The sequence below is a fragment of the Cynocephalus volans genome, chromosome 4 (assembly GCF_027409185.1).
Source record: "Cynocephalus volans isolate mCynVol1 chromosome 4, mCynVol1.pri, whole genome shotgun sequence".
In the NCBI taxonomy this organism is placed as follows: domain Eukaryota; kingdom Metazoa; phylum Chordata; class Mammalia; order Dermoptera; family Cynocephalidae; genus Cynocephalus; species Cynocephalus volans.
The window spans coordinates 44947117-45019205 of NC_084463.1; the positions used below are offsets into that span (position 1 = coordinate 44947117).

Sequence of the window (72089 nt, forward strand, 5' to 3'; positions counted from 1 at the left end):
TCCCAGAAATAAAATCTCACACAAGAGTGTACTTCAAAATATTTGTGAAAAAATAGAATAAAAGATAGCTTTTTGAAGTACCCTCATATGTGGTCAAATAATCCTCATCCAAAATGGCAAAACTACACAATCAGGAAAGGGTAGTCTCTTCAACAAATAATGCTGGGAACACAGGACACACATGTGCAAAAAAATAAAGTCGGACCCTTACCTTACACCATTTAGGAAATTATATCTATTGAATTAAAAACTGACATGCTGTGCACCTTGGTTGTCTGTGATTGTAGTCAATTGCCTCAATGAAAATCTCCTAGTCACTTGTAGGCTATTGTGGGAAGGAGCAGACAACATTTGGCTGGGGTGGGGAGTCTCACTGGATGTCTGTAACCTGCTGCTCCCCTGCCCAGCCAAATGTTGTCTGCTCCTTCCCACAATAGCCTACAAGTGACTGGGAGATTTTCACTGAGGCATTTGACTACAATAACAAACAAACAGTGTGCACAGCATTTAGGTTACAGATATCCCATGAGACTAGGGGAGAAGGAAACAGAGCGAGAACTCAAGAACAGCCTGTCACATGCTTTCCAGCTGAAGACCCACAGGTGACTCCCAGAGCCCTCTTACCTGTAACAGGAGAAAATGTGGAACAGACACTTTCCACACATGATGGAGGCAGACACAGTGGTTACCATCCAGACTTCTGAAATAGATAGGATGGTATCAGACCCCTCATAAAATAAACCAGAAACAGTATTTTCAAAATGCACAAACACACTGCTGAAATCTATGGCCAAAAGCTATTCTTCTGCCTTCAGCATAATCCTTGTGTAAATAAATGTTTACTTATTTTTCTCTTTTATTTTTAGCTACACACACCTTTGATATGCTGTATTTTCTGCACATTCTTCTCCTTTGGTGCTAATATTTCCACTTCACAGTGAATAAAGAGAAGTTTTATTCTCTCAAATTTCTAAAGTGTGCACTTTACAGGTATCCTCATTCATGCCCTCTAACATTATTAGTATTCGAATTTCTAATTGATATTTCACAGGAGTGAAAACCAACCCTCCTCAATAGGACAGCAGTCAGCTGCAAGGATAACTGAGATCAAGGGTTCTCAACTATTCATTCATCCACTCACCCTGTTTTTAATGTTCAGAATCTGATTTGCCATCAGAAAGATTGCGTTTGTGAGAGAAAGATGCAGACACAGAAAGGAAGATGAGCCGTTGGTTTTAAAGTGTCTGTAGAAGCTGATTCCCAATATGTGCATTAAAAGCATTAAAAAAAGGTAACACATCTTCATGATTAAACACACTCAACAAACTAAAAATAGAAGGAACCTTTTCAAACTGATAAAGAATATCTGTTAAAATCTTACACCTACTTCGGAATAAATTTTTGAAAGTTCAAGATGTTTACAGCAAAAACAGAACTGCTTTTTTGAGTGAAATTATAAAAGATCTAAATAAATAAAAATACATGTCTGGTTTATGTATCTAACATTCCTTGTTAACATGATGATACTTGCCAAACTGAAATGTAGATTCAATACAATCCATATTAAAACTTAAGCTACATTTTTTTCCCCAGAAATGCTCATCTTAAGATTTATGTGAAAGTGCAAGCGACCCAGTATAATCAACACAATACTGAAAAATTCGCTATAAACCATCAGTAATGAAGACAATGTGATAGTGACAGAGCACAGAAAAAAATATATGTATCAGTAGAACAGAATTGAAAGTTAACAAATAAATCCTCATATTTATAGTAAATTGATTATCAACAAATATGACAAGACAATGTAAAGGTAAAATTTAGGGTTTTCAACAAATAATGCTAAGAAAATTGGATATTTACAATGAAAATAATGAGGTTAAACTCTTGATTCAGTGCATACACAAAAATTAACTCAAAACAGATCATAAACCTAAATGTAAAAAATAAACTATAAAACTCTTATGAGAGAATATAGAAGCAGAGTTTTGTGACCTTGCTTTGGGAAGTGGTTTCTTAAACATGACACCAGAGGACCTGTGACCAACAGCTTAGTCAATGTGACTACCACTATGTACCAATGTGAATCTCATGGTAGAAGCATTTTGGTGGATTTCAAGCACTCTTTTTCTTCATCTCATTAACCACTGGTGTTAGAGAATAAGTCAAACATTCACATTGACTTCAAGATCCACGTGGCTGGATGTTGAGATGACTGCTTGGGCAGCATTTTTATGAGACCCTCTCATGGAGAGTAATGTCCCTCAGCTGTGGCCACACAGAAGGTCTGGGACTGTGGATTTCACACTAGGACCTCAGAAAATTCTAGCCTGGTGGTCTTCATCAGTTCTGGTATATTACATTTCTATATGTTGCAGGAAGAACAATGCAATGTAGATGTACAGCTTTATGAGGTTTCTTTCTAAATCAATTAAGAGAAGAAAGTAGAAACAATGTGCATTTATATTGCCTTTTATAGTTTCTCATTTACCTTTACGGTGGCTCCATGCTTTTTTGTGTGTGAATTTGTATTACTGTCTGGGGTCACTTGCTTCCAGGCTTAAGAACACTTTTTCTATTTCTTGTATTCCCATCTACCAGCAGCAAATTCTCTCGGGTTTGTTAATCTGGGTATAGTATATATTGCACCTTCATTGTTGACACATAGCTTTTTCTCTTCTTTCCTCTTTATGATAAATTGTTCTGTCAGAACATGTTTATTAAAATGCCATTCTTAGATTATCCTAAACAGTAGCCACTGTTCTCAGTCTTACCGACTATCACCAGATCCCCATGATAATAATCTCTGAGCAATTTTGGTCTCATTCTACCACTCAAGCTCACATCAACCTTGATGACTCAAGCCAGGCATTTCTGTGTTTGAAAAGAAGATTCAGTGGTAGCAGGGGCTTTGAGAAACCCATGCACAGAATTCCTTGCCAACTCTGTGGCAGAAACCAGGGAAGAAAATGGAAAGTTCAGGCCCATCACATACACTCACAAACACAGAAAAACAAATAACGAAATATTTGACTGATGCATATATGGATGAATGAATAGGACCTGGGGGTTTGGGGGCAAATAATTATCAGACACTGCAAGTGTAAATTGACACAGGATTATGGAGTGCACCTACCCTATGACCTGCTATTTTATTTCACTATATACACAATAGCATTTTCCCAATTGTACAATAAAATCCATAGTTTATTGGATGAAAACAAACATCTTTTGATGAACTGGAAGAAAGTTACCATAATAATTTCTGGCTTGTTAAACCTTTTCAAAGAATGATTACATATTGTAATGATGAATAAGCTAACTAACCTGAGTCTACCGTCGCACGTAGTACACGACTACTAATAGTTAACTTTGTACCACACAAATAAGTATAATAAGTTACTTCAAAAAAATTAAAAACATTAAAAAATAAAATAAAGTCAAATAGGGAAACAGTTTTTTTTTCATACTTTAAAATGCACCTGTAGAAAATAGACTTGGGTTCTATAACAGCGATATATATATCTATATAACAGATATACTAATATCAGAAATAAAATTTTTTCAAAAGGAACTTATTAATATCATCTACTCATTTGCTCACATTGAATTTTCCCTTTATGACCACAATGTCTCTCATCAAATAAGGATTTAATCAAGAATCAGAATTCCTCATCACCAACATCTGGATAGAGACCACAGCTGTTCCATCACGGCCCGGTGTCCCAGTAGCAGATTTCCTGCTGGAGAAATAAAAATTTCCTCCATTTTGCCCAAGGGGGGAACACGGAGGCTTGTGGGAAATAAAGTCTCATCCTCCGTTGACATCACCTGCAGAGAGCTATGGGACCCGCCTTGTGTTTCTTCTGCGCATGTGCCGCTCAGTTCGCTCTGCAACCTGGGAAAGGTAGTTTCGTTTTGAAATGACGTCACCCGCAGGGGATCCGGGCAGGGCTGTTCTGGGTTTCTGGTGCGCATGTGCGGCCTTGCCCGTTCCCCTCATCTTCCGGAGGCTGCTGCCACCTCCAGAGTGCTGACGAGGTTCTGTGGTTGGATTCTGTGTCCTTGAAGGTGGGTGCGAGGGTGAAGGAGGGGACCCTGTGGAGCAGACGGGTGTCTCAGCGTTTGGTGGAACAGGTCCGCTGGTCGGTCTGAGGTGGGCGGAGCCTGATGGGCTGGTCTGAACCGTGGACCTGGGCTGGGGAAGGGGGGCCTCCCCCTGTTCTGTCGACTGCTTCGTCAGAGGAAGGTGGGCCTGCAGAAGGCGGGGCTTGTCCTTCCTGGAGAACAAAAGCCGGTTGCAGAAGCTCCGCCATTGGGGGTCAAGACCAAGATGGCGGCGGGTCTGGAGTGGGGGCGCCTGAAGACAGCGTGAGCCTGGGAGGTGTGCGGTGAGTTCCCGTTGCGGCCCTGCCATGAGGGCACCTGGTACTAACCTAGTGACATTCAGTTTACTGATGTGTAAGATGAGTGCATTCGCAATAGTAGCGAAATTCCCTCAAGTTCCCAGAGAAAGAATTGTGAAGCGTGTGCACACTCAGTGTTACTCTCTGCAAGTTGTATCTGTGGGGCGTCTTGGTGTCTCTTTTAGCAAGTGTAGTTTCTGTTCCCTCCAGCACTGTGTAGCCTGCCTAGCACTTCTGGTCCAAGTCTACAGATGTTTGTACATGACCCAGTCTCCAGGGACAGTGACTTCTAGGAGAAAGATTGGGCCACTGGCTGATGGTCCAGTTTTCTTAGGAGTAAAGGAGGTGTTAAAAAGTTTGAAGGATGGTGCGCAGTGAAAAGGAATCTCCCCTGCAAGAATTCCCCTCTGGCCTGAGACCTCCCAATAGTGCTTCGGAGCACAGGCAAAAATGTCCCAGAAGGTCAAGATCCTAGTGTTGCACATCCCAACCCATTACTGATCCCAGTGAATGGAGTGCACACGAGTTGGTTGATTGAGTGAGGTGTTCTCGTTCAATAGCTATTTGGGACTGGGTGCTATTGAAAGATTTGCACCATCTTTCAAAAGCGACATGAGTTTGAGTATAGGCGAGGGCCTAGGAAATGTTACTTATAGTAGGGGGCTTGAATATATGGTCTGGAATGAAGGAATAACCTGTCATATCTGAGAGGATCTGCCTACAGTGCCCTCTAAACACGCTCTCGTTTCTTCTATCTTCCCTGATTGCTTCTAGTGTCTGAGCTCTCTCAAACATAGCCTATCACCATATTTGGCATCTAGAGAGAATCCTGAGGCTCTCACTGTCCTGATAGTTGTCCTCAATCGTTCGGGAAGTGTTTGCCAAGTTATTCCTACCTTATTAGAAAGATTGTTTAAAAATGGATTTTAGGAGATGTGATTTGCCCGTGGTCACATAATCTGTTGATGTTACACAGCCTGACTTTTTGGCTAATGTTATCCTTTTGCCACACTTAAGTCAAAATAAGTGACTGCATGCCTTCCCTCATAAGTGGGCACTAAAAAATAAATGTATAAATTAAAAGAAAGAAAGAAAAACAATCAATAAGACATTGAACTTTTCCAAAGGAGAGCTGAGGTTACCAGAGGTGGGAAAGGGGAAGGGGGAGGGAGGAATTGATAAAGGGCTGTGAAAAATGATGACGTTGTATATTGTTGAACATGCCAGTTATCCTTATTTGAGCATCACATGTTGCACACAGATATCGATATTCAACTCTGAACCCCACAGATATGTACAATCAACTATGTTACAGTAAAACTAAGAGTAAAAAAATATAAAAAAGCGTTTGTTTACTTTTGAGATTATCTTTGTGAGAATGAAATTAACTTAGATCAAACATTGCTTTAATTTATTTTGCCTTAAATATCACTATCCTTTTTTATTTCCAAAACTTTCTATGAATTATGTGATTTCAAAGGGTCAACAACACAAGTGTTTTCCACTTAATGTCAATTATCTGTTCTTTAAAATTGTGAAATCTGCAAGGATATAATGGGAGCCTATTTAACATTATTTAAAATGGGCAGATTAGACTGCATCACGCTTCTCCACACCTATGTCTTTTTTTTTTTTTTTTTTAGTGACCGGTAAGGGGATTGTAACCCTTGGCTTGGTGTCACTTGCACTGCACTCATCCAGTGAGTGCACTGGCCATCCCTATATAGGATCCAAACCCATGGCCTTGGGCTCCCAGCGCCGCACTCTCCCGAGTGAGCCACAGGGTCAGCCCCAGACCTATGTCTTAAAATGTAATTAAGTTACAGTGTAATACTTGCTTATAAGTAACAGACACTTTTTATGTTTTATGTTTTTAGGTAAATAGACTTAGGTAAATAGACTTGTTTATGACTTGAGAAATAAATTTTAAAAACTTACAAAACAGTTTACTGATGCAACCAATTGCTTTATATAATTCATGTGGCGTCCGTGAGCTCTAGCAACCTCACTGAAGTCCATCCAGTTGTCATTCTGTGTGATTTTCAAAACGTGTGTGTGTGATTTTGAATTTCTATTGACTATTTTTGACATGTAATTTAAAATGTCTTCTTCCAAATAATTTTGTTACTGTTGAGTTCTGGCGTCTTCTTTGTAACAGTTAGTATTTGCTAGGTAAGAAACTAACCAAAATTCAATGGCTTACAAAAACAGAAATAAACACAAAACATATTTCATTTGCTACATGTGTATTTGCTATGGAAATGCTTTTTCGAGTGTGCTCAGGTGGGCAGTTTCTATATTAGTGTTGCCTGGAATGCAAATGAGGTTTCAGTCAGCTTGTGCCTCAACTGAGGCTGGTTGGTTTAAGATGTCATCACTCTCTTGTCCTGTGGCTTTTGCTGGCTCTTGGGTAGGTCCTGTGTCTCCAACAGCATAGGCCCAGGCTTCTTTACAACATAACTGTGTCTAAGAAGGCAAGCACCAATGGCAATCACTTTCCAAAGCAATGTTTGCATCACATTTTCTAATGTCTTAGTTGCCAAAGAAAATCAATTGCAAAGCCCAGTTTATTGCAAGAACATACTATATGAGAAGATGGATACAGGGATACCTGACACTGGAAATTATTACTGGAAGAGTGTACCACAAGAAATATGTACTATGTACTTTTTTTTATACTTATGGGCAAAAAATGTTGGGGTGAAAGATGTACACTTTTCTGATGTTTAGGTATATAAAAGCAAGATATGTTATAGTGGAAACACTCATGTGGACTCCCTGTATTAATAGGCAAATGGTTAATACAGCCTAGGTATATTTTATCACATTGATTTTAGTGAAGACATGATATTTTGTTCTTTGGTTTAAATGATTAAATTATATCTTAAGGTAAAATTAGATGTTGCTAAAGCAGTAGGTAATCTATGAGGGGACTTCAAAAAGTGTATTGAAGTATTCACATTATCTTTTAATTTAATTTTTATGCAAACTTTTAAAGTACCCTCATCTGTTTTCATTAACCCCAAATTAAATTGTCTGCTTTTTGTCAATTAATGTATTTATAGATGCATCTTCAGTTAGTTATGTGCTTCCTCTTTTTGAGGCATAAAGGACTATCTTCCAATAGGGAGAAAAGTCTGTTGTGTTGCTGGTGGTGGTGGTTCTTGTTTCCAGCTAATTGGCAGTATTTTGGTCAGGAGAATCCAAGATCAAGTCACACCAGTTCTCTTCTTAATTCACTCCATTTTCTTTCTCTTTCAGCTGTGCTGCCAGAGTGCTATTTGCATTTCCAAGAGCAACAAAAAATGAATAAGTCTTTGGTGAGTTTTTTGTTTATGCCCTTTACTTTGTCTTACATTGTATTTATGACCTTTATGGGGTCTATGTATTAAAATAGAAAAGTATAAATAAGTAAAACTTAGCTTGTGGGAAATGTAGGAATAAAAGAAAAAGGCATGTAGACACAGCAGCTTGGCAGAACTTAGGATACTCCATGCTGAGTGAAAATTTGTCTCCGGTCCTTTTGATGTCATGGCAAAAAGGAACTTTTGTTTCTTCATTGGAATGAAATTTGAGAGGACAGTATGCTACATTTTTTATGGAACATCCAGATTTGCTGCCACCAAAGTCTGAGAGAATATTTTCATTGAGTATGTTGTGGAAAGTTCTTTTTTTACCACCAACTTGAAAACAAATACTTTCAGTTTTCTGCAGTAAACACAATAAACTAGTGCTAAAGAACAACTCCCTTAAAAGGTTTTTCTGCAATTTCTAAAACAGTGTGAACCCAAACAGCTTTTGGAAGGCCTTATTTGGTTCACAGCTAAAACCTGGATCATTGTGAGGATTGAGTCAACCACAGATTCTTGCGTCACTCTCTGCAGGTTTCTCTCGGTTCCTGTGTTCCTGCAGGTGTGCAGCACACTGTGCAAAGTTATATTTTCTGGAAAATGTTCCCACCGTTCATTTGCTCATGAACCCACTCAGTGTAGTTATAGTTCAGTTCTTCAAAAGTTTGCCAATCACCTAAATTACAATCAGTTTCAATGACTATTCTCTAGCCTTTGCCTTACTTGAATCTTCTGCCATATTTGAAACTGCTGTTCATGACCTGTTCCCAGAAATTCTTCTGTGTTACTTGCTATGATGACCTCACTGATGGTTTCTTCTTTTTTCTCTGGATTCTTCTACTTTCTATTTGTAACAGAGTCCATCCAAGCACTCCATCCTGGGCCCTATTCTCACTCTGCAGTTGTTCTGGAGCGATTCAATCCTCTGTAGTTTTCAGACCTATTCCTCTCCAGTTTGTACCTCTTTGCCAGCCTTTCAACCATAGATTAAACTCCCTGTTGAATACTTCCTTGTAGCTATTAGAAATGTACCTTAAGGTAAAAAAAATTCAAGACCACAGTTACCCACAAAATTCTGTCATGTGCAGAATATAATTTTCCACTCTCAAGAGCCTCAGAAATTTTTTGCTGTTACAGAACGGGCTGAAAGCCCAACATAAACAGGTCCTGTGGCCTGTCATCTGCTCCTCCAGACACACCCACCTCACAGTGAAGACACTGGCAGGAACATGTGGGCACTTCCTTTCAGAGAGGGCTGGTGGGAAGGGGAGCCACATGCAGACACTGGTCTGATCAGTTAGTTCTTCCCACTGGCCACGTGCTGTAGTTCTTTGAACAGGGCCGGGTCCTCATCCCTGGAAAGTTTCCTTGTGACTCTTTACACTTCCCCTTTGGCTGTCACAATTTTCTGTCAGCATCCTTAATCCTCACATGCTTGGGTTTGTACTTGACCAACTTTTTTTTTTTTCTATTTCTTGCTTATAGTAATTTGGGGATCCAATGGCCTCCTTTTCATCTTTTATCTATCTCTGGCCTTTTGATACAAGAAATGATATAATCATTAGTTTAGAAAGCACAGGCTTCTGTGCATTAAAATCCATTAGACCAAAGCTACCCCCACAGAGCAGACACAGGCTCTTTGATTTTTAGCCTCCATTCAAAGTGTGTCATGTAATTTTCAAATATTTGAGACTTTGTGAATATACTTTTGTTGCTGGTTTCTAATTTAATTTCATTGTGGTTAGAGAACATATTTTATAGTATTTCAGTCTTGAGACTTGTTTTATAGGTCAGTGTGTACTGTGTCTTGATGAGTGTTTCTGTATTAGTCTGGTTTTTTTCTTTTTCTTTTGTTTTGTTTTGTTTCTTACAACAGAATATGTGAAACTGGATAATGCATTAAGAGAAGAGGTTATTTTTTACAATTTTGGAGGCTAAGCTCAAGTCCAGGATCTTCTTCATGGTGTGGACTCTGTAGGGAGTCCTGTGGCAATGCAGATTAACACATGGTGAGAATGGCAAGAGCACTTTCATGTGCCCAGTGTACAAAGCCACCAGTCTATGCCCACAATACCTCATTAACACATTAATCCATTACTTTGTGAGTGGATTAATCTATTCCCCAGGGCATTGTCATCACAATCCAGTCACCTCTTAAAGGTCCCACCTTTCACGTATTATAATTGGATTTTCTGACTTCTTAACACTGTTATAATAGGGATCAAGTTTCCAACACATTAACATTGGTGGACACATTTATTCATAGCAGCTTCAGATTGTACTCTACAAATATCAATTAGGTTGGACGGGAAAAAACATACTCAGTTTCCCCTCCTATACTCCCAACACACTGCTGGCAGCTGACATCAGATACATGAGGATTTCTCTTCATACACTAAGCCTAGAAGCAATTTTGCAGGAGACATCAAGCAGGGTGCATTTCTAATTCAAATTTATTTTGGCACTATCTACTTGGAGGTAGGATCATATCTCGTAAGTTAAGAGCTCCATCCCCAAGACTGTCCCCACTTCAGATGCCAGTTGCAAGTCAATGTTCCTGAATCTTCTGACTGGCTCCCACAAAGCCCTTCTTTCTCTTTAGTCTATATAAATTTACTAAAGGGACTCTAAGATCTCAGTGAAACATTTACTTACACTTTCTCATTCATTCCAAAGCACATTTTGAAAAATACAATTATGTGAAGAGATACAAAGGGTGAGGCCTGGAAGGGTCCTGGCACAGGAGGTTCCTTTCCCTTGGATATGAGCTACACCACCCTCCTGGCACACGGATGAGTTCAACTGTCCTGATGCTCCCTCAACCCTGTGTTCTTGGGTTTTTATGGAGGTCGCATTAGGCACAATTGATTACAGCATAGGCCACTGTTGATCAACTTAACCTTCATTTCCTCTCCCCTCCCTGGAAGTTAGAGGTGTGGGCTGTAAGTCCCAACCCTCTAATTACAAAGTTGGCTCCTCTGACAATCAGCTCCCATCCTGAATTTACCCAGGTGCAGCCAGCCACCAGCCAACTGATTAGCAAGCACAGTGACACTCATCACTTTGAAGAGTCTAAGGATTTTAGGAGTTGTATGCTAGGAGGCAGAGACAGAGAACAAATATACATATCCATAATATAATATAGTTAAAATTTTGTCAATTATATCTGTATTCTTCCTGATAATTTTATCTGGTTATTTCATTAGTTATTGAGAGAAAAGAATTCTGCAACTATGAATGTGGATTTGTCAATTTCTCACTTTAGCTCAGTATTTTTTTTCAGATACACTCATGTGCCACATAACATTTTAGTCAACAGACCCCATTTATATCTGTGCAGTAATCTACATTATATAGTCCAGGTATGTAGTAGGCTGTACCACGTAGGTTCTGTAAGTGCACTCTATGAGGTTCATAGAGTGACAAAGTTGCCTAATGACACATTTTTCAGAACTTACCCAGTCTTTAAGCACCATGTGAGTGTACTTTGTGGCTCTGTGTTTAGGCACAGACATAGTTATAATTGTTACATCTTCCTCGCATATAATACTTCTGTTATTATGAAAGGGCTTTCTTTTTCTCCCTGTTGATATGTTTTTGTCTTGAAGTTTCTTTTTGCTAATATTAATACTTGACTTAGGCTTTTTATACTTACTGTCAGTGTAGTACATCTTTTACCATTTTTCAAAATTTTACTCTGTTTGTGTCTTTGTATTTAAATCATGTCTCTGTGGATAGCATATAGTTGGGTCTTACTTTCCTATCAAGCCTGACAGTCTCTGCATAAAGTAGAATATTTAGTCCAATTCAATTGAAACTAATTATTAATAAGCTTAGAATTGGGTCTGCTATTTTGCTTCCCAGTTTCTCTTTGTCTCAATTGCCATTATGTCCTGTTTTTCCATTCCTAAATTGTTTTTGGGTACTCAATTTATTTTTATTTATTTATTCACTTATTTTTCAGTATGATCAACTACTGGCCTCTTAAAATTATTTTCAAAATAATCTATTTTTAATTTCAGTAAAAAAACACATATACACATATAAATTTAACCATTTCTTAACCTTTAAGTGGTGTTAGGTATATTCACACTGTTGTGCAGCAGATATCCAGAACTTTCTATCTTGGAAAACTGCAAGTCTGTACTCATTAAATGACAGCTCTCAATTTCCCTCTCCTCCCAGACCTTGACAACCATCATTCTACTTTGTGTTTCTAAAAATTTGACTTACATCAGTGGAGCCATACAATATCTGTCATTTTGTGAGTGGCTTATTTTCCTTTGCATAATATTATCAAAGTTCCATGTTACAGCTTAAGACTGTGAGGACTTTCTTTGTTTTTAAGGCTATCAAATATTCCTTTATGAACATAAAATGTTTTGTTTCTGTATTCACATTTGTCTGTTGACATGTGGAGTGCTTCCAACTCCTAAGTGAATAATGTTGCCATGAACACAGTTGTGCAAATATTTTGCACTACTGCTATTAATTATTTTAAATTTGTACACAAAATTGGATTGTTGGATTATATGGTAATTCTAATTTTAATTTTTTAAAAAGCCACTGTATTATTTTTATAGTGGCTGCACCCTTTTACATTCCCACCACCAAAACAGTTGACAAGGGTTCCAATTTTGCCTGTGCTTGTGATTTTCTATTGAGTGTGAAGTAATATCTCATTGTGGCTTTAGTTTGCATTTCTTTAATGGTTAGTGATGTCAAGCATGTTTTCATATGCTTGTTAGCCATTTGTATATCATCTTTGGAGCAATGTCTGTTCAAGACCTTTGCCCATTTTTAAACAGGTTATTTGTTTTTTGACTTGTGAGTGGAAGGAGTCTATGTATTCTGGATATTAATTTCTTGTGAGATATATGATTCACAACTGTTTCATTTTTGGGGTGCTAATGTAAATAGTGTGGTTTTTGTTTTTTCACTTTTTGTTTTTTTACTTCAAATTCCACGTGTTTGTTGCTAGTATATAGGAAAGTGATCAAATTTGCATATTAACTTTGGATCCTGCAATCTCATTATAATCACTTATTAGTTCCCGAATTTTTTTTGTCCGTTTTGGATTTTTTACACACTATCATATGATCTGTAAACAAAGACAATTTTATTTTATTTTCCTTTATGTATGCCTTTTATTTTAAGTAGTTATCTTATTGCATGAGCTAGGACTTTAAGTACGATGTTGAAAAGAGTGTTGAGATGGTGCATTCTTGCTTTGTTTCTGATTTTGTTGGAAGGCTTTGAATTTCTCACCATTAAGTATCATATTAGCTGGGGTTTCTGTGGATAGACTTTATCAAGTTGATGAAGTTTCCCTCTAATTCTGGTTTACTGAGAGTATTTATCAGGAATGGTGCTGTATTTTGTCTCATGCTTTTTCTGGTTCTATGCTATGATCATAAGTTTTTCTATTTAAGTCTGCTGATGTGATGGATTATATTAATTGATGTTCAAATGTGTACCAGTTTGCATGACTGGAATAAATCTGACTTGATCATAATGCACAGCTTTTTAAAAATACATTTTTGGATTACGTTTACCAATATTTTGTTGAGGACTTTTGCATGTATATTCATGAGTGGTAATGATTTGTACTTTTCTCTTCTTGTAATGTCTTTTCCTGGTTTTCGTATTGAGGTAATGCTGTCCTCATAGAATGAGTTGGGAAGTACCAATACACAGTAGGGAATTGCTATAATTTCTTCCTTAAATGTTTGGTTGAATTTACCATTGAACACATCTGGGATGGATGTTTTCTGTTTTGAAGATTATTAATGATTTACTCATTTTCTATAACAGATATATGCTTATTCATATTGTGTGAATTTTGTTAATTGTATCTTGTGAGGATTTGATGTATTTTATCTAAATTTTCAAATGTGTGCAAGAGAATTAGTCACAGTATATCGTTATTATCCTTTTATGTCCACAGGATCTGTAGGGATGCCCCTCCTCTCATTCCTAATATTGGTTGTTTTGGTCCTGTGTTTCCATAGCCTTTTTATAGGATTCCTAACTCTATTTATCTTTCCGAAGAATCAGATATTTTGTTCTTTGTTTTTGATTGTTGCTATTGACTTTCTATTTTAAAATTATTAATTTGTGTGTGTGTGTGTGTGTGTGTGTGTGTGTGTGTAAAAGCATATAGAATTTATACGTTGTTTCCACTATTATTGGGTACAACCTCTTATTTGTTAGATCAATTCAGAATAAGAAAAATAAAATCTTTTATTTTACTTCCACTTATTTCTTTTTTAATTCTCTTCCTTTTTTTATGGAGATCAAGATTTCTGACTATATGCATCTTATTCTTCTGTCAACAGAAATTCTTTTAATATTTCTTGCAAGACATTTACACTGCAGCAGATTTCCTTAATTTTTGTTCATATGAGAAAGTCTTTATTTTTCCTTCCCTTTTGAGGGATGATTTTACAGGGTAGAGAACTCTAAGTCGGTGGGTTTCTTCTCTTGACGCTTTGATTGTTTCATTTCACTGACTTCTTACTTGCATGTATTCTGAGCAGATTTTATATGTAATTCTCATCTTTTCGTCTCTATAAGTATAGTAAGATTTTGTTCCGTTTTCCTTTTTGTGTTTTTTTTTTTTAATTGATTTTCTGTGTTTTAATAATGATATGCTTAGGTGAAGTTTTTGGCATTTATCATGGTTGATATTCTCTGAGATTCCTGGGTCTATGGTTTGGTGTCTGACAATCTGTGGAAGCTCTCAGGCATTATTGTTCCAAATATACATTCTGCTTCTTTCTGTCTCTCTTTCTATATTTTTTGGGAGGGTGGTTGTCTCATTATTCTATGGGACAATTTTGTAGTTTCCCACAGTCCTTGGATATTATGTTCTTTTCTGTCTTAGTTCTCTTTGTTTTTCAGATTTTGAAGTTTCTATTGATGTATTTTCAAGCTCAGAGATTCTTTTCTCAGTCTTGTTCAGTCTGTTAATAAGCTAATTAAAAACATTCCTTATTTCAATTACAGTGTTTTTGATCTGTGCTACTGTTTTTGTGTTTGTTTGCTTGTTTTGGTACTTTCTTAGAACTCTTATGTGTACTTTCATTGTCCATCTGCTGTTAAGTACTCTCTACTTTATCCATTTCATCCCTAAGCTTATTCATCAGTTTTTTTTTAAATAACTTGTTTGAAAGTTTTAACATTATGATCATGGCTTTTTCTGATGCTTCCTCTATCACATCCAGCTGTTTCTTTGCTTGTTTATTATGGGGTGGTGGGGTTTATCTTTAAAAGTGCGTTGTAATTGTTTTCTTTATAGCCAGATATGATGTAACAGGGAAAAGAAACTACTGTAAATATGCATTCAGTAATTGGGTCATAAGCTGTGGAGAGGTGGGAGCTGTCTTAGTCCATTTGGACTTGTATAACAAAATATCTTAGAGTAGGTAATGAATAAACAGCAGAATATTCTGGCATATTTAAAGGTTTGCCTTTTTTCTCTCAGAGGTGAAAGCAGGGGGGAGATCTTTTTTATTATTAACTGTAGGATCCTGTTCATGCTTGTGACAGTGAATTACACAGTACTTTGGTTTCCTGCTATGACTGGGTCTCCTGGAGTTTTAACCCTCAGAGTTGTCTACAACTCTATTGATGAGCCTCCATCAATTTGTCAGTCACAATTTAAGTTTTCCCGCTCTTACACTGTTTCCCATGGTGGTTTCCAATAGTAAATATCCACTCCTATAAGCCATGACTCCATATATTTGCCTGTCTGCCTCACTAATCTTTGGGGCAGCAGTGTGCTCTGTGTCCTTTTCTTTCTTACTGTTCAAGAAGAGTTATTGATTTTTCAGTCTTCAGCTTTTTATTTGTTCTTACAATGTAGTGATGATTTTCAAGTGTTTGTGTGTGTGTGTGCAGGAATAGAAAAGTGGAATGTATTTCTAGAAGTACCTTTTTAATGTTTACGTAGATAATCAAAGGATTTTGCTTCATAACTATGAAAGTGATCAATTGTATTGGTAGACTTCTTAATACTGAGTTTTCCTTTATTCATGAAATAAATTCAGAAAAATTTTCCTGATCCTCACAGTCTATTTCTCTTCTGTTATCTTTATATATTAATGTTTCTGCAGATTCCCTAAGTTTTTAGTTTAATGTTATAGATTCATTAACTCTGATTACTAAAGACATCGATGAAATTCTAATATTTTCTAAGTCTTTATTATCAGCTTAGATATCTGTCCTAAACACTGAAATTATATATCTAATTGCCATTTGGACATTTCCAAAGATATTTTAAGGATAATGTGTTCAAATCTGTGTCACTTCTGCATTATAGATGTTTTTAACCCAATTTTACAAATTTTACTTTACAATGCCAATACCTAAGTAGCTGAAATCCTGTAAATAGCCTGGGAATAAGATTCATTTTTATTCTCTGCGCAGCAAAGTAGAACCATGTTCTGCTGCTTCTTTTTCTTTCCTTTTCTTCCTCTTTGCTATGCTTACTGCTGTGTGTCCTGATGACAGGTGATCATCTAGTACTCTGTTTTCTTCCCCTCTAATTCTCGCACAAGCACCTTAACCATTCCCTTCTAGTGGATGAATGTCAAATGCAAATCTGATTATGTCATTTACCTGTCCTTACAGGACCTTATTATTTACACCTCGTGGTTTGAAAAGTGGCAGTATTCACCCCGCGGTGGACACTAGCAATTTTTTTGCACACAGAGAGGAAATTTGGAAATGTTTGGTACATGCTTTTAATTTGAAAGTAATTTAAAGTCAACAATGAGGGCATAAGATTTTTTATATTTGATTTTTGTCAAATTGTTTTTATCCCATCCCCTAGACATAGTACTGTATGTAGTTCCCTTAATATAGAGTGAGTTGTTTGTGTCCTTCTGACTTGACTTTTGCTCTTTACTCATATACTTTACATGGAAAAGCTAAGCATCTTTGGCATTTCAGTGGAGTTGAAACTGAACACAAAATAGAACTCTATTTTCTCATTCTTTCTTACACCACACTGTATTGCACTTGGCTCTAAATTAGTTCAACTCACACTTTTTTTCAGGTAAGTATTTATACTTATGTCTTCATACTATGATATAGATCCCTTGGAGGAGTAGAATTTTATTCATCCTTTTATCTGTAGCAATAATGATGGTCTAGATCTGTAAAGTGGCTTTGTAGTAGTATTTTTTTTGCAATTAACAATTTATTACAGTTGCAGAATCTTCCTGTTGTGATTTTTCTTTCTTCTACCATACGGAATACGTTACCTGTTGTAAGATACATATGTACATGCACCCACAGAATTATGAACTTCCAGATTTCCATTTTGTGAACCAGGTCTGGTGACTTGAGTTGAGGAGAAATGTGCTGTTACAGGGATTAGTGTCTTTTGAGGATGTTGCTGTGGACTTCACATGGGAGGAGTGGCAGGACCTTGATGATGGTCAGAGGACTTTGTACAGGAATGTGATGCTGGAGACCTACAGCAACCTGGTGTCATTGGGTGAGTGAAACTCCTCAGTGTCGGGGCAGTACTTTCTTCTTGTATGGTACATAATCACTTATAAGATTTAATGCTATGTAGGTACAATTTTATTCCATAAAGAATGCATCATCCCTCTCCAAAGAAACATTGAAATTGGCCCTGTCATTTCATAGCATCTTAAGATGAACTCTTGTCATTCTTTCAAGAACCTGACAACAATTTTGCAAAGTCCCTGTTATTATCCATTAAAGGGTACTGTATTACCAAACCTGAAGTGATCTTCAAGTTGGAGCAAGAAGCAGAACAATGGACAATAGACTCCCAAAACCAGAGTCTACAAGGTCAGTATGTCCTGGGCACTGAAGCTGGAAAGAGTAAGGTCCAGCAGATTTTGGTCATGTTCAGCTGTTTTTACCAATATATTTGCTAGATTTCAGACCAGAGAACTGCTGGCCTACTTAGAAACTCATGCATTATATAATCTTGAAAGAGGGCTCTAACACTTATACACCCACATTTTATTTTAATGAGTAGTTCATATACTTCCCCAAATCTAATCTCTGCCTTTCTTCTTTTAGACCCTTTTATTTACTGTGAACTTTATCTGTATTCTTGGTAGCTCTCTTTTGGTCCCTTATCATGTACATCTTCTTCCAGAATGTTTTAGTCCATGTTTTTCTGCTTGTAACTTTATAAATGAAAATTGGTAATTTTTAAGGAAACAAAATTTATTTTTTATAGTTATGTAGGCAGACAAGTCCAAGGCTGAGGCATCACATCTGGTGGGGTTCTTCTCATTTGTGGAGACTCTCAGTAGAGTCCACAGTTGGTGCAGGGTGTCACAAGGTGAGAGTGGCAAAAGTGTGTCCACATGCTATTTAAAGCCACCAATCTACCCCCAATAACCCATTAACTCACTATTTCATGAACAGATCAATCCATTCATAAAGTCATGGCCTTCACTATCTAATAACTTCCTCAAAGCCTTACACTTCAAATACCATAGTTAGATTTTCTACACTATTCACACTGTTAATATGATGATCAAGCTTCAATATGTGTTTGGGGGAACATTTAAATTATAGCACAAACATTTATTTATTCACATATTTTTAACTACATCATAATTAAGTGGGTTTTATGCACTGTTTATTTTATATATAGTACTTAAAACAGCAATAATCTAAATGATGTCTCTTTCATAGGGTTCACATTCTGATGAGAATCAAGATAATAATATACATTAAATATTTGTATTAGAATCATGAGGAATATGTAACCACAATGAGAGAGACAGAAAAGTGGGTAGTGAGAATTTAAGAAGGCTATCCACATTGGGCAGTTCTAGGAAGATTATTGTTTACTTTGGCATAACATAAGTTCAACTTAACTCTTCTCCAGATTTGACATATTATACTTGCATAAGTATAAAATTGAGAGTTTAGAGAGGACATCACTATTGGAGCTACAAATTTGGAAATTGGTTGCTTACAGCTGATTTTTAAAGTCATAATTATAGAGGAGGTTACCTAGGGTGTTAATAAGAAGATGAGCAAAGAGGTTGAGAAGTAAGCGTTGTGTACCATGAATCAGAAAGTATGAAGCTGTTAAGGATACAGCATAGGCACCTGGAAAGGAGCTACTTGACTTGGAAGGGGATTCAGGAGATTGTGGGTCCCAATATCAAGTGAACCAAGAGTTTTATTTGGAAGGGCTCAGATTTTTTTGTGGAGTACTGGAACTTGAAGTTAGCACATTCTGCTTCTCTTTGTGAATATTATTCTAAACGAAACCAAGAGAACAAGGAACGTACACAAGACTTTATTTTTTTATGAAAATAGGACACAACTGAATCTTCATTGCAAAAAATTAAAGCCTCAGAAAGAGCAAATTATAAAGCAGAGGTGTGTGCACCAGAAAACGGAGGTAGAATGCCAGTTAAACTCAGAAGGAGTTAAATAGAAATGGAAATATTGTGGGTACATCCTTGGTTGACAACCAAATGTCTTAAACCTGCAGAAAAGGGGTGCACAGTTTGGTAAAATGGAGCTTTTTGAGAAGCAGAGGCAGTGATGTTAAATGAGAAAGCTGTAGTAAGATGTTTTTATCTACTGTGTGGGAAAGGAGATATTTTATCTGAAAAATTTCCAGATGTCTATAGCCTTTTTGTAGGGAAGAATAAAAACTAAACGAACAATAGGAGCAAAATTCTGAACCTAAGGCAAATTTCTGTTTAAAAGAAAGAAAATTGGTTTCCTGCTGATCCTGAAAGTACCTGATCTGATAAAGTATTCCCATACTCAAATCAGAATAAGAACGGGGAAAAGCACTATGTGATAACCACTGTTGTTATAAGAATAAAATTGAGAAATAAAATAGGGTAAACAAATGTCACATGATAAGCACTTGGTTGAAAATTATGACTAAGTGTAGGTGAAAGTTTTACCAAATATTTTCTTATGCATGAAAAATAAAGAAAATTGTACATCAGAAAATATGTTGATACAATTTTTTACATTATGGTAGTATGTAGGAAACATGTATACTTATAAATCCAATTTCCATTATTCATTTTTGTACAATCCTATTTCATGAGAATATGAAAAAACTTCTTTACCTTTACATGCTCATTTAAGCAGTACTTATGTGTGGCTTATGGATATGGTATTTTTTTCTTATTTTAGATGTACAGATAGTCAAAGCTCTAATTACAAAAAGCCAAGAACATCATGATACACATTTGCAGGATTCTGTAATTACCAACAGCAATAAATCAAGTGAGGAGAGAGTTGAAATAGAACAAGCATTTCATTTGAGCTCAAACCATATTTCAAATTCAATTATAAATAGTGAAAAGTATTTAGGAATGAGGTGCAAAGAGTTCAATGTATGTCAGAATGCACTTCCTCCTAGAGAGGCTGATTGGATGCATGCTGGAGAGAAATCTGATGAGGGTAATATAACTGGGAAATTGTGGAGACATTGTCAGCATCTTAATCAGCATTCCAAGATTCATGCTCAGCAGCAGGCTTTTGAATATAGTGGACAATGGAAATCCTTCAACACAGAGCCAATATTATTGGAACAGAAGAAAGTATATATGGGAGAGACATCCTGTAAATTTGATTATGGGAAAGTCTTTTATAAGTCAGCTGTTCTTGCCCAAGAGACAATTCCAGTATCAGAGAAAGCATTTCAGTTTGATGTATGTTTGAGAAAGTTTTGTGAAAATTATGCACTCGCTGAACAGCAGAAAATACACACAGAAAAGAAACCGTATAAATATAGTGAATGTGATAAATCATTCATGAAGAAATTACCCCTTATAATCCATAAGAGCACACATACAGGGGAGAAGCTATATGTGTGTAATGAATGTGGGAAAACCTTTCACAAGTCCTCAAACCTCAGCAAGCATCAGAGAATTCACACAGGTGAAAGATCATATGAATGTAGTGAATGTCAAAAAACCTTTCATGAGAAGTCAAACCTCAACAAGCATAAGAGAATTCACACAGGTGAGAAACCATATGAATGTAAAAAATGTAGAAAAACTTTCTACTATAAATCACAACTCAATGTACATCAGAGAACTCACACAGGTGAGAAACCATATGAATGCAAAGAATGTGGAAAAACTTACTCATCTAAATCACACCACAATGAACATCAGAGAACTCACACAGGTGAGAAACCATATGAATGTAAAGAATGTGGAAAAGCTTTCTACTCTAAATCAAACCTCAGTGTACATCAGAGATTTCACACAGGTGAGAAACCATATGAATGTAGTCAATGTGGAAAAACCTTTCACAGGAAGTCACACTTCAGCACACATCAGAGAATTCACACAGGTGAGAAACCATATGAATGTAGTCAATGTGGAAAAACCTTTCACAGCAAGTCACTCCTCAGCACACATCAGAGAATTCACACAGGTGAGAAACCATATGAATGTAAAGAATGTAGAAAAACTTTCCACCGTAAATCACGCCTCAATGAACATCAGAGAACTCACACAGGTGAGAAACCATATAAATGTAAAGAATGTGGAAAAACTTTCTACTCTAAATCAAACCTCAGTGTACATCAGAGACTTCACACAGGTGAGAAACCGTATGAATGTAGTGAATGTGGAAAAACCTTTCACAGGAAGTCACACCTCAGCACGCATCAGAGAATTCACACAGGTGAGAAACCATATGAATGTAGTGAATGTGGAAAAACCTTTCATGAGAAGTCACTCCTCAGCACGCATCAGAGAATTCACACAGGTGAGAAACCATATGAATGTAAAGAATGTAGAAAAACTTTCCACCGTAAATCACGCCTCAATGAACATCAGAGAACTCACACAGGTGAGAAACCATATGAATGTAAAGAATGTGGAAAAACTTTCTACTCTAAATCAAACCTCAGTGTACATCAGAGACTTCACACAGGTGAGAAACCATATGAATGTAGTGAATGTGGAAAAACCTTTCACAGGAAGTCACACCTCAGCACGCATCAGAGAATTCACACAGGTGAGAAACCATATGAATGTAGTAAATGTGGAAAAACCTTTCACAGCAAGTCACTCCTCAGCACGCATCAGAGAATTCACACAGGTGAGAAACCATATGAATGTAAAGAATGTAGAAAAACTTTCCACCGTAAATCACGCCTCAATGAACATCAGAGAACTCACACAGGTGAGAAACCATATGAATGTAAAGAATGTGGAAAAACTTTCTACTCTAAATCAAACCTCAGTGTACATCAGAGACTTCACACAGGTGAGAAACCATATGAATGTAGTGAATGTGGAAAAACCTATCTCAGTAAATCGCACCTCAGCAGGCATCAGAGAATTCACACAGGTGAGAAACCATATGAATGTAGTCAATGTGGAAAAACCTTTCACAGTAAGTCACATCTCAATGAACATCAGAGAACTCACACAGGTGAGAAACCATATGAATGTAGTGAATGTGGAAAAACCTTTCACAGGAAGTCACACCTCAGCAGCCATCAGAAAATTCACACAAGTGAGAAACCATATGAATGTAGTGAATGTGGAGAAACCTTTCACAGGAAGTTACACCTCAGCAGGCATCAGAGAATTCACACAGGTGAGAAACCATATGAATGTAGTGAATGTAGAAAAGCTTTCTCCTCTAAATCACACCTCAATGGACATCAGAGAACTCACACAGGTGAGAAACCATATGAATGTAAAGAATGTGGAAAAACTTTCTCCTCTAAATCACACCTCAATGAACATCAGAGAACTCACACAGGTGAGAAACCATATGAATGTAAAGAATGTGGAAAAACTTTCTACTCTAAATCAAACCTCAGTGTACATCAGAGACTTCACACAGGTGAGAAACCATATTAATGTAGTCAATATGGGAAAACCTTTCATGGGAAATCAAACCTCACCAGACATCAGAGAATTCACACAGGTAAGAAACCATATGAATGTAATGAATGTTCAAAAATTTTCTGAAGTAAATCAGACTTCAATGTACATCACAGTACTCACACAGGTGAAACACCATATGAGTATAAAGAATGTACAAAATCTTTCTACCATAACTTGGATCTCAATAAACATAAGAAAAGTCACACATAGAAAAGGCCCTTTGAATACAATGAGTGTGAAAAAACCTTCAAACGTAAGTCAATCTTCAACATGCATCAGAGATTCACACAGATGAGAAGACCTATGTATGAAATGAATGTGGAAAAACTTTTCACCAGAAGTTAAACCTCAGCAAGCATTGGAGAATTTACACATGTGAGAATCCAGATGAATGTAAAGAATATAGGAAACGTTTCCACAGTAAAGCAGACCTCAGTGTACATCAAAGAACTCACACAGTTGTGAAACCATATGAATGTAGGAAATCTTCCTACCAGAAATCAAACCTTGCTAGTCATGAGCACACTTCAGGATGCATCAGAGAACTCATGTGAAAGAGAAAACCTATGAATGTACAGCTGTCCATTCATATCCACAGTGGATTGGTTTCAAAACTTTCCATAGATACCAAAATCTGTGGATGCTCAAGTCTTATATGAAGTGGTGAGCTATTGTGTAACATTCTGCTGCACAATTTCACATCATGTCTAGATTACTTATATTACTGAATATGTTAAAAACAATATAAGTAGTTGTAGTTTTTTTGGTATATTTTGCATTGCCATACTTTCTTTTTTTCAAATATTTTTGACCTATATTTGGTTCAATCCATGAATGTGGATCTTGTGGATATGGAACACTCATTGTAATGAATGTAGAACATCTTTTGTCAGAAGTCACACCTAAGCAGACATCAGAGAACTCAAATAAGGGAGAAATACTGCATGGCAAAGACTAGCTATTTTTTCCAGAAAAATACACACACACACACACACAAAACACTGTCTTTTGTACAGACAGCTTTTTCAGCAAATGGTGCTGGGAAAATTGTATACACTTGCAGAAAGATAAAGTTGAACCCCTCACACAAATCAGACCCATTCACAAAACTATTCAAAATAGATCTCTTATTGTTTGTAGGAGATAAAATTATAAAACTTATAGAGCAATAATGGAGTAAATATTTGTAATTATAAGGTAGGTAACAATTTCTTAGAAATTACACCAAATTCACATTCTAGAAAAGGAAATAAAAAGATAAACTGCATTTGATAACATTTTGACACTTATGTTTTTCAAATGAGGCCATAAAGAAAATAAAAAGACAAGTCAATTAATGTAAAAAAGTTTTAAATTATTTATCTGTGTGAGGGGGGTGTATTTTGAAATAAAGGTGAAACTCTTAAAAGTCAATAATAGACAATCAAATCTTTAAAATGATCAAAGGATTTAAATACACGTGTCTACAAGGAACATATGCAAATTATCAATAAGTATGTGGAGTTATGAACATTATTGTAATTAGAGAAATGCAAATGAAAACCATAAGGAGGATAATTAATACCCAATAAAATGGCTATAATATAGACAATAATAAGTGTCAACAAAGATTTACAGAATATGGAACTGTCATATTTTAAATGAGAATGTAAAATAGTGCAGGCACTTTGAAAAACATTTTGGCAGTTTCTCAAAATATTATCTAGAATCACCGTAGTGCTCAAACATTTCTTTTTCAAGTGCATGAAAAAAAATAAAAAAATAGATAAGTTTATGGCCAAAGACTCATGTGTGAATGCTCATAGCAGCACTATTTATAATTGCCAAAAGTAAATGAAACAAATATTCATCCACTAGCAGAATTTAACATGTATGTGGTATATCTGTGCCCTAGAATACTATTCCCCAATCAAAGCAGATATAGTAATGATATCTGCTCTAGCAGGAAAGATCATCAACAGTGTCCAGCTATGTGAAAGAAACTAGACCTAAAGAAACTACATAATTTATTTTTGCACTTAAGATATTTTTATAAAGGCTCATCCATAGGCACAGGAAAGGCATTAAAATTTTTCTAGAGCTGGAGTGGTGAAAGAGTAAATGCAAATGAGATGAGTCATGGACATATTCTAAAGTTTGTGATTATGGTTATATAATTGTATTTTCTAGTATTCCACATGTGTGTAATTTTACGTGTTGGACTTAGTGATAATTAAAAAAGAAAAGTTGAAAAACATGAAAATGAACTCTGAAGATGAACATGCTGTAGGTGGAGGTCTTTGGCAATTACTCTTGGAAGAGTCTCAATATATTATTTTCTCATTGGCTGATGGCCACTAACAAGATTATCCAATCAGAGCTGGCCTACTGGTCTTTCAGAAGCCCTTTTTTGAAAACGGAGTATGAATAGGCTTCCAAGGTCCCTACGTGCCATTTTTCTATTTTCTCAGGCTTGGCATCTCTGCTCTTCACAGCTGGGCTGTGCTATTTTTTAAACAGTGTAAAAACACCATCCCTGAGTCTCAGAGCAAAGACATGAGCTGCAGAGAGTGACAAGAGCAGAATGAATGACTCTGCTAGTATGTCAGAGATGGTGGGAGTAGATTCTCCCAGAGGTTAGTGTTCCTGGGTCCATGCACTTCTCAATCCTACCCCAACAAGTCAGGCTTTCTGGGAACAGATTTCATAATCTGTGAGCTTTTTACATAGGGACAATGTCCACAGTCCCCAAGCATATTTCTCCTAAAGCGCTGGAGGAAGGAATAGTAACTTATGACATACATGTGAATGTACATCTTCCTGGAATAATTCACTGGTTGTGGTGGGTCATTGCAGGAGCTGCCTGGTTGCCTTAGCATCTATAGGGGAAAAAAGAGAACAGACTCACTGTCTGCTAATTGCCCCCAGGGCTCTGAGTATCTTGCTCAGGTCATGCTGGGCTTGGGGAACGGGAATGTAGTCAGTATTTGTTGTCACAGAAGTCAGGTTGAGTCTAGGGATAAATGACCCTACCTGACTACCTTCTGTTGCCACATTCTGGAAAACATCAGGAGGGCCTCCTTCTCCTGATTGGTGAGAGTATAATGACATCCTGGCACTCTGTTGTTTATTTATTTCTACAGCCTTCCAGAGTACTCCTGTGGGTGTTTCTTAGGTAAATTCCATAGTTTATAGTTGAATGTAGTAGATAAGAGGAGGAAAAATGGTTCTTGTCATTTTGTTCAGACAGGAAGTTACAGTTTACAAATATTTTCTTTGACTCAGGGCTTTTCTGTCATTTTTAACTAATTTATCTAAATTGACATCAAAGGTCCTCCAACACAACAATGATAAAGTTTAAAATTGAAGAGACTCCATTTCCCCACTGAACACCAATACTTTTCCTCCTATAGACTACACTCCCATAACTGCATGGGTTAAGTTTCTGAAGAAGAGATACTGTTTTCCCCATCTGGTTTCTCTTCAGGTTCATGAGTGTGCCTTTTGTAACAAGGTAGCTGTCATCTAAAAACACATTAATTTGTTTGTGATTTTATATTAACTTGGAATTCCAGGACTGTGTTGATTGATTAGTTATTGTACTTAACCTGTATTGTTCCTGATTGTATTAGGGCTGCTGCAGTCCTTTTAAGAAATAATGATGTTTGCTGAAGATTTTTTTCCTACAGATAGTTATAAAATCGTATGACTTTGAGTACCTCCATACCAGTCTAGTTTCCTTGAGAAAATATTTTAAAACCTTAAAATAGTCTTAGTTACTGTATTTTTTAGGCCCTTGTAAGTAAGGTGGAGAGCAGAAACCACATTGTGGCAGTTGTATCCACAATGGCTGGAGCAAAGTTTGCGCTCAAATGCTAGAGATGGAAATGGAACCCTTATTCATAATTTTGGTTAAAAAAAAAAAAGCCAATGTCAAGAAGTGGTGTTCTTCATGGTCTGCTCCTCATGGGAGTATGGAGGACTTAATTGAAGCTCATTCAGGTCAGCAATGGCTTCCTGTCTCCAACCAGAAGACACTCCTTAGTCCTCGACTTATTATATACTTCTCAGTAGCCATTGAAATTTTTCCTTGGTTTCGGTAACACTGGTGTCCCTGTTTTCTCTTCACACTCTCTTGCCCTTCTTTTTAGTCCACATAGGGAGTTCAAAATTAAAAGTTTAAATGACCCCATGTCCAAGACTTGGTATTTGTTCTTATTGGTGTTCTCTTGCTAGACAGCATCACCTGTGCTCAAAGATGCATGCTGGTTCTGAATTTTATCCTCGCTTCATCCAGATCTTATCTATATTTCATGAGTTCTATTCTTGGTCATCTGATGTTTCTCAAACTTGACTCCTGAAACACAAAATGCTTTCCTGCTCTTGCAACAAAAACAAAGTCAATAAACAACACACACAAAAAATGAAAAACTGGGGGAAATCCCGTGTGTGTGTGTGTGTGTGTGTGTGTGTGTGTGTGTGTGTGTGTGTGTGTGTGTGTGTGTGTGTGTGTGTGTGTGTTTCTTTCTTCTCATAACTATCAACAAAGGTTTTCCAAGTATTGCAATCTAGATATTTGGAAAACAGGTTGGTCCAGGATCCTCTCATAGTCACACAAATATGTGATTTTTGTTCATTTGTTTTTGGCTCTCACATGTTTCTCAGTTCTATCACCTCTTCTCCACCTCAACTCTGATGACCAAGTACAAGGTACCATCACTCCTAACAACGCTGGGCTCTAAAAAATTACAGTGAACTGCTGGTAGGGGAATATCCAAGTCATTATTCCATTTTAAAATTTGTGTTTTTGTCCTTTCATTGCATTCGGTTGTTTTCAGTATAAAATTAGAACACTTGCATTCCTAAAATTTTTTCCAGAGTTTTTCATTTTTTTGATGCTATTTTCAATGGTATCACTTTTTTAGTTATGTTTCCAGAATGTTTATTGCTAGTATATAGAAATACAATTGATTTTTTTACATTGACGTCATAACCTGCTACATTGCTGAACTCATTTATTTTTGAGGATTTTAAGTTGAATTCCACAGGATTTCTTTTATACCCAGAATTATATTTTGAGCACTAAAGTAAAGCTTTACTCTTTTTTAAATAAAGTTTTGCAATTCAGAATCCTTTTTTCTCATTTTTATTGCATGATTTCCTTAGAAAAAGCGTCCTGTATTTATTACAAGCAGTAAAAGTAAAAGATTGAAGAACAGATAAATATGTCTCCAGCAAAGGAATCCAACAAAGCATAGAGTTTGCTATGTTTTTGTTGTTACTACTCTAATAAAATTCTGTAACATGATTTTTGTAAGCCTCATGGTAACCACAACACAAAAGCTTAAGAGACATACTAAAAATAGCGAGAAATCAAAATATAATGCTAGAGAAAACCACTTTGCCACAAAGGAAGACAGTAAGTATGGGAAAAAGGACAAAATAACCTACAAAATCACCAGAAAAAAATAATAAAATGGCAGTAACAACTCCATGTATATCAATAATAGCCCTAAATATAAATGGATTGAATGCCTTAATTACAATATAATAAGAGGAATAGAAATAATTATGTCAAAGGGATACCTGTACTCCAATGTTTATTGCAGCATTACTTATAATAGACAAGAGTTGCACGAGCCCAAATGTCCATCATCAGATGAGTGGATAAGGAAAATGTGGTATGTCTACACAATGAAATGCTACTGTACTATAAAAAGAATGAAATGCTACCATTCGCAGCAACGTGGATGGACTTAGAAAAAATTATATTAAGTGAAATAAATTAGGCACAGAAATTGAAATACCACATGTTCTCACTAATTTGTGGAAGCTAAAAATCAATCAATCAATTAATAAACAAACAGTGGGCAGGGGTTGGCGGGGAAGAAGACACAACAATCACAACAATTCCTTGAACTTGTTAAGTGAACAGATAACGTTGATGGGGGAGGGGGAGAGGGAAAAGAGAGGAATTGGTAAAGGAACACAAATAGCACTACATTGTATATCGATAAATTAATAAAATAAAATACACAAAGTGGCTGAATGGATTATAAAGCAAGAATCCACAATATAAAGTGCAAAAAAACTTACCTCACCTATAAAGATACACACTGTCAGAATGTGGAGGGATGGAAACATATTTTATCGAAATGTAAACCAAAAAAGAGCAGGAGCAGCTATGCTTATCTCAGATAATATATACTTCAAGCCTAGGAAACTTCAAAATAGAAAAGATCAGGAAGGTTATTATATAATGCTAAAAAGATCAATTCAACAAGAAAGTATATACAGACCCATTTTAGTCCATTTTGTGTTGCTATAACACAAATATCAGCGTCTGGGTAATTTATAAAGGAAAGAGGTTTATTTGGCTTATGATTCTTAGACAGCTGCTTCTAGCACAGGCCTCAGGCTGCTTCTACTCATGGTGGAAAGTGGCAGGTAGCCAGCGGGTAAAAACAGATCACATGGCGACAGGAAGCAAGAGAGAGAGATAAGGCGCCAAGGTCTTTTTAAGCAATGAGCTCTCATGGGAACTAATAGAGCGAGAACTCACTCATTAATGCTCCCTCCCCCAGGGGGAGCATTAATACATTCATGAGAGTTCTGCTCCCATGACTCAATCAGTTTCCAACACTGCCAAATTGGGGATCAAATTTCCACATGAGTTTTGGAGGGGATCCAAACTCATCAACACATTCAAACTCCATCATTTTGCCCCTGGCCTCCCAAAACTAATGTCACTCTCACATACAACATACAATCATTCTATCCCAATAGTCCCAAAAGTCTTAGCTTGTTCCAAAACCAACTTAAATTTCCTAAGTCTCCTCTGAGAACAAAAGCAAAAGTCCTTCCAGCTGTGGCCCTGAAAATCAAAACCAAATTTATCTACTGCCAAGATACAATTGTGGAACAGGCAATGGGTACACTTTCCCATTCCAATAGGGAGGAACAGGCGAAAAGAAAGGAAAAACAGGTCCCAGAGAAGTCCGAATCCCAGCAGGGCAGGCATTAAATCTTAAAGCTACAAAATAATGTTCTTTGATTCCAAGCCCTGCATCCTGGGCACAAAAGGGCATCAGGGTCCCCAAAGCATCAGGCAGCCTTGTTCCCACAGCTTTGCCAGGCACAGCCCAGTGAAACACACTGGTGTCTATAGCCTTTCCAGGATTGCGTTGCATGTTGCCAGTGGCCCTGAAGTTCTGGGGTCAAGGCAGCAGCCCTGCTGCACTGGTTCTACTAGACACTTCCCTGGTGGGGGTTCTCTGTGGGGGCTCCAACCCCACTTTTCTGCTTGGCATTGCTCTAGTAGATGGCCTCTGTGGTCTCTCTGCTCCTGTGGTAGGTCTCTGCCTGGACTTCCAGGCTTTTCTATACATCCTCTGGAATCTGGGTGGAGGCTGCCATGACTCCACGGCTCTCACGTCCTGCCGGCTGCACACTTAACACAGCATGGACACCACAAAGGTTTCCTCTACTCTCCAGGGCTGCTGCACAGACCACACTTGGGGCTGTTCCAGCTGGAGCAGGTGGGATACAGGGAGCAGGATCCCAAGGGCAGCTGCGCCCCAGGTCTATCCTCCAGGATAACTCAGTCCTTCTAGGCCTCAGGGTCTGTGATGTGTGGGGCATGCTTCCAGACTTCTGAAATGCCTGCAGGGCTTTCCTCTCATTTTCTCCACTATTAGCATCTGGATGCCTCACTGCCAAGATAATGTCTTTAGCAACCAGTTTATCTGCTTCACCCTTGCATTGTTCTCTGGCTCTCTACTTCTTTCAATTAGCAATAATCGTGCCTCGGATAAACCTCATTGGCTACGATACTGCCACTGTGCAAAGCTGGCTCTCTACTTCTTTACTGCATGGACAGGCTGCAAATTTTCCAAAACTTTATGCTCTGCTTCCCTTTAAAATTCTGGCTTTACATCATGACTTTGCCACCATAAGTAAGAATAGGCTCTTCAAAGCAACCATGCATCTTCCTTCATGCTTTGCTGCTTGGAAATTTCTTTGGCCAAATGCTCTGGTTCACAACTCTTAAGTTGCAACTTCCACTAAGTCCAAGGGCATGGACACAATGCAGCCAGGTTCCTTGGTATGATGTAGCAAGGGTTATCTTTTGTCCAATTCTCAATACATTCCTCATTTCTACCTGCGACCTCACCATCCACATGAACTTTACTGTCCATATTTCTATCAGCATTTTGCTCACCATCACATAAGTCTCTAAGACATTCCAAACTTTCCCTCGTCTTTTTCTCTTCTTCTAAGTCTTCCAACCTCCTCCAACCTTTGCCCATTACCCGGATCCAAGGCTGCATCCACATTTTCAGATATCTGTTTAGCAACACCCCACTCCTCAGTACCAATTTTCTGTTTTAGTCTGTTTTGTGTTGCTATAACAGAAATAACTGAGGCTTGGTAATTTATAAAGGAAAGAGGTTTATTTGGCTTATGATTCTGGGACAGCTGCATCTGGCAAAGGCCTCAGGTTGCTTCTCCTAATGGTGGAAAGTGGCAGGCAGCCGGGGGTACAAGCAGATCACATGGGGAAAGGAAGCAAGAGAGAGAGATAAGGGGCCAGGGTCTTTTTAAGCAATGAGCTCTCATGGGAACTAATAGAGTGAAAACTCACTCATTAATCCACCTTCCCCCAGGGAGAGCATTAATCCATTCATGAGGGACCTGTCCCCATGACTCAATCAGTTTCCAACACTGCCACATTGGGGATCAAATTTCCACATGAGTTTTGGAGGGGACAACACATCCAAACTCCATCAACACCTAACTTTGGAGCACCCAGTTATATGACAAATTACTATTAGACCTAACAGGTGACATAGATTTAAACTCATTAATATTTGCAGACTTTAATACCCCACTTTTAGCCAAACACAGATCATCCAGACAGAAACTTAACCAGGAAACCTTAGAATTGACCTGTAGTATGGACTGACTGACTTTAATAGACATTTACAAAATATATCATCCAACAGGTGCAGAATACATATTCTCAATGGCACATGAAACAATCTCTAGAACAGACCACATGATAGGACACAAAACAAGTACTAACAAATTTTTGTAAAATTGAAATTATACCTACTATCTTGTCTAACCACATTAGAATAAAGCTAGAAATCAATAACAAAAGGGTTACTAGAAACCATAAGAAATACATGGAAATTAAACAATATGCTCCAAATCAATGAATGATCAAGAAAGAAAATAAAAAGGAAATAAGAAAATTCCTGGAGACAATAGAAAATGAAAACAACATCCCTGTCCCTATAGGATACACTGAAAGCAGTTTTAAGAGGGAAGTTGTAACACCTACATCAGGAAAGAAGAAAAACTCAAAATAAACAGCCCAACATTACACCTTACGAAGCTAAAAAAGTAAGAACAAGGTGGAGGCCCCAGGTAGAACAACTTGTTCATGAATTATTAAGCATTTAATAATGGGAACACAAAAATGTAGATTCTGACTTAGGTGAGAAGCCATCATGGCCCTCCACATGATGCCATGAAAGATGTGCACAAATGACCCCAACAGTCAGTGTGCCCGCACCCAGACATTGCCTGGAGCTGAGGGCAGCATCAGTCATGAACAAAGGGGGGAAAGGAAAGGCTTATTAGCACCAGGTTACACAAGAGCAGGGGGCCAAGACCCATGCCAGTGAGGCAGTGGGAGATCAAACTGTGCATGAACTCAGGTTCTAAGCCCCCTGGCATATGCTACATTTTCTCATCAGACAACTTTCAAAACACAAATCCAAGTTAAATTTAATAAACATTTAAAGAAACCAATCATAGATCATTAAACTCCATATGTGGGACCATTTTGTGAGCAGCAGAGCAACTGAACTCGTCACACCACCATGGAACTGGCCATACATCTCCATTTCAATAGAATGGTCCAGGCTTATTTACAACCCATCCACAACATGTGAAGCTCCACATGTGAACATATTGTATATTTGATAGAATGTAGTTTAACTTCCTGATGGGAGAAATGGTCTCTCTTTCAATTTAAGTTGTTATTTTCTTTGTGTCCTTGTCAAATGCACATCATTTTATAATTTCATGGGATATTTTCTCTTTTCTAGATGTAATTTTTTGCAGGGGATTCTAATTTGCTTTTTGGATATTATCTTCTTAGCTCTTCTCCATTCTCCTGCGAAGCTTCCATCTATCTTTTCAACCTTTAAAATACTAGACATTTGGGGGCCGGCCCGTGGCTCACTCGGAAGAATGCAGTGCTGATAACACCAAGGCCACGGGTTCGGATCCCATATAGGGATGGCCAGTTAGCTCACTGAGTGAGCGTGGTGCTGACAACACCAAGTCAAGGGTTAAGATCCCCTTACCGGTCATCTTTTAAAAGAAAAAAAAATACTAGACATTTAAAATCTTAGCTACTAAAAGTTATGAATATTTTAAAAATTATGTTTTTTGCATGAATCCTTCCCAGTCCCCAAGATACAAGTCTAGTTGCCTACATATATTTGTAATATATAAATTTTAACATAAAAACCTGTTGGGTTGTTTATGCTTATTTTAATTTTTTCAGGTTTAGTGTGGTATAATTGACAAAAAAAAATGTACATTCAAGGAGTACAATATGTTGTTTTGATGTATGTATACATTTTGAAATGATCACCATGATCAGGCTATGTAATGTATCCATCTCCTCATGTAGTTAGCCTGTGTGTGTGTTGGGTTGGAGAAAAGGTGATAGAATTGAGAGTTCCATGGAACAAGAACAGATCCCGAATACCCAAAGCAATCCTGAGAACATAAATAAATAAATAAATAAATAAATAAATAAATAAATAAATAAATAAATAAATAAAGTCAGAGGTATTGCACTACCTGACTTCAAATTGTACTATAAAGCTATAATTACCAAAACAGCATGCCACTGGTATAAAAATGGACAGAGGGACCAATGAAGCAGAATAGAGAACTGAGAAATTAACTCATGTTTATAGTCAACTGATCTTTGAGGAAGGCACCAAGTATACACATTAAGGAAAGGACTGCCTCTTCAATAAATGATGCTGGCATAACTGGATATCCATGTTAGAAGAATAAAACTAGACCTGTACCTCCTGCCATATACCAAAATCAACAAAAATTTTACATCTAACAAGGTATTAATATCCAGAATATAAAATGAACTGAAATAACAGTAAAATAACAAGCAAACCATCTTTTAAAAAATGGGCAAAGGAGCTGAATAGACATGTCTCAAAGGAAGACATACAGATAACCAACAGGTACGTGAAAAAATGCACAACAGCACTAATCATCATGGAAATGCAAAGCAAAACCAGTTAGTCTGACAATCATCAAAAAGACAGAGAATAAGAAATGTTGGCAAGGCAGCAGAGAAAGAGTAACCCTTCTACACTGTTGGTGGAACTATAAATTGGTGCAGCCACCATGGAAAATAGTATGGAGGTTCTTGAAACAACTACAGATAGAACTGCCTGATGATCTAGCAGGGTATATACCCCCCAAAATGGAAATCATCATGTTGAAAAGATACCTGCACTCCCATGTGTATCACAGCTCTATTTACAATAGCCAAGAGTTGGAATCAACTTAAATTTCCATCAGCAGACAAGTGGATAAGGAAAATATGGCATATATACTCAATGGAATACTACTCAGCCATAGAAAAGAATGAACTTCTGTCATTCGCTGCAGCCTGGATGAGCCTGGAGAAAATTTTGTTCAATGAAATAAGCCAGGCACAGAAAAAGAAATAATGCATATGCTCGATTGTAAGTGGGAGCTAATAAAAAAATAAATAAATATAAAAGAAAAAGAAGAAAACAATTACAATAATGTGCTCATCTTTCAGGACAACAGGATTGTGGTTACTAGAGGCTTGAAAGGGGGAGGAGAGGAGGAGCATTAGCATGAAACTGGTTAATAGACAAAGAATATATTTTATAATATAAATGTGCTAATTATGTTGATTTTGTCATCACATATTGTACACAGTTATTGATATTCAATTCTGTAACTCACAAATATGTACAATCATGTTTCAATTTTTTAAAATGTATGTAAAATTGTAGGGGTGGAGATTGGGTTGAAGTATAGGTGAAAGCAAAGTGCCACATGATTAGCTGTTGAGGCTGAGTGACAGGTCTATTATACTATTTTGTTTGTTTTGTATGTTTAAAATGCTCCTTAACAAAACACTTGTATAAAAGACAGAGTTGATCTCTACTGTTAGCTGTTAAGATTTTGGTTACTTTGGGGAGGAGGGTGGGAGAAAGTGATTATTGAGATGCATGAGTCAGGCTGGTTCTATTTGGTGGTTACACAAGTGGGTTCCCTTTGAAGTAATGCATAGAGCTTTACGTGAATGCTTTGTGCATGTATTTTAATATGAATGTTATACATTGTTAAAGTTTCTAAATATTACATATTTGCACAAAACTTCTAAACTCAGCAGTGTTTTCTTTTGTTTTAAGCTACTACAAGTTCATTCTTGGCATCATCAGATAGGTTTTAACATTCTAAGATGTTTATTCATATCCTGACCCTTGGGTAATCCCCTATGGCCAAGAACAAATAGTAAATTAAGAAGTTTGCCTTTAATCTTTCCCCTCCAAATCCAAACTCAGAGGGACAAAGGCGTGGATAGATCTTAGAACACGGTGTTTCTTCGTTCTGGGACCCATTTTTATTGCATTGCTGTCTGATCATTAGGAAGGTAAATGGGCCCACACCAAGCAGCAGATGGCAAGCAGTGGTTTCTCCTTAGACCCTTCCTGCTTGCAGCCCTCTGCTGTCTCTCTGGGCACCACCTCTCCCACCCTTGGGCCTGAGGAGAGATGTTGGTGGGAAGCAGGTGTTCCCTCACCTCTTACCTAGAAGGGGGTTTCAGTTCCTTCACCCCCCTGATATCAGGAACATCAGAGCTCTCAGAGCTGCACTTGCAACGTGGCAGCTGCTGGCCACGTGTGGCTACTGAGCACCTGGCATGTGGATGGTCTGAATTGACATGTGCTGAAAGCATAACATACTGAGCGAGTTTTGAAGATTTAGTACCAGAAAAAGGAAATACTTCATTAATATTTTCGTATTGCTCACATATTAAGATGATAATATTTTGAGTTAAACAAATTATTACAATCAATTTTATATCTGTCTCTTTTGATTTTCTTTTATGCGGCTACAAGAAAATTTAAAATTACACACGTGGATCACGTTTTATTTCTACTGGACATTGCTGCCTCAGATGACCGCCTCCCTTTGCAAAGCTCAGGCTGCCTCCTCAAAATTCCAGAGGCCAGGAAGGTTATAAAATCTTAAATGGTAAAATAATTGTTATCACATTGTTTCCACTTGTGAATAACGTGTGTGTGTGTGTACACGTAGATATACTCATATATAAACAAGTCATAAATGAACATAACCTTATATACAAGGTCACATGCCAATGTCTCCTCTGGCAGGGTCAGATCCCACAGCAGGGAGGAAGCCCTGCCTGAAAAGGGCTGCAGCCCAAAACCTGTCACTCTGCCTCATTCAGCAACGTGTCTGCGCTTACCTCCTGCCACTCAAGGCCTGAGAGGGGCGGGGCCTGAAGCTTTGTCCAATCAGGTAACAGCCAGGGAGGAGGGGGCGGCCTTCCACAGTCTGGTGGGATTTCTGTCTCTGGCGCTGGCGGAGCTCCGCGGGTCTCCACAGCTCCCTGTCCTCTGCTCCGGGAGGCCCAGGTGACTACGCCATGGCCTCTGTCGCCGTGTGACCTGCAGGGACTGGGAGATCCTCGGGAAGGAAGCAAGGACAGTCTGGATGCTGGGAAATGATGGGTGTATGGGGAGGGTCCTCCGTCACGGAAGGGGGCTGGTCGGAACTGGTCCTCTATGGCCACGGTGTGTGCACTGGGTGGCAGCCGAGATCCCCTGGGTGTTCTGTCTCATCCCTTCATTGTGACTTCAGGAGTCCGGAGCCCTCTGTGGGCAGCTCCGTGCATCTCCTCAGATTGCGGTGACAGCGGGAGGGTCATGGGGAAAATCCCCACGCGGTGTATGGTCCAGGAGAGAAGGAGATGCAGTCCCTGGGGTCTCCAGTCCCTCCTTTCTACTGTTAAAAATTAAACTGAGACTTCGTCAAAATGTTGGAGAGTTTATTTAAGCAAACAGTGATTTATGACTGGGAAGCTCCAGTCCTGGCATGTGGTTTGCGGTCCATGGGAGGGTCTTAAGGAAAAACGTTTGTAAGGTGTGGGTGGAAGAAAAACAGCAGATAATTGATTGGGTGCAGAGGTGTAGTCTCCTTATTTGCACCATTTGGGTGGAAATTTCCTGATTGTGTAATTAGAGGTTCATTTGTGGTTCCTGGTTGCTTAAGCCTAAATTTTGTTTTTCTCTAAGTTAGTAATTTACGAGAAATGCGTGTGAGTTAGATTTCATTTTCCTTAGGGTCCTACAGCCCCTTCGCTCTTATTGCCTAGTTTTAATTAACACTCCAAAGTGGGGCTGGCCTCCCCCTGCCTTTTTCAAACGTATGGAAAGCAGAGTCTCAAATCCTGTCCCCTGTCCCCTCAGCCTACCCTCTTCTAGGGCTTGCAGTAAAACCCTAAATGTCCAGTTCCTTCTCCACATTCCCAAAGCCAACTTCTTGTCTCCAATTCACAACGTTGTCGACTATTTGTTTATTAGTGTACATTGCAAACAGAAACAGTATTTTAATTGTTCATCATACTTTCACAGAGCAATTGATGGGTCTTTTAAAAGTATTTCTTTTTTTGTTTTTGAACATTTCATATGACAGATAAGCAGAGAACAATTACCTCCCACTCTGCTATAAAAAATCTTTGTGCCTCACCTCCTATTATCGTCCCTAGGGGAGACACCTTATCAAAAAAATTTTTCTTTTCTCTTTTGAAGCGGCTGGCTGGTATGGGTATCTGAACCCATGACCTTTGTGCTACAAGGCTGTGCTCTTACCCTCTGAGCTAACTGGCCAGTCCAAGAATATCTTTTTTATAGAGATTCCTCTTTGGAAACTTCACAGACAGCTTCGATACCCAGGGCAGGAAGATAGGAGGATGGTGTGTCCTCAGCCACCCTCCTATCCTCCTGTCTTGGGTATCGAAGCTGTCTGGGGCTGACACAAGGTGCCCACAGCAGCCATATCTCTTGGACGGTCTAGTGGACATCAGCCCCTGGGTCATCTCCTCTCAGAGGACAGCCTGAAGTGTGGCTGTGGACGGAGCTTCTAAGGGGAGCAACTGGTTGTCCTGGCACTGGTGGGAATCTCCTGGCCTGCCCTTCACCTAAAAACATAACCTCTTGGACATGAACCCTTTCTTTCGCTAACCCCAGTTTTATTCCTTATAGACAAATTAGTGGTCAGCCAATCAGATGCTGGTATTGAGAGGAAATGACAGAAATTATTTCTGCCCTCTGGAGTCTCTCAGATTTGTGAAGAAAGAAAAGCTATCCCAAAAAACAAGGAAAACCCACACCAGTAAGATGGTGCAAAATCCTGCAAAGCAAAGTTCACTTTGGACACAAGGTGGGGGTGGGGGCAGAGTGCAGGGTCTCCATGGAGGGTGGTCATTGACTGTTTCAGTGAGCCAGATGGGGGTGAGAGGATGTCCCAAGTGATAGGATGGCCTTACTTGACTCTTGTGTTTGCTACTGTTGTTTATTGAAAGCTGTAGTTGTCCATTTGTTTAGTGACTTTTCAAAAGTATTTCTGTAGAGACTGTATTACATGTTGTGTGTAGTCACTGTAAGTCTTTGATTTTTTTAGGTGTGTGCAGCCAATGTTTTCACAGAGATTTTCTTGAATGTCAGGTGCTAAATAAGAGAAAGAATGAAAGGGTGAAAGAAAAATAAAGAAAAAGAAAGAAAGAAAGAAAAGGAAAAAAGGAAATGAAAGAAAAAGGGAAGGAGAAGAAGATGACGAAGATTGTCTAGATCTCCCAGTTTTCCACACTGATTGGCTTCTAACTTTGTCAAAACAGAAAATCAAGCCTTGTTTCAGATCTTTTGTTACCCCCAGACAGATTATAACATACAAACACAATAATTTGCAAGTAAGATCTGCTCTGCTATATCTGGAACCAGTGACAAGGGCTCCACAGTAGGAGCTAGGGCTGTTGTCTTAAGGACTGGCACCAAATCAGGGAGAGATTGGGCCAAGGACAAGTGAAAACTCCACAAAGCTCTCTCACCATTTCTCTCTCTTTTTTCCATCCACATGGTTGCTGTAAATCTTTGATGGTTTTTAAGAGTTTTGAAAAGTTTGTTTCTGGGCCGGCCCCGTGGCTCACTTGGGAGAGTGTGGCGCTGGCAGTGCCAAGGCCATGGGTTCGGATCGTATATGGGGATGGCCGGTGTGCTCACTGGCTGAGCATGGTGCAGACGACACTGTGCCCAGGGGTTGCTATCCCCTTACCAGTCAAAAAAAAAGAAAAGAAAAGAAAAGTTTGTTTCTGATAGTTTTTGTTTTTCCGTATTTCTGTCCAGGAACAGGTGTTTGGGCAGCTAACTTTGTCATTCTGCTGACATCTCTATTCCTGAACTCTCTGTTGTGTTCTTTTATCTAAATGACTTTTCCTGTGTCATTACTACAGTATCTTGATTACCATTGCTTTGCAGCTGGTTTTAAAATTCTGAAGTGTGAGTCCTCCTAATTTGCCCTTTTTCATGTTGTATTCTGAGTCCCTCATGATTTCATATAGATTTCAGCATCAGCTTTTAGTTTCTGTAGTCACTGTCATTCTGATAAAGATTGCATTGAATCGTACATTGTCTGGGGGAGTATTGCCATCTTAATATTAAGCCTACTGATCCATGAACATGGGATGGTTGTCCATTTATTTAGATCTTTAGCTTTTTCCAACAGGTTTGTAGTTTTCAGAGTATAAATTTTGTACTTAAAAAAATTTCTTCCTATGTATTTATTCTTTGGGTGCTGTTGTAAATAGATTTATTTTCTTAATTGTATTTTCAGATATTGTATTGGAAGTGCATAGAAGTACAGTTGTTTTTGTGTGTTAATTTTGTATCTCCAACTTTGGTGAACACATCTTCATGTTGGTTGCTTCCAAGTTATGAAAATTATGAACAATGCTGCTGTCAACATCCCTGTGCATGGTTTTGTGTGGATCTACATTTTCAACTCATTTAGGCAAACCCACCCTTGGGAATTGGTTTGGGGTCCAAGACATACCTCTCTGCCCCGTGGGATTGGAATGAGAACAGTTCACTCTGCGCAAATTGAGTGGATATGGGTCTATGGTGAGGTTTGTGTAAAACCTGTGTGTGAGTTGGAGCCCAGTGATTTATCAAGTGCTGCTCTTCTGTGTAACAGCCTTTCCAGTAGGTGCTGCTGTGAATAAAACTGAACAAATATCCCTGTTCAGTTGAAGCTGGCATTGTAGGAAACAAGAGATGAGGGGTGGAAGTAAAATACACAATGTGTCAGATGGTGGTTATTGCTGAAGAGGGAGAGAAAGGTGGTGAATAGTGCAGAGGCCTGGGCTGTGTGTGTGTCTCTGAGCATTTCTTGGCATCCTTTGTCTGTTATCTCTAATGGTTAGTGAGTTTTGTGTCTGTGTGGGTGCACCCACCTGTGTGTGTGGTGACACAGTCTATGTGGTTTTGTATGTATTTTAGGGGGGCACTGTGAGTGTATGCTCTTTAAAATCTGGATTACTTCCTTTGTGCCTATTTTCCCTGGTAGCATCTTTGTTTCCATGATAAATAGAAGTGGGGAGAGCATGTTCCACTTGCCACTGTGTAACAGAGACAAAAAAAAAGGATTACTCAAAACACCATGAATGCTATGAGAAGCCCATAGGTCTGCACCCCAGTACCTCCTTTGTTAGAAGGAGAAAACTGTGTGCACAGCCCTTATTCAAAGTTAGCTTTTCTTTTATATTGTAAAGCCAAAGAAATTTCACGAGAAAATTCAGTTGATTTGATCATTACAAAGGGACACAAGGACATGGGCAACATTACAAAAGTTATCTACGACTAAGTATATTTAAACAATGGAAATTAGTAGCATAAGTAAAATTATGTGACATTCCAAAGTACAATTACTGAAAAGCTAAGTTTGTCAAACTGGCTCATTATCTAAAGTATAACCTCTCCTTAAGCGAGAGTTACATTCTTATGATAAAATCTAAGTATAATTATTTCTGAAATTTCCCCTAACAGACATCTTGCCCCTAGCAAACATTTTTTTCACATCTTTCCCTTCAGCAATTCTTAAAATTTCTGAATACGATCGGTATGACAACCACTTGTTGACTCTAAAACCATTAAAGTATACAATCCCATACCTAAGAGTTGATTAGATGGGCTTTTGCCCTCTATCTGTAAACTGTGGCCTCCTACCCAAGGGCTTTTCAACCATACATGCATTTACCTAAAAATCCTATTCTAAAATCAAATGAGAATCAAGATTTTTAATGCTCTACAACAGCAGACATTGTTGTCTTGTTTCTGATATTAGGGAGACAGCATTCAGTCTCAGCATCAAGTGTGATGTGGGTTGTGGGGGTTTTCATAGATGTCATATAATATCTTGAGTAATTTCCCTTCTGTTTCTAGTTTATTGTTTTCATTGCGAAGGTATGCTGAACTTCGTCAAATGCTTTTTTCTTTATCCATTCTAGATATTAACACCTTGGCAAATATAGGATTTGAAAAATTTTCTACCATTCTACGTGTTACCTTTTCACTCTGTTGATAGTGTCCGCTGAGGGACAAATGTTTTTAATTGAGATGAAATCAAATTTCTATTTTTTGTTGTTGATGACAGAGTTTGTGGTGTCATATCCAAGAAATAATTACCACGTCCAATGTGGTGAAAGTTTTGTCCTATATTACTTCTAAGAATTGTTTAGTTGTAGCTCTTTCTTTAGGTCTTTGACTCAAGGAGCCAGCTTTGTACTTCTGCATGTGAATATTCAGTTTTACCAGCTCCGTTTTTTCCATGGACTTCCTTTCCCACAGAATGATCTTGGCTGTTGAAAATTATTTTATTTATATATGAGGGTATCTTTCTGGGCTCCCTATCTTTTCCATTGATGCACATGTCTGTCTTTATGCCAGTACCTCAATGTTTTGATTACTGTACTTTTGAGTAAGTTTTGAAATCAAGAAGGGTGACACTTCCAACTTTGTTGTTCTTTTTCTTTTATTTTGGCTATTTGGCATTCCATGAGATTCTGTTAATTTTAGGATGTTGCTTTCTATTTCTCTTTGAAATATGTCATGGGGCTTCTGATATGAATTGCATCAAATTTGCACATCCTTTGTGATAGTACTGACATCTGAATAGTAAGTCTTCTAACCCTTGCACATGAGATGCTGTTACTGCCAGACCAGGCTCAGCTTGCCCTCTTGCATTAAACAAATGACTCAAATGTCCAGAAGTTGGTGCAAGGATTAGAAGACGTATTCAGATAACCAGCTTCTGGGGAATTACCAGCTAAAATCACTGCAATTTCTGATGCCTATTCTGGGGGTTATAAAGGAGAAGAGGCAGGAAGATGAGAAGGAGTTTTTGTGCTAAAGAAAAAAGTGGGGGAGTGTTTGGGAGCAGCAGATGGTCTGAGTTTAATGTCAGGGTCCCATAATGGATCAGAAGCTTCAGTGTCATAGAGTCTGTGGTCAGCTTCAAGTCCTTGATGTTACCTTGAGGTTGGTGTCCTTACCTCTTAGGGAGAGCTCAAGGAAAATAACCTCAGTCAAATATCATAAAAAATACTTGACTTGGATTTTGAATTAATGTGGATGCAGTTTTCCTTTCAGTAAGAGGGAGAGTTTGCAACCAGGAAGGTTGTCTTGCCTCTCTCTTATGTCTCCTCTTGTTTGCAGCCAATTACACAGGTAAGAAAAACAAGAAAGTTAGTTTTAGTTCTTAATCGTAGGTGCACCCCTCTGAAGCAAATTTACATAAGAGCTGTTGATTTCATCTCCTGGCTGTCTCTTGATTCTTCTGCTAACTTCAAGGAATTGATAATTATCAGTTACCAAGTTAAGGGCCAACTGAAACATTCTGCTTGGTCTTAGTTACCCCAAAGATGGAGGCTTTTCTGGCTAAGTTCCCTTTCAATGCCCCGCTGTAAATCATTCTATCCATTTCTATGGATATGGGCCATAGATGTTGTCTAGGTACCTCCTGCGGAGGGAGGGCATCATACAATTTATCTTCCAATGGAATTTCTTGACACGGCGATAGAAATATTCTTTAATTCCTTCTTCATCTTTGGGGTAATAAGACGTAGTTTTCTGTTCTGAGGTTTGATCTTCTTTTGCATAGTTTTTTTTTTCCTTTGAAACATTTGTATAAAATGTATATGAACAAAATAACAAGGAATAACATGATTATTGTAAGAATGATTCATCCAAGAGATATATAGAGAAACTCAGTGGGTAATAAACATTCTCACCATCCCCAAACCCCTCTGCTGGCATTGCTGTATTCCTTTATTAGGTTCAGGATATGTTTCCATTCACCATCTACTGTCATTTGAACTTTATGGTAGACCTCATTGGAAGTTTGTAAAACTCATTCTAAGTCAGCATCTAAAAGTCATAATTCCTCTTGTGGCCGTTTAGCTTCCATGGATATGACATCCTGAGAGGGATTGAAATTGGTCTGAAGGAACAATTTGTCTTCAATATCTAAGTTATCATAGGATTTATTTACAGCAGGCAAACCTATTTTTCCTATGACCATTGTATTACACCAGATGCCAGTTTTAGAGATGGGGAAGGAAGATTCTATACAGGAGTAATCAAACAGCTTCACTGTGGTGTTGTATTGACCCTCCCAACAAAAATGACCCTTTCCCACACACCAGATGTTGTGGTTCATAGGAGTTGATATTAAAGGCCATACTTGGAAGATATCAGAGTTCCAAGTAAATTGAAGGCAAAGCCATTTTCCCCTCTTATTTTCACAGTCAGAAAGAGAAATAGGATTCCATGTGTTTGAATCAGTTAGAATAGCCCAATGACTTCCCATAGGAAGGACTCTGGTGTGATCGACAATCATCCCAATGCCTGCTAATTGAATTACTAACTCTGGGTTCTATTTAGTTTAGGCACCTGGGCTTTAAGAACACAGTACCTAAGTTCACATTTACCATCCAGGAATTTCTATAAGGCATGGGGGCCATAAGCCTCCCAAAGGTTGAGATTGGATGTCGGCTCTGAGTATTGTGGTCCATTGTCTCATACCTATTTCAGATTCCATTTGTATCAGTATGGTCATTAGTGCCCATTGGGTTTGGGTGCATGCATGTTTCCATCTCTGAGTTTCAGAATAAGATTGTATGATTTGTTGGTTTTTTCTATCCATTTGATAAGGACCTCATTAACCTTTTTTGCTGCTTTCTAGCCTTTCCCTTCTTCTTTTTATGATATCCCTTCTATATGTCCTATCTTGGATAAAGAGGGTTTTCCTAGAGAATGCCTTTCTTCAGTGGCTGCAAATTCTGCTTGTCTCATAATGCCTAATCCTGTTCCTATTCCCCCTATGAGATCTCTTTTCAGTCTCTGTGGGGGCCAGTTCTTGTGTATTCAACATGAATGTTGATGTCAAATTATATTAGTAGCCTCAGTGGAATTAGGATATATAGAATTGATCCAGAATCTCTGGGTGTCCCAAACCACTGTTAGGTGGGTGGATGTTACTCCCAAGTTGGCTTTTGTCTGGGTATTCCATAAAGCTTCCCATAGTTGACCTGATCTAATGGTCAAGTTTGTACTGTCATGTATCTCTGCCAACCATGTGATTCCCATAAATTTATTTTTAAGAATTTTATTATCCAGGGCCATGGGCATCCATCCACAAGTACAAGACTGAGGAGATTTTGAGCACATCATACCGTGGCAGAATACACATGAAGCTGCTGTCCTTTTCCCATCATACCAAGCAAAGTTCTAAGCCTCTGATCATTAGTTTCTATAGTAACACAATGCTCTTTCTGATCAGAATGCTCTAATAGTTTATCAGTGTCGTTGTTGGGCAAATGCTCTTGTAACAAGTCATATTTTCTATGGCTTTTGAAGTAAAGTTATCCCAGGAAAGGATTTTCTTTCGTAAATTCAAAATTGAGCTGTTTCATCTGGTACCTTTCATTACATAATTATCAAAATCATGCCATATGACATATGCTTGTCCCACAGGGAGATCTGTAAGATTGGCAATTTCCCAGAAATATCCTTCAGGCTTAAAAAGTGGTGGAGGGGGTGTCATTCAGATAGAAAGGACCATGGGAAACAAGGTACAATGTAAAAGCATCTTCTATTAATTACATAAAAATATAATCATAAAACCATTTATTTAACTTTCCTGAACAGGTATTTTAGGTCTTCCACTGGATTATAATTCCACTGACATTTGGAGCTCTCCTGTTCCTGAATTTTCTTCAGTAGGTGCCCTTATGACTCATGTGTGATGAACCCAGGGCTTTATACCTGAAAGCTTTAAGGCAGAATGGGTGGTTAATAAAACGTCATAGGGCCCTCCCCACTTTTCTTTTAGCTGTTGCTCAGGACCCTGTTCTCTCCAAGACTTCAATAACACCTTATCTCCTGGTAAGAAAAAAAAAGTTTCAAAGGATCATCAGTGGGATAAGTGCACCTGGAAAGAGCAAACTGATGAATTAATAGCAACGTTTCATGTAACTGTTTTACATACCGTTTCACTTGGATCTCATTTCCTAATTCAGGATTACTTAAGTATAACCATGCTTGGAAAGGTCTCCCAAATACAATTTCAAAAGGACTCAATTTGAGTCCACTTCTAGATCCTTCTCAAATATGGAGCACGGCAAGGGGCAATGCCTTATCCCAGGTAAGGTGGGTTTCTTGGCAGAGTTTGGTAAAGACTTTTTCAAGATTTGATTCATCTTTTCAGTTTTCCCAGTGGATTGCGGCCCCCAGGAGGTGTGGAGCCTCCAGATGATCTTTAAATTTTTACTCACTGCTTGCAGCAGTTCAGCCACAAAAGCAGGTCCAATATCACTCTGTTTTGAGGCGGGCAATCCAAATATTGGAATTACTTCCTTTAATAGTGTTTTTATTACTTCAGACACCTTTTCACATCAGATGGGAAAGCGTTCTACCCACCCTGAGAAGGTGCCTACCATTACCAACAAATACCTGAAATCCCCAGCAGCTCTGGGCATCTGAGTGAATTCTATTTTCCAGTTTTCAAAAGGACAAATGCCTATATATTGTACACCCTGTTGTATTGGGTGTACTTCTGTTTTAGGATTTTTTTGGCACATATTTGGCATCCTCTGGTTACTTGCTGAATAATTTTCCTCATATGAAGTCCCTTAAGTTGGGGCTGCAGCCATTCTCTCAGGGCATCTCGACCATAATGAATCCCCTTCTGCAAATGTTTAATAATTAAATACACAGGTGCCTTAGGAAGCAAAATCTTGCGTGACTTATTAATTTTCCATTTCTTGGAATGATCCTCACATGTGAAACCCCATTCTTTGGCTTTTTCCTGATCCTCAATGGTGTATTGAGGTGTAAATCTCGTGAGGTCTATGTGTCGGATTAAATCAACTACTAAGGGGGCTTTTTTAGCTGCCTCTTTACCTCCTCAGTCAGTGGCCCAGCTCCCTTTTTTTATCATAGAATTGTTCTTTTGATGCCCAGGACAGTTCATGACAGCCACTTCTGCAGGGAACATCACTGCCTGTAGAAGTGTTAGTATTTTGTTAGGGTATTTCACATCTTTACTTCCAGGAGTTAGCAGTCCTCTTTCCTTCCAAATGGCCCCATGTGCATACAAAATCCTAAAGACATACCTGGAATTGAAGTAAATATTGACTCTTTGACCTTGAGATAATTCCAAAGCCCAGGTGAGTGCAATCAGTTTGGCTTTTGGGGATGAAGTCCCAGTGTGGAGGGGAATGGCTTCTATCACCTGATTAGCAGTGACAACAGCATAGCCTGTGCAGTGTTTACCATCTCCCGTAAAACTGCTGCCATCCATGTATAGCTCTCCATCAGGATCCATCAATGTCTGATCAGCAGGTCTCGTCTACTAGAGTAAATCAAATCTAACACTTCAATGCACTGGTGCTATAAAGGGAGCTCATCAGAAGAAGGCAGTAAGATTCCTGGATTCAAAGAGGTAGTAACTTGTAGGCTAATGTTAGGATTATCAAGCAAAATTGCTTGATATTTTCCCATCCTTCCCATTGTTGGCTAGTATGCTCCCTTCTGTTCCAGGAGGGTGAGCAGTTGATGAGGCACATAAACAGCAATTGGCTGTCCCAAAGTAAATTTCTTGGCTTCCTGGAATATGTCATATGTTGTGGCCACTGCTCATAAACATGGGGGCCATCCTTTTATAGTCTGATCTAATTGTCTGGAGAAGTAAGTGATAGGTTGTAGATTTTCTCTTACTGTTTGACTAAAAACTCCTAACCCCAGCCCCAGTCTCTCATGCACATATAACTTGAAAGTCTTTCTGGCGTTAGGAAGGCCTAGAGGTGGAACCAACTGCAGATTTTCTTTGTGTTTCAAAGGCTTGTTGACATTCTGTAGTCCAAACTAGGGGTTCAGAGTCCAGACATTTTAAGGCTTCATATAGGGGCCTTACTATAGATCCATAGTTGGGGATCCAAATATGGCAAACTCCCACCATGCCCCACAATCCTCACAATTGGTGTTGGGTATTAGGAGTCCTGATGGCCACTATGCCCTGTTTTCTCTCATTTAAAAGTCTTCTTTTTCCTTTTTGTAGTTGGAACCGCAAATAGGTAACCTTTTCCTTGCAAGTTTGGGCCTTCTGAGAAGATACCTTATATCCACGCTTGGCAAGGTGGTTTAGCACCTCTATAGTATTTTTTAAAACATTTTTCATAAGTGGGGATGTGTAGCAGTATATCATCCATAAATTGTAGTAAAATCCATTCATCGAGTTGTAAAGGCTTTAAGTCATGAGCCAAAGCCTCACCAAACCAGGTAGGAGAATTCTTGAACCTTTGTGGTAACACAGTCCAACAATATTGAAAAATCATTTTTGTCTTTGGATCCTGCCATTTAAAGGCAAGTAGCTGTTGGGTCTTCTCATCTACAGGGATACAGAAAAAAGATCCTTCAAGTCTAACATAGAGAACCAAGCATAATCTCCAGGAATTGTGGTCAATAAAGTATATGCATTAGGAACAGTGCAGTGAATATCTTGTACTGTTTCATTAATGGCCCAGAGATCTTGCACAAACTGATATTCTCCCATGTGTGACTTCTTTACTGGTAATATTGGAGTATTGTGAGGAGATTGGCAAGGTCTAATTAGTCCATATTTTAAAAATTTGTGTAAGACTGGTTGAATCTCCTCTAAAACTTCTTTCCTCAACGGCTACTTTTTCTTTCTTGGTATGGGTGCCTTAGGCTTTAATTCAATGGATAGGGGTGGGGCATTGATTGCATAGCCTAGGACCCCATCTGCCCAGACTTGTGTACTCACTTTCTTATGAATTTCAGGTGGAAATGAGTCCATGAGTGGATCTTCAGTTTCAGCAAGTAGCATGTGAAGTCGCAGAGCTTGTTCAGGAGACACCTGTAGTTAGCTGTTTATCTTCAGAGAAAAGGGTTACTTGAGCATTTAATTTGCAAAGTAAATCATAACCTAGCAAAGGAATTGGACATTCAGGTAGGTACCAGAAGCTGTCTTAAGCTAGATGGCAAGAAGGTCCTCAAGATGTTGCAAGGTCTTTTGTTGGGGTTTTCCAGTTATTGCTATTATAGGCACAGATCGGTTAAAGTCCTTTGCCAACCTACTGTTTAACACAGGGGACATTGTCCCCATGTTGATTAGAAAATTAACTAATTTTTTCCCCACTGTCAATTGTACCCGGGGCTCCTGTGGGGAAATAGAAATTGGTTTGTTTAGATTGAGGGGAGCCCCTGGGCCTCTTTATTCTCCTTTTTTCACCATCAGTTTTTGTACTCTTTCCCTCTGATTTCTTTCTTTTCCCTTCTCTAACTTTGGATTTGTGATTCTCCAATGTTATGTTTACAGCATGCCCACTGATTGGCCTCCAAACTTCTTCTAGTGTCCCTTTTCCCCTCTCTCTTCTTATAACCTACAGTCTCCAAAAAGATAGTAGACTGTCTGGGTTTTTTAGCCTCTCTGGCATTGTAAACTTTGAAAGCAATATCCACCAGTGATGAGGGACTCATACCAAGAGTGCCATCTAGCTTCTGCAGTTTTTTCTAATGTCAGGGGCACTCTCTCCAATAAATGTTAAGTTGACTGTCCTCAAATTTTCTGGGGCCTCTGGGTCCACATCACTATACTATCTATAGGCTTGATACACCATTCTAAAAACTGTGCAGGTCTTTCATTAGTCTCCTGACATAATTCCTAGATTTTGTTTAAGCTTATTAACTTTGTTCCCCCTTTCTTTAAGCCAGCCAATATGCATTGATGATAATGTGCCAGTCTCGGCATTCCCCCATTACTGGGATCCCAATTAGGATCTACCAAAGGCAAAGCAGTTGTTCGATCAGAGGTCCCATTAGGATCTACCTGATGTGTTTGTCAAGCCTCTGCAGTAGCCTTGTCAATAGCTAGTCTCTTTTCATCGGCTGTTAACAATATATACATTAGGGACTGGATATCACCCCATGTGGGGCAGTGGGTACTAAACACAATAGTGAATGGTTCTGCCATTTTCTGTGGATCCTCCCGATATGGCGGATTTGAGTTTTTCCTGTTCATCAGATCTGACATTGAGAACAGTGTATAAATCCAAAAATTACCAGCAGGTTGTCGCTGAGCACTCAGTCCTCCTGTGGGGAATTGCTTTAAAGGGAATTGCCCTGCTGCATATGAGCTTGCACCTGGACAAATTGGGTGCCCTGGGGATTATGGAAGGAGAGACCGTTCCAGCTTCCTGACTATACCTTGGGAGAGACCTGGGGCCAGGCATCTCTGTGTCCTCATCTCCTGACAGTGGTGGATCTGGAGGAGCATTGAGGTGCCCTGGCTGCAGAGGTGCAGAATCAATTGAGGCGGGAGGGAGATTTAAGGTTTCTATTAAATCCTGGTCTTCAATTTCTTTTTCCTCTGAGTTTTCTAGCTCTAAAACAATTTTCCGAGATTTCTTATCCTGTCTTTGGACCATGAGATGATTTCCTTCTTTCTTAGCATCCTGATTGTGGAGAAGCATAAAGGCTTGGACATATGGGATCTGATCCCATTTTCCAGATCTCTGACAAAATAGTTCTAATACTATACCATTTTAAGTACAGTAGTTCAGAGATCCATTCAAGGGCCAACATTCTTCTGAATCTAACACATACACTGCCCCCACGGTATTACAATAATATTTCATCATTTTCTTAGTCATGGGGGTGCAGCTGTATTCACCCCATTTTGTGATTATGCACCCGAGGGGACTCTGAGTGGGGACTGACACGTACTTCCCATATTACCCCACACCCTTGATCTTTATTTCAAGTCTGGTGCCAACCTTCAACTGGAAGATTCTTATGATTAGCTGGGACACAAACACCACTGGATTTTCCATATTGAAATATTTCACATGAAAGGCCCGAGCCTGACACTAAAGGCTAGTGGAGGAAGGAGGGGTAACACAAGACAAGAAATGGGCAACTGACTGTGACTTGGTTCCAGGACCAAAAGTGTCTTTCTCAGAGAGCCGGTCCTTCCTTCAGTTTCCTAGTGAGTTAAAAACAGCTGTGGTTTGGCATTACCTTTCCTCAGTGACCGTAAGGCCAAAAGGCATGAGATTAGATCTTGTGACCCCAAAGTAGTAGCACAAAGAACAGGCAGAAACAGTTGCCACATATAGATGAAAACACTCAAGCACGTGGACACATACACATCCCAATGAGATGTCTCAACTAACAAACAAATTCTTTGGGCAAAATTCTAACTTGCCATATTCCACACCTATGGTACCCATCCCAACATTAATCCTAACAAACAGCATGGAATAGAGGGTGTCTGTGGTGTGCACACCAACAATATCTCACCGATCCAAGGATTCATCAATCCAGCTACAAACTCTTCTTTCCTCACCAACCAGGAGAAAACTGGCAGCCAGCAGCATGGTGAGGAGAACAGGAGAATCCACAGGGTTAAAAGGACCCTGGTGGACACTTAGGAATCCCCCAAATTCTCCATCATAGGGCTTGCTTGACAGCCCAGGATAATCTCCAAAAACATGACTGGGTTAATCCAGTGTGCTTCTGCAGCCAATTGCTCCAGCCATTGGGATTCAGGGGAATGTCCTGGCAACTAAGGGTGTTTCCTGGCTTGGCTCACCAAATTTGTTACCACCAGACCTGGCTCAGCTTGCCCTCTTGCATTAAACAAATGACTCAAAAGTCCAGATGTTGGTGCAAGGATTAGAAGGTTTATGGAGATAACTGGCATCTGGGGGATGACCAGGCTGAAATCATCCCAACTTCTGATGCCTGTTCTGTGGATTATAAAGGAGAAGAGGCAGGAAGATGAGAAATGTTTTTGTTCTAAAGAAAAAAAGAGGGGGTGAATCTGGAGCAGCAGATGGTCTGAGTTAAATGTTGGGGTCCCATGATGGATCAGAAACTTCAGTGTCACAGAGTCTGTGGTCAGCTTCAAGTTCTTGATGTTACCTTGATTTTGGAGTCCTTGTCTCCTAGGGAGAGCTCAAGGATAATAACCTCAAGCAAATGTCATAAAAATACCTGACTTGGATTTTGAATTAATGTGGATGCAGTTTTCCTTTAAGTAAAAGGGGGAGTTTACAGCCACCAAGGTTGTCTTGCCTCTCTCTTATGTCTCCTCTTGTTCGCAGCCAATTAGAGAGGTTAGAAAAACAAGAAAGTTACTTTCAGCGCTTAATTGCAGGTGCACTCTCTGAAGTCAGCTGGCATAAGAGCTGTTGATTTCATCTCCTGGGGGACTCTTGATTCTTCTGCTAACTTCAAGGAATTGATAATTATCAGTTTCCAAGTTAACGGTTGACCAAAATGTTCTGCTTGGTCTCAGTTACCCCAAAGATCTTTGATTTTCTGGCTAAGGTCCCTTTCAATGCCTTTTTATTTATTTGTATCTTCCTTAATTTCTTTCCGTAACATTTTGTAGTTTTCAGTGTACAAGTGTTTTGTCTTCTCAGTTAATTCCCAAGTATTTTATGCATTTCAAAGTTTTTATTTGTGGTATTTTCTTAATTTTCTTTTTACATCATTCATATTAGTGCATATAAATGCAAATAATTTTAGCATGTTGATTTGCTATCCTGCAACTTTGCTTATTTTATTTTTAGTTCCAATTTTTGGGGTGTTTGTTTTTGTGTGTGCATTCTTTATGAATTTCTACTTATAAGTTGATTTGATCTGTGAAGAGACATAACTTTATTTCATCATTTCAAATTTGGATGCATTTTCCTTTTCCCAATTGCTCTGACTAGGATTTTTAAATATAGTATTGAGTGGAAGTGGTGAAAGCAGGTGTCCTGTCTTTTTTCTTAGGGGAGAGACTTTTTGAATTTCACTACTGATTATGATCTTTCTGTGGGTTTTTCATATATGTTCTTTATTATACTGAGATAGTTTTTTTTCTCATACTAGCTTCTTGTGTGTTCTTATCATAAGTGGGTTTTGTATTTTATAAAATGTTCTTCGGCATTTATTGAGACACTTGGGATGTTTCAGTCAGTTTGCTAATGTGGTATATTACATTGATTGATTTTCATGTGTTGAACCATCTTTACATTTCAGGGATAAATATCATTTATTCATGGTGTATAATCCTCTTAATATCTGCCAAATACAATTTGCTAGTATATATTTGAAAATTATCACATTTATATTCATAAAGACATTTGTTCGCAGTTTCGTTTCATGTAGTGTCTTTTGTTCTTGGTGTCAGTATAATTTTGGCCTCATAGAATGAGTTGGGCTTTTAGCTTTTGGGAAGAGTCTGAGGAGGATTGGTATTCACAATTTTTAAAATGTTGGTAGATTGCATCAGTCAAACTATTTGGCCCTTGGTTTTTATTTGTTGGGAAGTTTTTAATTACCACATCAGTCTAAAACTACAGGTCTATTCAAATTTTCTGTTTCTTCATGACTTTGTCTCAGTCCGTTGTGTGTTTCCTGACATTTGTCCACTTCACCAGTGTTTTCCACTTGTTGACATACCCCGAGAGACTTCTTCAAATATGTCAGAGGCATACAGTTTAAGCAGCTGTGCTCTGCCGTTTTTATGCATGTGCTGTGCAGCTGTTGATATGGTGGGAAGGTGTGGGGTGAGGAGAAACATTCTACAGATCCATAGTTTAGTTTTACATTTAGGAAGCCTGTGTTTCTATGGCTTGATTTGCATAAATCCTTCTCAGTCCCCACCCTTCTGCTTTTGTTTAGTGAGACAGGAATTTTAGAAGGGGATGGAAGTAAGTGTTTTCCTTTCCCCAGATAGTTTGTTCCTGGTAAAATCTCAGTTTGTTAGTCATTTGAGAAATAGTTGGGCTTTTTAGAAGGCAGAACTTGTTAAGAGGAACAGAATTCTCTGGGCCCATTTGGAAATGGCTAATTTCTCCTCCTCGCCTCCCTTTGCTGAAGTCAGGGAGAATTTTTTTTCTAAGATCTTCACTGTAAGAGCCTGGTACTATTTCTAGAGGTAAATCATGTAAATTTCTGATTAAAAAATTTTTAAAACCTTAATAAAAACACTAAGGATTTTAGCTCACGAACTTCAGCAATTCACCAATTATAGTTTAGGTTTTCCTATACCTGTACTCTTCCCCCAGGGGTTTCTTATGGTTTCTGTTGAAGTAAGTTATGATTCTCTGGATGTGCGTCTGGGTCTCCAATTTGGGGCACTGGTTTGACATGAGGACTCAATTCTGTAATGGACCTAAGAAGAGTTGGACTGAGAAAGATAGGCAAGGTTCTAGAAAATGTTACTTTATTGGAGGGGGCTTGTCAAAGAACAAAATTTCAATAAATTTAGATGAAGATCTCAGTTTAATTTAAAGTGATTTTAGAATCGGGTGACAAGTTGTTCCATAAAATAGAATTAAATGTTCTAATGAGCTGAGCAGAGGAGGTTGATTTTAAAGACAGCAAAAGGCAGAAGAAAGCAAAAACAAAAGAAATGGGTTGGGTATTTCTTATTTACTTTCCTCCTAAGGTGAGAACAGGAAGACAGAATAATAGAAATAAAACTATTCCTTTTGTGGAAGAATTAAAGTAGAGATAACTTCATTATCATGGCTATTGAAGATTTAAATTAGCCCATTTGGGAAGCTGCTGTTATCTCTTTCTCCTGATTTCAACCTAAGTGACCTGGAACTTAGCAGGGGCAACTCCACTTTGAGTTTTAGTCCGTTCTTGTTGGGCCCAGTACAGAAACTTAGTCCAAGACAATGGCCTCCTAAAATTTTTATTTAATAAGTTTGAGAGTGTGGTCTGGGGTGGAGAAATAAGCTGTGAAACCTGAGAGATCTGTTTGCAGTGTTCTGTAAACACACTCTCATTCCCTCAGTCTTCCCGTATTGTGTCCCATGACTGAGCTCTCTCTAACATAGTCCATCATCTGGTGGTGAACCTTAAGTACAGAGCAAGAAAACAACGTGTACAAGGGGTTCCAAAGTACCCACATCTGTTACTCACTGCTCCAGTGGGTCACCCGCAGGAGGTATGTTTCACATCCTACTTCTGATGCCAAAACTGATAAAAATGAGCTTAGACACGTTAACATTTTAAAAAGTTTATTTGAGTAACCAGAAATTCATGAATTAGCACCAAACTTCAGGTGGCTTGGGGCTCTACCAAAGAAACATAAGGGGGAAACTTTTAGACAGTGTTCACAGCAGCAAAACAAATGAAATATTTGATTGGTTTAAGTGGAAATTCTGTAGTTAAAGGCTAGTAGACAGTTTTGATAGGTTAAGTTACTATGAGTTAAGTGTCAGTTTGCTACTTAGGCACCAAGAAGAGCTGAGCCACCTCCAGCAGGCCTTCATGGAGGGTCTACATCATGAGGGTATGACATAGTTCAGGATCAACTCAATTTTCCACTGGGTGGGACGAGGAGAGACATATAGTCAGTGGCAGCTCCATGAACCACTCAGAGGACTAGGGTGGAGCTCAGGTGAAGAAGTATAAACCTTCCAGAAATGTGTGCTTGAGGAGAGATATGAAAGCTTCCAGTGAGAAATATTCTAAGTTTTCAAGAACAATTTTGAGGAGGAATGACAAAATTATTAGTAATGTCTAAAAAATTTGTTGTGAGGCCATTAGCCTGAGATGGTTCTGCTGTTCTTGGTGAATGTGTGTTCCTTTGGGGCACAGTGGTGGCTCTGTTGTCTATTAGCTTTCTTGGAAATGTCACTGAAGTCCTCTGAGCCTAAATTTTCTATGCTAAAAAGCAGTTCAGTGACAGGGAAGATCTCATTTACTTTTTGTAGGACTAAATAGGACAGGGAGTGGCAGGTGGTTACCTAATGCTTGGCTCCCTATGAGTGGCTCCCAGATGTGCTATGGCTGTTCAGATTTATTATTTCCCTTTCCTCTATAAAGAATTTATCACCCCTCACTGACCCAGGGATTTATGTATTTTGAAAGAATCACATAGAAAGAAAAACTGTTTAACTGCTTGTATCAGTGGTTTGAGATTCAACCTTGGTGGTCCTTGTCTTTTCTGTAGACACAACAGCATCCCTAGTTCTTGTTTATGGGAGAGGGGTTCCAGGATCGCTCAGGTATCTCAGAAGGTTCTGACTGAGCCTTAATCATACAAGAAAAATGTGTTAAGTACATACTATATGCAGTCAATTTTCTATACACTTGGCAGAATTTAATGAACAATGGAGTTGCCAATTCATGATCCTCAGTTCTACTCAGGACGTCAGAATCTCACAGTAGACCTCACACGCAGGTTGTGTTCAGAGAATGATAGATGGGACACCCTCATGGTGCCCTCTAGGTATGGCTCCATCCTCCCATATCCTGATGGGGATGACAAACCCCTAGACCAACTAAAAAAAATGAGTGTGATTGAGGTCCAGGAGGAGTGCCCTCTGTGCCCCCCAGCAATGTGGGAAGAGTATGTTGACCCCGAGTTTGGGGTGTGTCTGTCTTCTGATTAAGCAACAGCAGTTCCAGCAGCACAAAGCTAAACAAGGATGCCATGAAAGGGCATTTTGGAAGGAACTGACATGTCTCTGGCTGCTGTCAATATGACTACCCCAGAACCAGCAATTCCATCTTTGGCACCTGGCTGAATCAGTTCTCAAACGATTCCTGTCAACTTCAGAACTTTCCTTGTTTCCAGATAATGGTGGTCTATGTGAAGTTCAATGTGACCAGCTCAGATCTGCAGCATCCCGAACACCTTCTGTTTCATCAGATGGAGCATCTAGTGTCCACTGAGGCACAGTCAGGGTGGTGGTTTGGACTGCAGTCTAGAAGACTTTCTGGGTGAGAGGTTATGCATTACGACATTCCTTAAAGGCAGTGAGAGTTTTCTGTGTTTTGAAAAGCAAGGGGAAAGTGACTTATGTTGGTGGATCTTCCAGTTGATCTGGATGCACAAGCATCTCCAAGGATTCCTCTAAAGTCAGCAGCAGCACTGATGCCACATTTAGGGTCAGCTCTGCAGCAAGAGTCAACTGCAGCACTGGCCCCTTCCCACTTCCAAAACTCTGCCCAAGACTCCTCCAGCATAAACCATGCAGTCCCTGTCAGTACCATGCTCTTTCCTCTGACTGTAGGAAATGAAAGTGCTTCAAGAAATCCAGCTACTTCAGGTGGTGGCCAACAACTGTGTTATTCAGCCAGAGGAGCAATTTGGGGGCAGGTTTGAGTCCATGGAGCACCTCTGTTAGAATTACAAATAAGGGCCCTTCAGAATTTTTTTCTTGAAATCTTTGGGCAGAGGAACTCCTCCTTGTGTCCAGCTGCAGAAAGCCTATGGCTATGACTCCCTGGTCAGCTACAGACCCTGTTGCAAGGTGATCACTGGGGCAACAGCCAGCCATACCTGTGAAGGTCATGAAAACAGACCCTTATGAAGCTGGGGAGTGGGTGACTGCACTGGCCCCAAGGGTGAACTGCCGGGAGACTCAAAGTTTGGACTAAGCATGAGTTTGGGGACTCAGAAAGCTGGTATTGGATTTAAAGAGAGGATTGTGAGAAGATGGCAGACTAGAGTTGCCCTGGGCATGTTCTTCCCACAAAAGAACATTATCTGTGGACCATGAGAGAACCATCATGCCAGTGGCCCACAGATGCCTGTCTGAGAGAGCAGCACTGCCCTGGGCCACACCACTTGGCCTCCAGCTGGCTGTGCCTGGTATTGGGATGACCAATGGCTGTGGGCTACACTCACAGGAGTCCCTCGCTCATCCCCTCCAGGAGAGGAAGGATAGAGACCTGAATGAAGGGGGCCTCCTCCTCTCTAGGGGGAGTCCAGCCGAGGACCAGCTCACTATGCCACCATCCCCTCCCCATCTCTGCACAAACCAGCGAGGCTGTCCTGGACCCTCCACGGGGTTCTGAGAGAGTAGACCAACTGTACCACACACTGAGCAGAAAAGAATGCATTAGAAATTGAGACCAGGAACACAGGTAGCTGGACACAGACAGAAGCCACTCGTGGGGGGCCAGGCAGCTGCCCTGCAGTCAGGGAATGTGGCCCTGGTGGAGAGGGATGTGCTCCAGGGGACCTGAGCCTCTGAAGCAGCATGGCTGGATTGAGAGATGGCTCCACCTGCCAGCCTGGTGACCTTTGGGCCTCTCTGAGGCTCCATGAAGCACAGGACTGTGGCCCACCCACAGCCCCTTGCTGCTGTAGTATGCTGTGTCCTTGGCCTGGGAACCCTTCCCAGTCTGCTCCTGCCAAGCAGCTCAGAGTCTCCCTCCCACCACCTCCATGAGGCTCCCCTGATTTCTCCCCTGTACCCGCACACCTGGTTTCTGCTGTGGTGCAAAGCAAACATCTCTGGCCCCTGTGGGGACTCCCAGATGGAGCCATGGCAGTCTACTGCCCTTGACACCTGGGCCCCTTATCCCCCAGCTCCTCCAGGATGCTCCCTGACCTCTCCTGGGTCTACAGAGCAGCCCATTGGTTTTGGAGAGCAGGGTGGGCCACCTGGCATGGAGGAGGAGCACCCGACCTCAGTACCCCCACTCTCCCTGTATTAGTCTGTTTCTGTTGCTTATAATGAAATACACAGAACTGGACGCCTTGTATGAGAAGAAAATGTATTGCTCACAGTTTCCACAATGTATTGCTGGAAAGTCCAAAGTCCAGGGAACACATGTAGTGAAGGCTTTCTTTGGTGGTAAAGAAACAACAGGGTGGTGACAGGGTATTACATTGCAAAAAATGGCATAGCGGAGAGAGCAGAGAGAGGGACAGACAGACTCTCTGCTCCCTTCTTTTAAAGCCCTCAGAACTGCGCCCCTGACCGTGATTCTTAATCCATTCACTCCTGCATGGTCCTGCAATCCAATTTCCTCTTCAAGGCTCCACCTTCTGACTACCATGATAGGATTTCCTACCCTCTTAACAGTCACAGTGGAAGCTAAGTTCCTAATACATAAAACTTGGGGGACACAATTCAAGTTTCAGTGAATTTGGGGGAGACAATCCAATCCACTACACTCCCCAAGCTCTGGCCAACATGACCACGCACGACTCGTACTGATATGGGCCTGGGTCTCCTTGGTGCCCTTGTGGCAGGTGTACAGACCATCATCCTTATGACTCAGGTCATGCACCATGAGACCCCCACATGCCTGCCGTGTGCAGAAAGTCATACTTGTCACTGTGGCACAGCTCCACGCCATCCTTGCACCACACCACATGGGCCTTGGGCTCTGAGACCTCACACTACAGGGCCAGAGTGCCTTGCTCCTCAGTGGACACATCATCCAGCACCTTTGTTAGGGGGAGGGTGTGGCTGGTGAGGGAAGCCTGCAGACCCCACAGGGACAGCTCACCTCTGACCACCATGCACGCAGAGGCTGACACTTTGGGTGAGGAGGCGCACGCAGTGACTGCCTCTGACCACCAGACACTCTTCACACCAGCCTGTGGCAGTGGCCCTCAGGGGTGATCCTGCAGAAACTGTCATTGGAAGGGAGTGTCCTATTGAGAATCCACTCATCCTCATGAGACAGCTCATGTGAGAAGAAGACCTGTCTCTCCTCTGTGGCCCCATGCAACCCCCAGGGCTCCCCGACTTCCACAGTGACCTTGGCAATGCTGTGGGCATGTCCCACCTGGCACCGGTATATGTTGGCGTTGGCAGGCGTGAGCCAGAGGACACGCAGTTTAGCTGTCTGGGTCCCCAGCCCCATCTTCAGCTTGTCAGATGGGGTCAGAGGCACATCATCCTTGCACCAGTGCACGGCATTGGGGAGAACCCTGAAGTCACAAGAGAGGACCACCGACTGCAGCTCATGCTCCACCTTGGGCTCCAGTGACCACATGAGCACCACAGAGATGTCTGCAGAGGAGAGAGAGGGCAGGGCTGGAACCAAGGACAGCAGATCCACCTGCCCTGGCCTGCCCCAGACCCCGAGCCACATCCACTTGAGGTCCTGAGCTGTGCCCACTTGAGGACCCGAACCATGTCCACTTGGGGCCCTGGACTATGTACACTCTATGCACTCGAGGCCTTGAGCTGTGTCCACCTGAGGCCCTGGGCCATGTTAACTCCGGCCCTGGACTGTATCCACTCGGGGTGCTGAGCTGTGTCAACTTGTGGCCCTGAGCCACATCCACCCACAGCCCTGCTCTTTGTCCACTCAGGTCCTGGGCCACGTCAACTCACGGCCCTGGATTGTGTCCACTTGAGGCCTTAAGCTGGGTCCACTTAATGGCCCTGGGCTATGTCCACTTGAGGCCCCGGGTCATGTCCACTCGAGGCCCTGAGCTGGGTCCACTCATGGTCCAGAGCCTCATTCACCCACAACCCTGCTCTGTGTCCACTCATGGCCCTGCTCCGTGTCCTCCCACCTGGGCCCGTGAACTCACCTTTGGGGCTCGCCCACAGCCCCGTCTCCTCCTTGTACAGTGCGGCCTCCATGAGGGGCTGCAGCCCCTCGCACCAGAACGCGGCCGACTCCTGCCGCACCTCCAGGTCCTGCAGCCGCTTCTTGAAGGGCACTGAGGGCTCTGCGGGGAGGAGGCTGGTGAGAGATGCCGGGGCGGGGAGGGAGGAGGGGGCTGCGGGGAGGCAGAGGGCGTGGGAAGGGGGCGGGCACGGGGAGTGAGTCCACAAGGGGCAGAGGGAATGGAGGACAGGGTGGCAGGGGAAGGTAGGGGAGTAGGGGGTGGGGCAGGGGCAGGGACTGGGACGGTGGAGGTGGTTGGGGAAGGGCAGGGAGCTGAGAAGGTAGCATTGGGGAGTTATGGGGTGGGGAGGAGGCAGAGCAGGGGCGGAGTGGAGCAGATCAGTGGAGGGCCCAGGGCAGGCTGAGTAGGGGACTCCAGGCGGAGGGCAGGAAACAGGGTGGGGGGAAGGGGGTCACCACAAGGATAGGACAGGCCTAGGGTCATCGCCCACATCGCTTGCATTTTGCGGACCAAGAATGGAGACCCGTGAAAGGTGAAAGCCATGCAGACCTTCAACTCTGGACTCCACAACCCATAAAACGCCCTTGAGAGGCGACCCCAGCGCTAGGGCTTGTGCAGGGGCTGGGGAGGGGCCCCCACCCTCCGGCACTCGGCAGCGACTGCTGCGCAGGGACCTCGTGCCTGGCACCCTGGAGATCACCTCACACGATGACCAGCCCGGAGCTGTAGGTCTGGCCCACAAGGTTGGACGCTGTGCAGGTGCCCCACAGGCCCCAGTCGACTGCGTGCAGAAGAGGATCTGGAGCACGAAGTTCTCCTCTGCAGCCTCCTGTACCAGTGCGCTGGTCTCTGCCGCCAGCTGCTGGTCCTTCCACACTGTATCTGGCTTGGGCTCGCCCATCACGTAGCAGCTGAGGTGCGCGCGCTTGCGCCCGTCAACTGGCAGGTGCATATCCGGGTGGCAGGAGGCAAGGTCGGGGCGTCCTGGACGCGCAGGGCCGTGAGCTGCTGCTGCATGTGCCCCAGGAGCGCTGCCCTGAAGGTCCCGGGCAGGCCAAGCGCGTTGGCAGACGCGTCCAGCAGGAGCTCAGCGGTGGCGCTAGCGGAGCCCACGGGTTCTCCGTGCACACTCGGTAGGTGCCTTCGCGCGGCCCCGTCGCAGGGATGCAAAGCGCACTCGCCTCGCCAGGCTCCTCCAGCGCACGCGGGGAAAGTCGGACGCGCCCAGGCGCCACCCGACCTTGGACCAAGTCAGGGCAGCAGCGGAAAGTGGCCCAGCGCCAGGTCCAGGATGGTGAGGCGGTACAGGTCGCCGTCCTGGCCCAGGAGAAACAGGGCGCCCGCTTCCCGGCTGCTGGTCCTTCTCCCAGGTCACTTGCAGCGTGGGGCTACCCGCGATCTGGCAGCTCAGCGTGGCGTCCTGGCCACTGACACCACGAAGGCCTTGGGCCAGGTCAGTAAGCCCCGGCGCCGCTGAGCGGGGAGGGATCGTGGTGATGGCCGGGGCGGGGACCTGCACCGCGGTGAGGGGGAGGTCACAGTGTCAATGGGGATGGACCCCGGATGCACAGCGACCCCCCAACCCCCCGCCTGTGCCCCACCCGGCCTCCTTCCTTATGCGGTGCTGCCTGGAGAAAGCAGTTTAACCCAAGGTGGACTCCTCAGAGTGTCCTTCCTCCCCAGCTGGTCTCACACACCCCCCACCCCTGCCCCCCACCCCCCAATCACACAAACACAGGAAGCCCCACCGTCCTAGCTGGAGGTCCACTTGAGCACCTGTCCCCATCACAGAGCCCTCTGCAAGCAGGCGGGCCCTCCTTCTCAATGGCACCTTTTGCCGCCTGCTCCGCTGCACCTCCTCACCAGACCTGCCTGGTGCACCATGCGCCACTGTCTGCTTGGGTGTCCTGTCTCCTGCCCCATGCACTACTGCCATCCAGAGTTTCAAGCTTCAATTTGCCTATGTGTCCCCCACAGGAACAGGGAGACCGGCTGAGCCCCGACAGGCCTGGGCATGGCAGGCCCATGGTGGGTGCCGGCTCTTGCTGCCTCCTCTCATGCAGCCCCTCCAGCCTCCACCAAGGGGTCTGTTCCACCTGCAGCTGCCCTGAGCCAGGGTGGGCCTCGCCTGTTCCACAGGATCCCCACCTCCTCTTGACCCCAGAGGGCACAGTCTTCATCAATGAGCAGAGAAGAAATGGAGACCGTCCACCCAGCAAGACGGGGTCCTCCCAACAATACAAGCACCCCCAGCCCACTCCCCTGCCACTTTGCTGTGAGCACTGACTCCTGCCCTCCTCGTACCCCCACAGGGCCTGGACCCTGGGTCAGGGCCGGGAGGGTTGAGGGCAGCACACTTGTCAGTGGTTTGGCTGCAGAGAACAGCTGGAAGTTCCTGAGGTCTGGAGCTAGCAAGGCCAGTGACATCCCCTGGAAGAACAGGGGACGTCCAGGTTGAGACCAGGTGGGTGGTGCTAGTGGGACCCAACCTGTGGGCTGTGAGTGGCCTGCTCACTCCGAGTTCCCAGCCACAACTCTGCCAGCTGGGCCCCTTGCAGGGTGGGGCTGGATGAATGGGTCATCTCAGATGGTGCTGGCTTTTGCCCACCCCAGACTGAGCCCCACCAACCACCGTCCCCTGGTGCAGGTGTGTGAGGTGAGGCTGTGCCCTGCCTGACCTGGGTCTTCTGTAAAAACAGCAGGCAGGAGCGGGCCCCATGGGCACCAGGATAGCTGACGAGCTTTAACCCCCTGCACCCCTGGCACACACAACAAACTCACTGTTGAGAGGCACCTACGTGGCCCACCCTCAGGCTGGAGCCTCCCATCTCTGGGCCTGGGCTGCCCACTGTGGAAGGAGCCGAGCCAATGTTCCCGGGCCTGATTCAGGTGCCTAATCCCCCTTAATTTCCTTCAAGGAGGCTGAGCCAGACCAGTCTCCTGACTCACTGTGTGGTCAGCACCTCTATCCCCAACCTGTACCCCCACCCGTGCAAGGCCTGGCAGCTCTGGGGCCAGGCAGGGCCTGATTTCAGTCCCTTCTGGAGGTTCACCTCCACGGGCATCACCCGGGCTACTCTGACATCAGCCCTCCAGGAACCCTGAGCTCTGAGCTCTTCCCAGCACTCCCCAAAATCATAGGTCAATCTGTGGGCACCCCAAAAGCAGGACAAGGCATTCTCTCCCCGCTCCCTCTGCACCCACAGTCTGAGCTGGCCTGGCCAGAGCAGGTGGGGGCTATGGCAGATGATACATGAGTGAATGTGTGGGGGCAGCTTCTCTAGGACAGGACAGGGATGGGGCAGGGAACTCCTGTCACTGCATGTGCTGAAGGGGACCTGACCCCAGCTCTCGGCAGGTGCACAGGCTGACCCTGGCCTGGCAAAAGTGGATGGAGAACATGAGGTCCTCATAAGCCCCCACGGATGATGCTGAGGGCCTGTTGCCTGCCCAGGGCCTGCATTCCTACCACAAGTGCATTGCTGTCTGGCGGCAGGCCCAGCACAACCCACCATCCATGAGGCAGACCAGGGCATCCGAGGGTGCTCACCCAGGTATGACAGCCTCACAGCACCCCTGCCAGTCAGGGCTCCCCACCCTGAGGGGAGCAGGCCTGAGGCCAGAGAGAGGCTTGTAACATATACACTTGAGGACTCAGGAGCTGCCTTTCTTCCTTGACACCCATGTACAGATGAGAAAACAGGCCAGGAGAGGAGGGGGCTGCCCAAGGCCGCCTCTGGGGCTCCTAGGAAAGCCCTTCATGCACGGGGATCTGCAGGGTCCCCTTCCTTCCTGCCATGTTTCGGGCTGTAGGCTGCAGACTTGCAACCTCATGGGCACAACAGGAACAAAATGAGGCCAGGACCTCAGCCCCCAGCCTCCCAGGAAAGCCCCTTCCTGCCTCAGGTGTCTGCTGGGGAGGCTGCTCCCCACAGACTGCTCTTGGGTTCCTCAGCGCCTTGGAGGCCTCATGCCAGGGCCCTTGGTCAAGCCCTGCCTGGGGCTCAGGGACCACCCCCTACACACACCTGGGTTGCACTCTGGAGCCCAGTAGCCCCTGCAGCTGGCCCACAACCTGCCCATAGCCCCTCAGCCCTCGCTTTTACAGAATTTTGCCACTCTCTGGGTCCTTGAAGGGACCATTTTCCCCAATGAGCCCAGAGTGGGAGGTGGCTTGTAGATCCTGGCAGCCCGAAGACCACCTCACCAGCCCTCCCTGTCTCCCCACCACCTGGAGGTGGAATCCACAGTGGCCTGTTACCCCCTCACCCTTCCAGAATGGACTTCCAAGGGCAGGTCCCCAGGCTGTGCCTCACCTTAGACCTCTGGGCTGTCGGCTTCCCACACTCCAGGGGAAATTCTTTCCTGGAGCCAGGTGTCAGTGCCCCTCTGGCTGTCCTGTCCCCTCCACGGAGCCAGCAGGCCCAAAGTAGCCCCAGTAGTCAGCAGACATCTATCTCAGCAGGGCTGGGGGCAGGGACTCCCAACCCCAGGCCACCCTCAGAGCAGGGGTCAGCCCAGCAGGACAGGGAGTGCCCCGTGCTGGCCCCACCCCTCCCAGCCCCAGGCTGGGCTGGCAGCTCCTTTTCGAAGTGAGGCCCCAGCTCTGTGTCACTGGTGTAGCAGAGTCTGGAAACCCTCCCAGCCCCCACCCCAGGTTGCTGCACAGCCTGATCAGACACAAAGGTCCCTGGGTTCCCAGAGCCATGACCTTCAGTGGAACTGCCCTCTAGGGGCACAGGATGGCCCCCACCTGACCTGGCCCTCTGCCTCCTTTCCTGTCTATACAGGGGCCTTTGGACAATTCCCAGACCAGGGGCACAGGTGGGGGGGTGACTGCTGGGTCTCACCTCCCTTGGGGACCCAGGACCGACAGGTTTCTCCAGCAACCCACACTCCAGCCAGTCCTCAGGCTAGAAGGGGATGAAAGAACTGGCTGACACCATCAGCTGGAGAAGGCTGAGTCCACCTCCTCCCCAACCCCAGTGCTGGCCAGGCCAGCCAGAGCCCAGCTCCAAAATAGCCCGGTTGTCACTGTCCAGGATTTGCTTTAGCCTTGGCCCTAGGAGGGCAAAGGACAGAGGCTGGGGGCACAGCCAGGGACAGGAGCATGCCTGTGTGCCCCAGAAATGATGAGGGCTGGCCCGGACCTCTTCTCAGACCAGCATCCTAGAAATCAGAGCAGGATGTAGCCTGGGGAACCAGGAGACTCTGATGGGACCACCCCCAAGGGGAACCCATAATGGACCCTCAGGGGGACTCAAGACCACCCCCAAATGAGACCCAGGGCCACCTGGGGAACCCACTTAGAACACCCAGGGGGATCCAGGGCTACCCTCCAAGGGGGACCCAGCAACTGAGCATCCTGGGGTCTGGTGGGAAGACAGTAGTGGGGAGCCAAGTGAAGGACCCCGGGTCAGCTCTGCTCTGCCCAGCCACACCTGTGGCGGTGGGGTTTCTTGGTCCTGCCCTCACTGGCCAACCCTGTCCCTCCTGGCAGCCTTCAGCCTGGCTGGGTCTCCATGGCATCTTTAAGTGGGAGTGGGGATCCCATGATAACCCAGCCTGCCCAGGGTGGAGGGATGGGGTGAGGAAGATGGTGCTGACAGCACACACATGCTTCACCCCAGCAGGGGCTGTTCCCTGCCTGCTCCTCCCACCCCATGTCCCAGGCTCAGGGATCAGTGTGGACAGGATGCTGGCCAAGCCCCACTCAGGGAGGAGAGGGCTTTACTCAGCACAGGGGCCTCACTAGGAGCCAGAGGGGGCCACCTGGTGGGAGTCCTGTGGCCTTTCCCATGAGGGGCAGCCCCCCAACCCTCCAGGCCCAGGTCTGAAGGAGGAGGAAAGGCTCCCTCTGTGCCCTATACCCTGCACCTCTGGGCGGTTGCTGGTGCCATGAGAAGGGCCAGCCGGGCAGGGGTCTGGCTGGTGTGGAAGGATGGCTGGGGCTGTAGGAGGGAAAAGCCTGAGCAAGCCCCAGAGGCTGGAAGGAGGGGAGGGAGTGACCTCCAGCAGCTGGGGACTGGGGGCTGCTCTGAGCCTCCAGGCTTCTCCCCATCCTGAGCCAGCACCAGGGGGCTCCATGTCCTTGAAGGCACCCCCACCTCTGGTGAGGGCCCTGTGTCCTCATGTGGTGGAAAAGGGGTGATGGAGCTCCTGAGGTCTCTTTTATAAGAGCACTGACCCCATCATGGGGCCCTATGATATGACCTAATCACCTCCCAAAGACCCCATCTCTTAACACCATCACCTTGGGGGGTGGAGAGTGAGAATTTCAACCCATCAATTTGAGGGCACAGTAACATTCAGATCATAACACTGGTGAGGAAGGAAAGGGCTGGAAGGAGAGCCCTCCCCCAGGAGTGGGGCCCTGAAGAGCCAGAGGTGGTGCTGAAGCACATGCACCATGTGCGTTTGTGTGTGTGCGCATGCGTGTGTGTTCAGGTCTGTGCTGCAGCTCCTCCTCCTCCAAGCTCAGCCTCTGTGCTCGCTCCTCTGTGTTCTCCTGTGGCTGCAGCCCTCCCTGGAGGGACAGTCCAAGTGCCCAGCTAAAACAATGCTTCTGAAAACTCACCCACTCCCTTCACCCTGGTGGAAGTCCTGGTGGGCCTCACAGGGAGGAATTAGGACTCCAGTCACCTACCCTCAGTCCCAGGGTCATCTGTGGGTCTAGGGAGACTCCATGTTTCAGAGAGGCCTGGGTTCTGACCGCCTGACCTTCCTCCATAGAGACCCTCACAGCAAAGCTTCCCACCAAAAGAGCTGATGCAAAACCAAATCTGTCCCCTGTGACCAACATATTTCTACCCCCACACCCCATCCCCACAAGCTCCGGTAACCACCATTCTACTCTCTGCTTCTATAAGTTTGACTTTTTTAGAGTCTACATATGAGTGAGGTCATGTGATACTTGTCTTTCTGTACCTGGCTAATTTCACTCAGCATAATGTCCTCTAGGTTCATCCATGTTGCCACAAATGACAGGATTTCATTCTTTTTCATGGCTGAGTAGCATTCTGGTGTGTATGTTTACCACACTTCCTCATCCATTCATCTGTTGATGGACACTTAGGTTGTTTCCCTGTCTTGCCTGTTGTGAATAATGCTGCAAGAAACATTAGGGGTCAAATATTCCTTCTACATATCGATTTCAGTTTCTTTGTATATATATGCCCAGTAGTGGAATCACTGGATAATACGGTACTTCTATTTTTAATTGTTTGAGGAAATGGTAGATGTGGGTCAAAAGGTACAAGCCTTCACTTATAAGATGAATAAATACTGGAGATCTGATGTACAGCATGGTGACTTGAAATTTGCTAAGAGAGTAGATCTTACTGTTTTTACCACCAAGAAAAGGTAACTATGTGAGGTGATGTTTGTGTTAGTCAGCTTGACTGTAGTAATGATTTCACAATGTATATGTATATCAATCATCACATTATACACCTTAAATGTATACAAGTTCTGTTTATCAATTATACCTCAATAAAGCTAAGGAGGAGGAGAAAAAGAAAATGACTCTGAAAACAAACAAACAAACAACAACAGCCACAAAAATCAGTCCCTTCTATGGATCGAATGTTCCCTCTAAAAGTTCCTGTGTTAGAAACTTAATTCCCACTGTGACAGTGTTCAGAGGGTGGGAAATCCTATTATGGTAATTAAAAGGTGGGGCCTCTAAGAAGTAATTAGATTGTGAGGATTATGCCCTTATGAATGGATTGATCCATTTATGGAGTAATGAGCATGGTGGTTCTGATGGCTGTATAAGGAGAGCAAGTGTGGGCTGGCTGATTAGCTTGATTGGTTACGATGCCAACTTGTAACACCAAGGTCAAGGGTTCAAATCCCAGTACTGGCCAAACGCCAATACCAATTTCTACCATGAGCAGAAGCAGCCTGAGGTCCACATCAGATGCAGCTGTCCCAGAATCATAAGCCAAATAAAACTCTGTTCTGTATAAATTACCCAATTTCAGGTATTCTGTTATAAGCTACAGAAACGGACCCATACATGAGCGCAGAGGTGAAGTGCCTGAGCGGGTGAAACGTGCTCATGCATGTGAGCTCAGACATGAGTTTCTCAAAGAGTTGCTTGGAACATGGAGTTAGGTAGACCCTTAGCAAAGGGACAATACGCTTTTAGAGAAGTGACAAGACAAAGGAAAAGGACTTTGAGTTTCTAGGATGGCAAATTGTGGGAAAGCAAATATATGGGAACCTAAGGCTGGTTAGTAAAGTTTGTTATGTAGGTCCCTCTGCTGCTCTCTCCTGGCTGATAAGGATCTAAAGTCATCTCAGGTCATTAACTTTTGTCCTGGTAGAGAGGGGAGGGGACACCTTTGTAAATTTATGTCCTGCTTTCAGGTAAACAGAGGGAGGGCAGAGCTTTCCTTGGATCTTCCTTTCAGCTGTCCTTAGTTAAAAATAATCCTAATGCCAAAGCGGCATATTTCAGGATGGCATATTCTGCCTCGTTACAGTGCTATTATACCCATTCTAGAAAGGAAGACACTGAAAAACAGAGAGCTACATAACTTGCCCAAGATTTGCTTTTTCTTTTTCTTTCTTCTGTTTTCACTGACTATTTTTTCTCAATTATTTAAAATCTCTAGCCAGTTCTATGGCTGGCAATAGCAGTGTTGACCTAGGATGTAGTCTGTGTTTTATACACGTTTAAGTTGGTGGGATAGCCCTGTGACATTCTCCAGTAGGTTGGTATTCCTGCAGAATTGTGATAGAGTAGGACACACCAGGACCAGGACACAGGGATCCCATTTGGAAGTGCTGGAGGTGCTACATTAGGTCTCACCTTTGAGAGCCCAGGGTACAGCTACTAAACAGGAAACTTAGGCACCTGCCAGGAAGCCACAGGCAACCCAAAGGGCCAATGTGGGAGGACCAGGAGGCAGGTGTTAGGAAGGACACTTCATAGATATCCCCCCTTTATAGGTTAGGATTGGGAAGCACCCCCATTAAGTCAGGAGCTCCCAATACTGTGCCTGCCGAGCCACATCCAGTCTTCGACTCCAGACCTGAGTTTAATTGCATTCACTAAAAGGGAAAATAAGCAAAAATATATCCTTTGTCTGGATTCCAAGCTTTTTTTGCACCTACTTAATATATACCCATGTGCCCCAGTGAGGTTTGGCAGGTGTCTTCCTATCATAGCACAAACTCTGACACCCCCCAGCCAGGACACACTTAACCTCTGCTCATTTCCCCATGCAAGCATCCCTGATTTGCAACAATCCACTTCTATATGTGTCAGGAAGTTTTGGTTACAAATGAGGGAAACCAAAACTCACTTAAGAAGAAAGAGACAAAATTAGTTCACTTTACTGGACAGATTCAGAAGAAAAGGAGGCTTCAGGAATGACTTGATCCAGAGGTTGAAATGCTGCCAGTTCTTGTCTCTGTCTTGCTCTCAGTTCATGTCTTTGCTTACCTCGGGGCCAGCCTAATCACCACACATGTTGTCTCCATGTTTTGGCAAAAGTGCACTCTGGGTTCCAGGGACTCGGGACATCCCACACTGTGGTGGACATATCAGGAGGATCTCTGCAGGTGGTCTTCACACACAATAGAACTCAGATCTGTCACATAGCCAGCCCAGCATCCAAGTTAAAAGGTCAAAAGACACAAAGGGAAAGAACTGTCCTCCATGCCTGACTTAATTATTTAAACAATATTTAATCCAATCGAACCATCAAACCAGACTTTCTATTCTTTCTGTTTCATCACTGGAGCATGCACTTCTGATAGCAGATCATTTAATATCTCATTATTAGAGCTAACAACTTGGTCACGCATTTGCTGAAAACCAGAGTATGAAATGGCCATTTGCAGAGAAGCTTTGCATGGATATGTATAGGGCAAATGCCCAGAAACATGGCTTTTAGACTCCACATCCAGATTTGCAGCCATTATGCAAAGCTCCATGCCAGTTTAAAAGACATCCTATTATCTTTCAAGGTAAAATAATATTTATTAAAAAATAAAATGTTTATTAAAATATAAAATTCTCTTTAATACAGCAAAACTGCTGTCATATGTATTTCAATGGAAAATGAAATGTAACAATATATACCAAGAGAGATAAATGGATCTAGTATTTCATGCTATTAAGTGCCATTATGCCACCTCACACAATAAATAGGTTCTATTCCAAATAACTTTCAAAACAACCTAGTTCTAAATAAATAACTACGCTTAGTTGCAGGGGGCAATATGTTTTAAAATATCATTGTCAAGTGACACCAATTTATCAGTCATACATCTGTGACAGCGTATAATTGCTCAGCAATACATTTTCAACTCTGGAGCAGTCTCTATAAAAAGTTCTGTAATAACAAGTTCTTAAAGAGAGTAAATATTCTTTGGAAAAAGTGCAGTGTGAAAAAATTACACCCTAAAGTGATTTAAGAAAGAAAAATATTCAGAGGACATGTGACAATTATTTCATAGTTTTAGATCGTGGCTTAAGGAGATGAGGGAAGAGTTGGGGAAAGGGAGCAGCACTTCTGTCCTTCTGTCCCCTCCATCCTGATGTGCTCTTCACAGCCACTTTCTTGAAGAAGTCATCAACACTCACTGCAGCCCATGCCTCCTCCATGTGCGCCCCCAAGCTCCCACACAGTAGTCCCTGCTGCTATTGACCCTGTAGGTGGAGGTCAATTTTGGTTTCCGAATAGCGGTTTTAAAGCCCCTCATGCCATATGTTTTCTTGGGGCACATATTTCTTAATATCTGTCTAATCATTGTGGTTCCCTGAGGATTCATTTCTTACCCTCCTCTCCACTGAATCCACAAGTCTCTTTGGGAAAAATTATGCATCAGTATCTTTAACTACCATGTACACAATAATGAAACATATTAACATATCTCATTTTTTGTAAATTATTTTCTCAGCTAGGCAGCACATTTTATGCTCATTGGAAATTGAAAACTTCATGGTTCACAAAATCCCAAATTTTAATTTTACATGCACCAAAACAGACAGACAGACAAATAGACACGCACACACAATCAGCATCATCATCATCATATTTTTCAAATTTTCTTTATGTTTAAACCCTGTTCATTCCTCCCATGGGAGAAGCACATGTTCAGTGGCAAAGAGTTCCTGCCACACCATCGAGTCTAGAAGAGACAGGGCCGGCCCTGCCACACCATCGAGTCTGGAAGAGACAGGGCTGGCCCTGCCACACCATCGAGTCTGGAAGAGACAGGGCCGGCAAATCAGAACCAAGTCATGTATTTATCACTGAGAATGGCTGACAAGATAGAATGGAACTTAGACTTTAGGCTACAGTTTCTACATAGGTTCTCTTATTCTAAATTCATAAATATAACACAATTTCTCAAAGCTATTTGACTGTTCTTTTCTATGTTGTGATTCTAATAATAGTGACCACCTATGTTTCTTATAAATAAAAGATATATTGAGATTTTATCCACATACCATATCAGTCACCATTTTAAAGTGTACAGGGTTTTTCAGAATATGCACAGAGATGTCCAGCCATCACTGCTATATAATTTTAGAACATTTAAGTCATCCCCAAAATGAACCATGTATTCGGTAGCAGTGATTCTCCATCCCCTCTTCCCTCAGACCCTGGCAACTACTAATCTACTTTCTGCCTCTGAGGATTTGCTCATTACAGACATTTCATGTAAATGAAATCACACAGTGCAACCTTTAGTCTCTGACTTCTTTCATTTAAAGTCATATTTTTAGGGTGCATTTATTTTGTAAGACTTATTCATTCCTTTTTATGGGTGTGTAATATTCCATTGTATGGATGTACCCCATTTTGTTTCTCCACTGACCAGTTGAAGGATATCTGAGATGTTTCCATTTTTTCAGTATTATGAGTAATGTTGCTATGAGCATTTGTGTACAAGGTTTTGTGTGTTTGTATGTTTCCTTTTCCCTTGACTATATATCCAAGAGTGAAACAGCTGAATTATATGGTAACTTTATGTTTAAATTTTTGAGGATCTGCCAAATTTTCTTCCAAAGTGGCTACATTTTATAATTCTATTAGCAATGTTTAAAGGTTCTGATTTCTCTGTATCCATGACAACACTTGTTGTTGACTGTTTTTTTTTTTTATCTTGGCCAACCTAGTGAGTGTGACATAATCTCTTATTGTGGCTTAATTTGCATTTTCCCAATGATTAATAATGTTAGGCATTTTTCATAGGTTATGTGATATTTGTGTATCTTCTTTGGAGAAATATCTATTTACTTCCTTTGTCCAGTTAATTTGTCTGTTTCTCCTCTTATTGTTGATTACTTGAGTTCTTTATATATTTTGGATACAAGTAATTTATGAGATTTTTGACAA

General features: G+C 41.8%; 2 pseudogenes; one reads left to right on the plus strand and one right to left on the minus strand.

Moving 5' to 3' along the window:
* Positions 1 to 4667: 4667 nt before the first annotated feature.
* Positions 4668 to 56527, plus strand: LOC134376083 (zinc finger protein 717-like; annotated as a pseudogene).
* LOC134377392 (U4 spliceosomal RNA) lies at positions 30414 to 30482 on the minus strand (annotated as a pseudogene).
* Positions 56528 to 72089: the final 15562 nt, after the last annotated feature.